Below are 72,089 nucleotides of genomic sequence, written 5' to 3' on the forward strand. Positions count from 1 at the left end.
AAGGATTTTGTACCAAATCTGCCCTTCCCAAGACTACCTGGGGCCTTCATTTTGTTATTTGCAGTGGACAATGTTAACTTCACATCCATGCTGGCTTCCTTACATCCAAGATGCACATACAGCCAGACTGATTTTTTCCCATCAGATGTGACTGGATCTTCCAACTTCAGAACGCCTTGATGACTTCCTCTTTATCTGAAGATCACTTTAAAAAGCCTGAAGTATTTGGCTCTTCCCTAAATCTTTGGGCAGACGTAATGTCATCCTCCCATTGGCTTTCTTTGTCCAAACTACATTAGCCTTATCTCAGATCCTCAAACAAGTTATATTTCCTGCCTAAGATCTTTGTATGAGTGAGTGAATGGTCTGATGAAGATAGTTCCTTTTTGCCCACAAAGGTTTTATTGATCATGCTGATAATGAATTTATTGTTATTTTAATCCTTACTGTTATACTCAGGCTTAAATTCTCTACCCTATACACTTCAGTTGACATAATTTTAATTTCCAATATGATGCCTCTCTTTTCTATCAACACTCTCTCCCCATAGGGTTTCATCTAGATCAGGAGTCAGCAAAATTTTTGACAAAGAGCCAGACAGTAAATATTGCAGGCTTTGTGTTGCCAAGAGGCAAATTTATGGAACTTTCCTTGCTGAAAAATTTCCCTATATTTTACATTTTAGACTTATAAATGTAACACATATTTATAACTCATGAGCCATACAAAAACAGGCAGCAGACCAGATCTGGCTCATGGGCTATGATAGTTTGCCAACCCCTCACCTAGATTCATGATCTCAGGCATGATTATCTAACTCACATCTCTAGCCAAGTCAACTCGTCAGTGCCTACTTGATATCTCCACTTGGATTCTAACTAGCGTCTCAATTTAAGATTAAAAAATGTGAAATCAATCACACATATGCACCTACCCACACCTCTGTTACTTGCAAACTGCCTCATGTCATCAAGACTTTGCCATATCACTAAAAGTGACCATAATCCCCCATGTCCCTAAATCCAAATACCTTGGTATAATTCTTGCTCAGTAAATTCAATCATCTTCAAATCAATTTCCAATCTCAGCTGATTTTTCTCCAACTTTATTGCTACAATCATAATCCCAACCACCATCATCCTTCAATTGGACAGGTGCAATAGTCAGCTAAATGAACCCCCTTCCTTCACTACTGTACTCTCCCACAAAAGTACACCCTCCTAAGAGCTAAGTTCATCATATCACATATCCATCATACACTTTTCAATGTAGTTAATTTATACTCACACTTTGATATAAGATCTAAACCTGGTCCCTGAGAGCACTCATGTAATATCTCTCCACGCTCTTCCTTCATGGACATTCCAGCCACACCGGCCTTGTTTTCTTTGCAAGAAACTACCAAGCTCTCTTTTAAATTACAGAATCTTTGTATCTGCCCTTCTTTCTGTTCAGAGAACCCCAGATCTTCAAAGTACCTCCCTATTTACTATAAATAGTAGAAGACTGTTCAGTCTTCACTCAACTCTCAAATGAAATATTACCTCCTCAGAGAGAAAAACTCTCTGAAATACCTAGAGCCAGATCAGTGCTTTCCTACCTGCCAGCTTCACTCAGCCACGTTATCACTTGTGATCTTCTTCATAGTGGTGCACCTTGCAGCCCTTCACACCATCGCTTTGTGTAGGTATTTGCATGTCTTCTTCCTGTTTCTCTCCACACTACCCTATAGCCAATTATGTCTTTGCCCTCTTCACTGCTATATTCCCTAGTGCCTGGTAGGCTTTCTATAAATAGCCATTTATTGACTTATTGACTACATGTATATGCTAATCCTTTTTACTAATTTTTGTTATACTATATATTTCTCTTCTCTCTCTCTTTGCTTCCCTCTCTTCTCATGTCCCTTGATGCTCTCTACTCAATATTAACACGTACATCATTCTGTGTCTTCGGTATTTCTCTTTTCATTATATTATGATAGGTTAATTTTCCTAAGAAAACACTATTTTGACAAAAGCAAAGCATTAAAGTAAAGCAGCATAGGATCAATTTTTTTCCTGGTAGAAGGAAACACGCTCTTTCCAAGAAGACAATTCCACCAGGAAACAAAACAAACCAAACTATTTCCGGTAAGTCCTAGTTCCAACACTTGAAGCCAGTATGTTTCCCCACTTTCAAGTATCCTTGACCGTAGAGATAAAAGGTATCCACTTAGAGATACTGACACATTACCACTGCCTAAATTTGGATCCAGAAACACAACTTAGTATGATATCAATTAATGTGACAGTCATTTGAAAGTAGCTTTATCAACATCATCCAACAGAACAAGTGACCTTTCTAATTAGCATCTTCAGTTAAATACCTAAATCTGATGAAGAAAAAGTTATGCATTATGCTGAATTGCATTGGCTCACTATTCTAGAATGCTTTCAAATTAATTAAAAATGAGATATTCAGTAATGAGAAATATAAAAAGATAAAAACCTATTTCAATCTATTTAAATTAGAATTTAACATTTCTTTAATACACTAGTTTGTAGTCAATTGCAAGAGTAATAAATATTGAGTCTTTAATAGTGACCATTCAAAATTCATAATGAATTATTAAAAAGAAAACTAAGGTCCCTATCAACTTTCCACTTCACTTCACACCTCAGCCAAGGTCATTACAACAGCAAGGAAGACTCTACACAATTCCCACTTCTTCTCCTCTATTCTGTTACTTCTGGAATCTTCTATTACTCCAAATTGTGTGCTTTGCTCCAGACACAGCAGCTCTCACTATCTTGTTCTTCCAATTGCCATTTTCTCTGTGTGGCCTTTCTTGACTATCCAATTAAAAATTACCCTATCAAAATTATCTGATCCCCATCCAGGGTTACTTTTCAACATCTAACTTATGATACTTTGCATATTTATGCGGCTCATTGTCTGTTATCTGTCTCCCTATGTTAGAATGCAAGCTTCATGATGGCAGAGTTTTGGCCAATCTCCTTCACTCAATAATTCCTGACCCAAAGTAAACACCTCATAAGTATTTTTTGAATATAGAAATGTATAGTCCGAATTATCAAGGAGTTTATAAATAAATAAAGACATAAACCAGCATTATAGTGCAATTTGAGAAATATCAATAGTGTGGTATAGGAGGAGGTATGTAAACTATGGGAAGCAACAGTTAAATGAGAAGCAATCCAGAAAGACACACAGTGTAGGTGATATCTGAGTTAAAGGACAGAAAGTAAGAAGATAACCAGAAGGAGAAAAGAGAGGAAGGTCTTACAAACAAGCATCGGAAGTTACCATAAGAAAAACAAGTACAAAATAATCACGAGAAAAACAATTGCATCCCAACTATTATGACAAACATAATTAACTATGAAAACCCAAAACAGTTCATGCTTTGATAATGCTAAAGCTGATAAGTAGATTAAGGTGTGATATGACAATCTGTAAATCTTAGTGCTTCCTAACTTTTGAGAAAACACTTTTAGGCAAGATATGATGATTTACGGAAGAAAAGTTGCGATGGATGAGGCATGTCCCTTAAAGACAAACACTGTGAACACTGTGTACAGCGTTTATAATGGAAAGGTGCCAGGTTTTTTTTTTTTTTTAAGTCTCTTGGAATCTCAGTTGGCAACTTTGAAATTCATGTGTAATTCATGAGTTTTTTAAAAGAAGTGCAATAAGTAACACAAGTGATTCTAGAGCTTGTCTTTAGGCTGAGGTCGATATTGGCATTATAAGTTGAAGTGTTAGAAAGGAACAATAAGAATTAAGAATAAGCAGTAATTTCTGCCAACATCTGTGGCACCCAGTCACACACAAGGCAATTTGGAATCTCCTGGTTTCCAAGGTTCAGGCTCTCGTACTTTAGTTTGTACATAAAGGAATTAAGTTATTCTTAAAGCAGTTTCAGCACTTCACACTAGGAGATGGTTATGAGACAGATCACAGGATGAAGTGAAACAGGATGTGTGCCTGCTTGTAGAAGGAACCTCCTTCCTTCTGCCACTCTATTCCTACTGTTTTGGCAGGAAAGTCCTAGAAAAAATTTCATATACAGATTAATTTCAAACAATTTACATTGTATTTTACTATTATTAGCTTGTAGAATATCTTAGCTTAGGCTGGGCATGGTGGCTCACACGTGAAATCCCAGCCCTTTGGGAGGCTGATCCCCTGAAGTCAAGAGTTTGAGACTAGCCTGGCCAACATGGTAAAACCTAGTCTCCACTAAGAATCCAAAAATTAGCCGGGTGTGGTGATGGATACCTGTAATCCTGACTACTTGAGAGGCTGAGGCAGGAGAATCATTGAGCCCGGGAGATGGAGGCTGCAGTGAGCCAAGACTGTGCCACTGCACTCCAGCCTGGGCAAGAGAGCAAGACTCTGTCTCAAAAAAAAAAAAAAAGAATATCTTAGCTTATATATTTCTCACACCTGATCCTACCACTTTACTTCTTCTTTCCTGTTTATACTAATTATTTCTATTCCTCTTGACATAGAGGCAGAGAGGTAAGACTAAACTGTGACACAGACAATGGTATCTAGTAAATTTACCTGTTCTTCACGGTCAATTCCACAACAAATTTCAAATGCAACCAAAATCTCCAAATGAAATCTTAATTCTAAATTGAGGGTTTATACAGTCTTCAAATATGTTCAACTAGAACATCCAAGCTCAATACAAATAGTTATATCACTTGGGATGGTGTTTAAAATATCTTTTCCTAGATAAATTCAGCTTCAGAGGATGAGGAGACCTTCATTAGGAGATGCACCTTAAAGAACAAATTAAGTTAAACAAATGTGAAAGAAATAATACTTTATTACGATGAATAGTAAGATTTTTTTGTTACTATTGTGAATTAATGCCATCAAAATATTGAGTGATGTAATTCAATTTAGTAAAACAAAAAAGTCTAAATTATCTACTTCTTTCCTTATAAAAATGAAATATGCTATAACTTGCATTTTTTCTATGGCAATGACCCTGATGATCAGAAAGACAGGTTAAAACATAAAAACATGTAAAATCATCTAACCTAAACTATAAAAAAGAAATCACTTTCTGCAGAAAAAAATTTTTTTAAGGAAGCACTCAAAAACAAATCTCTACTAGCAGACATACAATACACACATCTCTTGCTATCTCCCATGCAGACTGCATTAAAAGGCTTGCGGACTACTTTTAAGAAAACAACACTCAGATGTCTGGAAATTATCTGAAATGCATGATAAATCGACACAGATAATTTTCTCAAGAAATCAAATTTTGAAGACAAGTAATTCAAAAGTGTTATTGTCTTTAAAGTAAATCCACTGGTATTCTTAAACTGCTGTAATACTTCCTCTGTTTACATGAACCTCTCAAGCTGTGGGGATGCATGTAATCTCTAAGAATAGCTGGCTTCTTTTGTAGGAAAAAGCTGTTAGAAATGACTTAGGATTTCAAATGTTTGGGAGTGTATATTCATGTGGGTTTTATGTGTTGAATATTTGCATTTATAATTTTAAGACGTTTAAATCAAAAACTAAAATGACCTATGTAACATAATTCTGCCATACGATAAATTAAATTCAGTTAAATTTTTCCATACAAATGATTATCTACCACAATATAAAAATATTTGCATATCATAAAGAATGTAAAAAACACTGACTTCTATTATACAGCAGAGTTCAATTTCACTCCCACTTAGCTTGATGATATTTTCAGGTCATGCCTCTTGGAATACTCAATATTCATTGCCAAATGTCTGAGCTCACCTCTCTTGACGCAATATTCAATTATCAAATGAAAATAGTTTACCAAGCAACCTCACAAAACACAAACTCTAGGTAGCATTAAGGTTTTCCAAAGTGATTATTCCTTACTGGTAGTGATCCTAAGATATTAAAACTCATAGATCACATGATCTGAGATTTTCTAATTGAAAAGCTGTAGCCGTAAACCTTTAATTCAAAGTCGCATACTACCTTCAGCTGTCAGAAGAATTACGCAATCACTTAAATTTCTGGAATGAAAGAGAAAATGAAGGGAACAATAAAAGTTACTTTGAAATGCACTGGGAAATGATTGTAAGGGACCAAATGGAGGCAAAGACAGAGAGAGAGAAGGCTGTTTATCTAACCTTCCCTTCTTGAATAGGTTTTCTCTGATATCTCTAGAGAAAAACTGGATGTGTAACAATGAAATACAAAACACAAGATATTATCTTAGTATCATTACTTGTAATGACTCCAAGATGGCATATTGAGAACTCGCTAAATAGGACAACAAAGTGATCTGCTTTTCCAAAATTTTGCCCCTTAACTTAAATATTTCATGGTGAAGATCAATAAAATTGAAAATTGGAATTGCCAGATATTATCAGATTTTATTTTTTGAATGCTTAAAGCATTCCCAATAAGATTTTGGGCCAATTGCTGACCCAAAATCTGGTCATAAAGATGGAAGTTAAATTAAATTGTCCTCAAGATTTAAGTTTGCTACATTTTTAAGTGTCGCTTGCTTCTTCAAAATTTCAAACTTTCTCATATCTAGCAGCAGATTGAAATTAGGAATTTAAGCATGTAAATTCATCGTGGAAACCACATTGATTAAAATTTTCTGTGTATTCATGATAATGTTTAAAATTTTTGCCACACTGAAACCCTAAGTTAGTTACAAAAACTCTAAAATTATGCGTGTTTAAAAACTTGGGCTAACTTGCTTTTGAAAACATACTGACATATTCATTCCATTCTTCTTATAAGTATTTTTGTGTCCTTCCAAAACAGCACACCATTGTATACATCCCCAAAACAGCACTTCTTTGTTAAAGCCATTAAGACAGAAATATTTTGGGGCCAGACGCAATGGCTCATGCCTGTAATCTCAGTATTTTGGGAGGCCTAGGTTAGAGGATTGCTTGAGGATAGGAGTCCGTGACCAGCCTGGGCAACATAGCAAGACCCAGTTTTTACAAATGAAATGAAAATAAAATAGAAAGTAAACTAGCTGGTCATGGTAGTGCACACCTGTGGTCATAGCCACCCGGAGGCTGAGAGGAGAGGACCGTAGGAACCTGGGAGTTTGGGGTCACGATGAACTATGACTGCACCACTGCACTTCAGCCAGAATTACGGGTTGCTGAGTTAGAAATAAGTTCTAGGTTCTGAATATAATAACTGCTGCTGGCAGTCCCAAGAATCCTGAAATGCACTGGGTTTTCTGGTGCCTCCCTATAGTCCCTCTTTCTCAGGAAACACTCCCATGGTTTTTCCCGCTGTGCTATTAATTACACCCATGCTTATTATATGTCAGTTCAGTTTCATCTAGAGTCTCCCAAAGTCAGTGCTGAACTTAGTTGTCTGAAAAGGTATATATTGTAATAGTTACCAAAAAGACAAAATACAGCTAGATATTTATGTTATTTATTTCCACCGTAGGTATATTTCCTTTTAAAATTCATATATATCTTTCTTTAAGGATTGGCTTCATTTTCAGATATTAAGCACTTTCTCACGCACAAACCACCTAAGCAGCATAGACACAGATAGAGTCCACATCAGGGAATGTTACATTCAGGATAAGTGCCTATTATTCTGTAACTCAGAAGTAGGAAAATGGATGTCCTCAAGCAGATGCTTTTCTTGACAGATACAAAACATTGACAAGGATCATTAACTTACTTCCAACCCACCATTCATCCCTTTTCTCTTATTTTGACCCTAAGGGCCCCAGAAGGATAATAGCCCTACATTCTTATTTAGAATCCAGACTTCAGACGGCATTTCTTATATCATTGTTTATAAGCAGTGGTTGCACACAGTTGAGATAATACTATGATATTAATCTACAGTCCTTGTTAAATCGATTTTTGTCTTCCATTTTTTAACTTAGCTACAATTTCTCACGTGGTTTCTCTAAGAAGGAACATTAGGATTTCCCAGTGACTTAAACATTTAGAACACAGTCTATTCATAAATATGAAGAGCTTGTGTAGAAAATATAATTTACTTATACCATTGATGCTTAAGAAATTATGTGAAATCGTGAAAATAATCTTATAACATTTGCATGCATGTTTGCTGCAAGAGTCACACTTCATTGATACTTAATCATAATCTTGGACATTGTGAGTCCCAATAACCAATATTTAATGCAAGATTTTAAACTTCATAGAGAGAAAACCTTATTTATAAATTTTAATGTATTCTTTTCTTGACAATAATAAGGAGCTATGAGATTTGCATTTAAAAATACTTAGTAATAAAAACTTTAATTTTTTAAAACTTTTATTTTTAAATTCTGCTTAATTGCATAAAAGTTAAAAGGTAATATTTAATATTTAATGAGGCTTATTGATCTAAATGACGATATGCAGCTTGGGTTATACTTGCAATTATAAGATTTGCTCATTACACCTAAGCAATCTCCTTCACTCAATCTAGCTACCACAAGGGAAGCAAAGTTCCCTGAATCATAATATCAAAGCATTCCATTATGTTTTCTATTAAGTTGTTTTGTTCTTTGAATCATAGTCTATTTTAATTTATCCTTTAGAAAGAAAACAAATTACTTAACTTGCATTTACCACTAGAAGCTTCACTACAGGTAGGCTTGGAATTGATTTCAGGCCATTTTTTTAAATAAATGATGGTCTCCAATGAAGGATAGAATATTTGATCAATCAACATTGAGGAAATAAAAGTGTTCGGGTAAATAAGAGAGAAGAAACCTATTTTTCTCAAATATTTTAAATATCTAATAACCTATTCCTCATCTAAAACAAGCCAATTACTGGAAATGATGGTCAGAGGAAGGTTTCGGCAGCCCTGTGTAATACCACGTGTCATGCTGGATCACTGGAAATGATGGTCAGAGGAAGGTCTCAGCAGCCCTGTGTAATACCACGTGTCATGTAGGATCACTATTACAGAGAACAGTTGTCATGCTGCATTTTAGTAACTCTACATATTGCCAGAGAAATAAACAACTCTTCTAACCACAGAAATCCAACGTAGCTACTGTCTACATATTCTTGGTTTAGACGTTCGGTGAAGAAACTACTATGTGTATTAAATATATTTTACATTAGTTTTATCACAAAAAAGAAAAATGAGAATTCTATTGGATGCTAATATAAATTCTGAATGGCATGAAAGAAAAATTAAAATCAAAGCTGATCTTAATTAACAAAATGTATTTTCTGCTTACATGTATATACAATTATTCATATACAAAGGCACACACGTATTTGTGGTTTTGAAAAGTAACTAATTTCAAAAATTTATTGAACAATATTACATATGGCAAGAAAACTGCTCTTTTTGAAGGATCTTTTAAAAAGTGTTAAACTTTCTTAGATACTCTGAACTAGCAAAGCTCAACTTCATCACAATTATATGATACCACTGCACACTCTCAATTTTATCTGGAGTAACATACCTATCCCTTGAAATAAACTCTGAACTTCCTGCTCAGAGATTTCATTTCAAGCCTTGAAAATGCAGAAAAAAATGCCAAATATACTTGCCCCAAAAGGAAAAGAAAATTTCAAGGGTGTCAGGGACATTTTATCACATAAAATATGGAATTGAAATTTGTATCTGAGCAAGCAACACACCTCCAAAAACAATACAATAGTTACCACAAAATACATTAACAAACACTAGATTTGGCACAAACCACTCCATGCAGCTATTGATCAAATCACTATTGAAAGCCTTATTTCAAAATCTATGGCCCTTTTCTACTCTCCAAGAGACATTTCAGGATGCCACAACCTTGCAGTTCCACTCTATCATTAATTTCCCCTAAATACACTTGGCAGAAGAATGAGAAACATCACATTTTTCATTTAATTTCTAAAGAACGTCACATCCTTTAAGAAAAGGTTCTTGAAATTTTACAACGTAAAACATAAAAACCCTAAAGAAAAGGAACAAACATCGAAAACTTGTCTTCCAAATCACAAAATCTTTATATGCTACGTGTTCTTGTAAAATACCACACACACAAACTCATACTCATACCCACCCACCCAAAACACACACACACACAGCCTCATAATATATCACACACATACACATAGCATCAATTACAACCAAGAAAAGCCAGTTTCAGAATGGTGGCTTCAAATTGGATGCATTTACTCACACCTAATTCTAGTTCGGTTTAACTGGTGCAGAGGCATTACAATACCTTGTAACAAAAACCTGCGGGAAGATTACAGCAAATTGCTTAAACGTCAAACCAAAGATTCACATAATTTCATCATACAGTGAAATTCGCATCCAGCTCTCAAAGAATTAGAACATCCTTGCACTTACCTTGGCCTTGTCCATTCCCCTGATGACCCCAAAAGACCACAGTCGCCATCAACAGCCCCGGAGCCCATGTCCACATCCTTCTCGTGACACTTTCATGTCTTCTGGCCATTGCATCTTCAACTCTGCATATTGAGCGGGTGGATGTGAAAGTACAATAAATTACATTCTTAGAGAAATACATTACAGCTCAAATCCCGTATCTAATATGCATTGTGCATTTCCGAATTATCTTGCTAACAAGGAGGTACATTTGCTTCCCTTTGGATTGTCATATTGATGATTAATATGAAAGCTCATTCATCTTTAACCTTTATTCTAAACATTCATCTGAATTACATTTTTAATATCATTTTCCAAAACAGGCCATGTAACCCATGAAAGTTAAAAAGTGCTCCCAATATACACATTGGAGTTCAGTCAAGCAAAAAAATTGTGTATGGACACTACTTAAGTATAACTTAATACTTAGGCAAATTAATGAATGTAATATACCATGTAGTCTCTACATATATACAAAAGGACTTTTCAACACATTTATGTAAGTTTAGCATAAATACCCTTGAAAATAATCTCAAGTGTTAAGTGGTATTCTAATTATGTCAGTAATTTTAACTGAATAAAGAGATTCATCATGTGCAAAAACTAATCTCGTTTACTTAAAATTGAGAGTAAAATTAATTATAGAAGTTACAAAACACTTGTAATTTTGATTTCAGATACATAACCCACAGGAACTTTCATATATGCAAATATTATACATATATATGACAATGTATATTTGAATGTTCATTTTGAAACTGCTTTTCATATTGATACATGAAAATACTTAAATGTCCACCAAAGCATTTATTTATTCATACATCTGAATGATACACAATAGCTCAAAAGAATAAACTTGAGTTGCATGTACTAATATGGATAAGTGTCAAAAATAAATAGTGAAGCAAAACTAGCAAATTAAATAACGATAAGTCTAAAACTATACCTTCCATATGTAAACATGTACAATAGTTAAAACTATACATTTTATGTTGCATAAATAGATAACACAGTATAATAATGCATAAGAATGATAAACACCTTCAAGACCAAAGTTAGGAAATTACAAGACTATAATTTAAATGGTTAGCAGGTGGAATTTTAAATCAGAGGTTACTCCTAAATCCCAATTTTTCCACAGTTGACAACATATGGAGTTAAGAAAAGTAAACTTAATGATTTCCAGAATGAACCCTTTATTCAAAATGCGACATAATTACAATTCTAATAAATTTGCAAGGGAATCCAGCCAGCCACAAGTTTTCTTTCTCCCTTTCTCCTACATCAGAAAAGGGGAGGATTTAATTACCGACTTTGCATTACTTAATTTCAGACTCATAGTATCAGAGCTAAAGAGAAATTTAAGAAACACCTAACTCAACCTCCCCATTTTAAATGACCAAATGAGTTGAGAAGGTTACAATGACATTTCTGAGTTAATATGTAAAAACAGAATTTTGATGACAATGACAGGTTAAGTACTAATAAACACTCCATGAAAAGTTACTGTAATCCAAGTTATTTTACTATGCTAAATGCCTTACATTCTTTACCCAATAGAGTTTTCACAGAGATCCTATGAACAAAGCACTTTCAAAATTTACCACTTCACAGCTAAGAAAAACAAGGCTTAAAGAAATGCTACAGGATCCCCTAGTTGTGAGGTTAGTAAGTACTGTTGTGGAGACTGAGGCAAAACAGGACGATTTCAAAGCCTATGCTCTGAACAAGTAAACACTAAGCAGGAATTTAGTTCTAGATCTCCCAATTGTAGTCCAATAATCAGCCAAAAAATGATGCTGAGAAGAGGGAAAAAAAAGATGTCTTGTGTATGGAGCCTCATGTATTTGATCCCAAATAAACATCTTCAAATTGAAAATCATTACAGCATAAGGCAACAGAATTACTAGCTTGTTTCTAAAATCATCAACCTTTCCCAAGTTGAACACAGAAGTGTATTTTATCATACCTATATGTATGTATAACATGTGTTTACATAAGTATTCCTGTGGTTTATGTATCTGGATTTGGAATTTTGAGTGTTTTGTGATTATTTATTTATTTATGTGTGTTTAAAGTCTCCCTCTGTCGCTCTGGCTGGAGTGCAGTGGCGTGATCACAGCTCACTGCAGACTCCAACTCTTAGGCCCAAGCGATACTTTTGCCTCGGCCTCTCAAGTAGCTTGGACTACAGGCACATACCACCACACCGGGCTAATTTTTTATAGAGATGGGATCCCACTGTGTTGCCTGGCTGGTCTCAAACTCCTAAGGTCAAGGGATCCTCCCACCTAGACTTCCGAAAGCAATGAGATTATAGGTGTGAGCCACCTTGTGTTTCTGATTTCTTCAATTAATTTTACTCATAAATTTAATTACACATTAATTTTGTGTACATAATGAATCTCTTTTGAGGTTTAAATGACTGATATAATTAGAGTACCACTTAACTCAAAACTTGGAATGTTTTGTGAATGAACTGGGGTATCCAGGGCAAATCTCAACCGCCACACCAACACACATTTGAATTATTAATAATTTTACATCGAAGAAAAAATGACGAATGTTACAAAAGAACAACACTGGTGCCGGATTAACTGATTAGTGGACAGTGTGTAAGATGGGAAGTTGTTGCCAAAAACCAACGTTAGTGATACATGTGGATGTGCACGTAGTGTGTGTGTACACACATTCTTTTTATTTTGCTTTGTTTTGAGACAGAGTCTTTCTCTGTCACCCAGTCTAGAGTGCAGTGGTGCAATCTCTGCTCACTGCAACTTCCGCTTCCTGGGTTCAAGCAATTCTCCTGCCTCAGCCTCCCAAGTAACTGAGATTACAGGCACGCACCACTATGCCTGGCTAATTTTTGTATTTTTAGTAGACAGTGTTTCACCATGGTGGCCATGCTGGTCTTGAACTCCTGACCTCAGGTGATCCGCCCGCCTCAGCCTCCCAAAGTGCTAACATTGTAGGCATGAGCCACCGTGCTCGGCCTATACACATTCTTTTAACTACTACTTGCAGAGCTTTGTTCCCTTATAATTATAGTGGAAATATTTTTACTTAGTATCAAAATATACAGATCCACCCATCAAATTGTAAATAATCCTTCAGTAAATTACTTTTGCAAATTTATTTTTATGTAATATTTCCTTAACTTCTTCTTATCTACATTCAGTAGTCATTTTAAAGGCATAATTTTTACTATTTTATCTAGAACTGAGGCAGTATTTGAAAAAAATCTCAAAACACTCTTCAGGAAGTATTGGCATATAAAACACCAGTTCCAACATATATTTTAGCAGCATTTTAAAGGACAGATGGCTTTCAAAATATTATTATAATGTAAAAAAAAGTAACCTTCCTCTCTGAGTTGACGTTTATGGAAAACTAATATTTCATAAATGCCAAGTTACTATGATGTATTATCTAAATGCTGTCCCTGCCATTCTATAAATATAAAAACCATAACCTCCTAACTAACTTTGGTATGAGTCAACAATTGTGCTGATGAAAAGTAAAATCAATTCATTTAAAACAATTTTTCCATGAAAGAAAAAACAAGTAACTTATAAGAAGCACGGTAGATGAACCAATAAATAAAGTAACATTAACCACAAAGACATGCCATGGACTTCTCTAATCTTGTTTTGGAACACCCTTTTCATGCATATGAGAATAAAAATTAAATACTAAATACCTACTTTATGTATGTACTTTCACTTGTATCTATTGCTCTTTAAAGATTAAAATAACTCCTAAAGCCTGGATAGTTGAGCCCATTGTGCTCTTCTGCCCATAAAATAGATTGGCTATGCAGCGAACAGCGAGGTAAAACTTAGGCTTTCAGATTGGCTATGACTATGGAAACAGACTTCCATTCAATAGTGTTCATCTTGCTCTTTCAAATGTTTAAGGTCACAAGGCAAAAGAGAACAGACTTTAAGAATGTTCACGTATTACTTCTTGTCTTACCCAACAGCTACATTAGTTTGATTAGGCAAGCGTTTTGGAGTAAACAGTGCTGTGAAATGTGTTGTGGAGTCCAGAGGCTCCACAGCCTATCTCCAGATAGTTGTTCTGTAAGACAGAGCCTAGAGAAATACCACCACAGTTTGAGAGATGCATTACATCTACAGGTACCAACTAGGAAGCACAGTCCTGAATTCAGTGGCTTTAGAACACATTATAAGAGCAAATCGAAGCTTCCAGGTATTAGAACCACTTCAATTACAGAGCATCTCTGGGTTCGATCTGTGGCCAGCATCAGAAATCTGTCTGCCCTCCCGGAATGGTTCCACTCCTCATGTGGATCTTCTAGATAGTTTTATTCTTCCCCAGCCAGCCAACTTGACCAACAAGCCTAGGTATATTATGTATGTATAAAGTTGGTTCTTAAATAAGTCCATTTCTATATCTAGGTAAGTAATGCCTTCAGACTTGCTATTTCATCGTTATCTAGAAAGAGTGACTCTAGTTAGCTTCTAGTGTCAGTTTTTCTAGCAGCTTCTTTAAAAAAAAATTCCTCTCTGGAACAAAGCTTCCTTGCAAGTATTGCTGTTGGCAATAGTCTTCTTTACTGAAATGCTTGTCCAGTGAAACCTGGGCTGTGCCAGTGAGCCTGCAGGTTGATGGTCCTTTGGTTCAACTTCTCCATTATAAAGCAACCTCTCTGATCACCCTTTTAAAACTAAAGACCAAAGAATCAAATGAGATCAGGAAGTGACCACAGCTCACAGGTCATCAATTCCTGTTCTTAGCATATTACAGCACACAATCTAAGCCAGAAAAACGCAGCACAGCCCATTACAGCTCTCGAGTTCCAGTTATTAACATTGATTTTTTTCAATGGAAAATTTTCATTAGAAGCCATCACATGACTTACATTCAGTAATAACTTAGATTAAGATATATACTGGAGCCTTTGTCCTTAGACTAGGTGCCACTGAGTCACTATTAAAAGGAGTCTTTTTGACCTTAGTAAATTCTCACAGGTAGGGCTTATCTTAGTCTGCACTGTACCTGGGCTTTAATAGTGATGTCCAAAGTCCTGTGTAATTCAAATTAATATTGTAATGTATATAAATTGTATATATAGATATAATACATGTATGTATTTACAATTTATTTTATTTTTTTAATAAGATAAAACTCAGAGGCTAAAATATGACTCTAGGCCATCATGCTTTAGAATGAAGAGCACGGACATGGGTTGGAAATGTAAATTTTGACCCCATTTAATTTCTGTGACAAATTAATTAATGTCTTCAAGGTTCAGTCTCTATGTACGAGACAAATGAAAACAGCTCTAAGATTCCTGAAAACCCTAAAGTAGTAAAATTCCACAATGCTGTTAGTTCAGAGAAATCATTTGCCAATTTGCCCCACAAGAACCAGACATCTTTAAATGGTAACATAACATGCACATCTTTCCCAAAGTGTAGTGCATAAACCTTCTGCTTCTGAAAACACAGGATGCCTCTAAAACGTACTGTCACGGGTATTAGTAAAGAAACGTTGTATCAAAACTTCTGCAGATGTGGCCCTGAAATACACATTGTAGTAAATCCTCCAGGCCTCTCAAGTTAGGAATAACTGGTTTATAAAATTGTACTTACTTAAAAATTATAGATAAACAGATTTCAGAGTAACCCAGTTTTTCTGATCTGAATGAAACAAGGCTCTATATTCAGACTGACTTTTCAGTGAAAAACAACTTAATGACAAATCATCTATGTCTAAGTGTTGCGGGAAGTCAGGGACCCTGAACAGGGGACCGGCTGAAGCCGTGACAGAAGAACATAAATTGTGAAGATTTCATGGACATTTATTAGTCCCCAAATTAATACTTTTATAATTTCTTATGCCTGTCTTTACTGCAATCTCTGAACATAAATTCTGAAGATTTCATGGACACTTATCACTTCCCCAGTCAATACCCTTGTGACTTCCTATGCCTGTCTTTAATCTCTTAATCCCGTCATCTTCTTTGTAAACTGAGGAGGATATATGTGGCCTCAGGACCCTGTAATGATTGCGTTAACTGCACAAATTGTTTGTAGAGCATGGTCACTCTATTCAGGGCGGTGGAAAAATACTGTCCTTGGTTTCCTGAAAAAGGAACCGTACATGTAAAAGTATGAGATCTTGCTGCAACATTCAGGGAACTGGTCTCAACAGGGAATTATGTTCCTGTCACTGTTTGGGATGCTTGGGCCTTGGTGCGTGCCGTCCTAATACCTCCTCAACTTTTCTCTCCCGCAAGGCCTTCGTTATCTGATCAGCCTCTCCATTCAGCTGCTCCTCCCCCACCTAATGATACTGAAAATTCAATGTCTAACTCTGGTAAATTTGACTTAACGTTACCCCCTACTTATCATACTTTTTTTCACGAAGAGAAGAGCCAGTACTTGAAACTCCTGCTGCTGCGACTCACACAGTCCAGGACCATAGATATGTTAATTTTTCACTCTTCAAAGCTTTGCAGCATTTGCCTCTGGGTGTCACCTAATGGCTCCGGGACCAAACTAAAATTTACCTGTAATGCTGCAGGCCCTCCTTCTTCCACTTCAGGCCCTCACCCTCCTGTCGTTTGGGTTCCTCAACTGGTCACGCTGCCATCCACTCAGCCTGCTTCTCTGTACCCTTCTCCACACACGAACGCCAGTAATCACCAGTATACTTGTGCTTCTTCTACTCCTTCAATTCTCCTTTCTCACACCCTCAACCAGTCTGCGTCGGTATGCGCCACTCAATCTTACTTTTTAAAAAGAATTTAAGGATGCTTGTACTTAGTATGGCCCTACTTCTCCTTATGTTAAAATGTTATTACAAACTTTTTGTACTGAGGTCACTTTGCTTCATTTAGACTGGGGCCTTTTGGCAAAAGCTACTCTGACCCCATCTCAGCATTTACAGTTTCGTACCTGATGGTCAGAAGAGGCTCGTTTGCAAGCTCAGCTAAATCGGACTAATGGCATTCTAGTTACTCAGGCTCAGCTCACAGGTTCCCACAGTTTCTCTAACACTTACGTGCCCCAGGCCAAGCTCCTGTTTCTTTTACTACTGTTAAACAAGCTCAATTGCTTTTACCACCTAAAATCATTTTAAACCAAGGAGATAAGACACGTGGCCTTGGGATGGGCCCTGGAGGTGAAAAGGTCGCTTCTTGGATTAATGTGATTGCTAAACAAATGGCCCACCTGCACCGTATACATTCAAGGAAAAAAGTTTTGAGGGCCTAGTAGATCCTTAGGCTGAAATTTATATTCCACATAACTCTTATGGTGCTCCCAGTCAGCGTATGATGGAAAACATGGGGGTTTGTGTCCGGGCTTGGTCTCGGTCCAAAGCATGAAGGGATTACTAAACCCCTTCCAGTTACTATAAAAGAAAACAGGGCAGGTTTGGGTTATCCTTTTTAGTGCGGCCGCTGCCATGCCTCCTGATCCTCTCCCTTTACAATGGAAATCTGACACACCTGTCTGGGTTCAGCAGTGGCCGCTTTCTAAAGAAAAACTGGAGGCTTTAACTCAATTGGTTTCTGAACTGTTACAACTTAAAAATGTGGAACCCTCTCTTTCCCCCTGGAATTCTCTCGTGTTTCTAGTAAAAAAGAAATCAGGCAAGTGGCGGATGGTAACCGATTTAAGGGCCATTAACGGTGTAATTAAACCTATAGGAGCCGTCCAACCTGGCATGCCTGCCCCTGCTTTAATACCTAAAAATTGGCCTCTCATAGTTTTTTATCTTAAAGACTGTTTTTTTCATATTGCTTTACATAAATCAGATTATGAAAAATTTGCTTTTACTGTACCATCTATCAATAATCAGAAGCCTGCAGCTCATTGTAATTCCTTTAAATCAGCTCGAAGTTCAAGCTGCCTTTCAACATTCAGTACTGTGGCAAATTCACTTGGTTAATTTTATTGGTGTTATTGACAATCATTATCCAAAAAACAAATTGTTTGATTTTATAAAAATGTCGTCTTGGGTGGTCCCTCGATTAACCAAAGATCAGCCCATTCCTGAGGCTGTTACACTGTTCACCGATGGCTCCAGCAATGGAAATGCTGGCTATGCAGGTCCTACAGATAAGCTTATTTCTACCTCTTATACTTCTGCTCCAAAGACAGAGCTAATTGCTGTGATTACTGTCTTACAGGATTTCCCCAAACCTTTAAATATTATCTCTGATTCTACTTAATGTGGGAAAGAGGATATGCTTGTGTTTCACCAGGACATCATCCAAAGAAAACCACAGAGGAAGACGTCTGTGTCAGAGACTGCCCTCAGACGTGGTGAGATCTGTGTCAGAGACTGCCTCAGACGTGGTGAGATCTGTGCCCGAGACTGCCTCAGGCATGGTGAGATCTGTGTCAGAGACTGCCTCAGGCATGGTGAGATCTGTGCCAGAGACTGCCCTCAGACATGGTGAGATCTGTGTCAGAGACTCCCTCAGACGTGGTGAGATCTGTGCCAGAGACTGCCCTCAGACATGGTGAGATGTGTGTCAGAGACTCCCTCAGACGTGGTGAGATCCGTGTCAGAGACTCCCTCAGACGTGGTCAGATCCGTGTCAGAGACTGCCCTTAGACGTGGTGAGATCTGTGTCAGAGACTGCCCTGAGACGTGGTGAGATCTGTGTCAGAGACTGCCTCAGACGTGGTGAGATCTGTGCCAGAGACTGCCTCAGGCGTGGTGAGATCTGTGCCAGAGACTGCCTCAGACGTGGTGAGATCTGTGTCAGAGACTGCCTCAGGCGTGGTGAGATCTGTGTCAGAGACTGCCCTTAGATGTGGTGAGATCTGTGCCAACTCCCTAGAAGCTGGCGCATGGGTCTGATTCAATCCTCTCTGATGCCAACGGAGACCCATCTAATCCCACTTCTAATTACCTTTCTTTTTCTCCTTACAAACCTAAAAATCTCACCGTTTCTATCAGCCTGAAAATAACATCCCTGTTTTTCTCTTCCTCCTTCAGCACTCAATCTCACTTACAATGGGTTTTATTTAATGATTCTCCTCGTTACACTTTCTGTCTCACCAGTTTCCTCTCACACTGATTTACCTGCTACACATAATCATTCTTATTGGGCTTATGTGCCTTTTCCTCCACTTATTCGACCTCTCACCTGGATGGACGCTCCTGTGGAAATCTGCACTAATGACAATGTGTGGATGCCTGGAGCTACAGATGACCATTGCCCTGCTCGACCAGGAGAAGAACGCACTGCATTTAATGTTATCACGGGTTATAAACACCTCCCTCTGTGCCTCGGACATGCGCCTGGTTGTATCCATCTAGAAACTCAAGTCTGGGCCGCTTATCTTCCAGAGAGATCAGCTACAGAGGAACTGGTACATTTGGCCTCCGGCCTCTCCCTTTCTCCTTTAAAACGAATGAAAGGGGGAGTAATGGGAGATGCCCCATACTTTCAATACAAACCTGCAGGAAAACCATGCCCTAAAAATTTTGAGGGCCCATCTAAAACTTTAATTTGGGAAGATTGTGTTAACTCACATGCAGTAATATTTAAAAATGACTCATATGGTTTAGTAACAGACTGGGCACCAAAGGGCTATTTAAAAAACAATTGCTCCTCTGGCGGAAGGCAATGCCTGTAGGCTATACTTATTTTATTTCTTATCGGGAGAAGGAGAATCATCATTCTGTGCATAGGAGGTTCAGCTCGTTCTTTCCCTTAAAATGGGAAGATAAAGGCATTACCCCCTCGAGGCCTTGTATGATATTCCCCATTCTGAGCCCAGAACACCCAGAACTCTGGAAATTGGCTGTTGCCACGTCTGGACTGTGAGTATGGGAAGGGGAAACTATTCTGTCTGTTGTCCCCGCTACCACCCCCGTCTCTCAGTATCAGTGTAGATCCAGACATTCTGCTTTACTTACCTCCAACCTGACTGTTTCCATACAGAGCTGTGTTAAGCCTCCTTACATGCTGTTAGTGGGAAATATCAAAATTTGGATGAACAACCAAACTGTCCAATGCATTAATTGTTATTTATACACTTGTATTAACTCTCATTTTGACACCAGGAAAAGTGTAATGTTGGTTTGAGCTCAAGAAGGAATCTGGATTCTGGTAACTTTGCCCAGACCTTGGGAATCCTCCCCATCAATACATTTAATTAATGAAGTGTTACAGCGAATTCTAAAAAGATCTAAGAGATTTGTTTTCACTTTAATCACTGTGATCATGGGCCTAATTACAGTCACTGCACTGGCCACCACTGCCAGAATGGTGTTACATCAATCTATTTAAATGGTTCATTTTGTTAATGATTGGCAAGCCAATTCCACCCAAATGTGGAATTCTCAACAAGGCATTGATCAAAAATTGGCTAATCAAATTAATGACTTAAGACAGTCTGTTACTTGGCTTGGAGATCGGGTAGTGAGTCCCCAACATCGCATGCAAATGCAGTGCGACTGGAATACCTCTGATTTCTGTATCACCCCGTATTCCTATAACGAGACTGATCATTCATAATAAACGGTCAAAGGACACCTTCTGGGTAGGGAAGATAATTTATCACTGGACATAACTAAATTAAAGAAACAAATTTTTGAAGCCTCTCAAGCTCACTTATCCATTGTGCCTGGGGCTGAGGCGTTAGATCAGGTGGCAGAAAATCTTTACGGATTGAACCCCATGACTTGGATCAAGTCTACTAGGGGCTCCACTGTAGTAAATTTTGGAATTGTGTTTCCCTGTTTAATCGGCTTGTTTTTAGTGTGCTGGACCAAAGAATCCTGTGTCAAAATCGAGAGAATGAACAAGCCTTCATCGCCACGGCATATTCATATAAAAAGGGAGAGATGTTGTGGGAAGTCAGGGACCTCGAATGGAGGGACCGACTGAAGCCGTGGCAGAAGAACATAAATTGTGAGTCTTTCATGGACATTTATTAGTCCCCAAATTAATACTTTTATAATTTCTTACGCCTGTCTTTACTGCAATCTCTGAACATAAATTGTGAAGATTTCATGGACACCTATCACTTCCCCAATCAATACCCTTGTGATTTCCTATGCCTGTCTTTACTTTAATCTCTTAATCCTGTCATCTTCTTTGTAAACTGAGGAGGATATATGTCGCCTCAGGACCCTGTGATGATTGCGTTAACTGCACAAATTGTTTGTAGAGCATGTGTGTTTGAACAATATGAAACGTGGGCACCTTGAAAAAAGAACAGGGCAACAGCAATCTTTAGGGAACAAGGGAGATAAGACTTGGAGCCTGACTGCGCCGGTGAGCCAGGCGGAACAGAGTCATATTTCTCTTCTTTCAAATGCAAATAGGAGAAATATCTCTGAATTCTTTTTCTCAGCAAGGAGCATCCCTGAGAAAGAGAATGCGCCCTGAGGGTAGGTCTATGAATGGCCCCCTTAAGGTGGCCGCCTTTTATGCTCTAAGTGAAGGGATGAAATAAGCCCCGTCTCCTGTAGCGCTCCCAGGCTTATTAGGATGAGGAAATTCCTGCCTAATAAATTTTGGTCAGACAGGTTATCGGCTCTCAAACCTTGTCTCCTGATAAGATGTTATCAATGATGATACATGCCCGAAACTTCATTAGCAATTTTAATTTCGCCCCATCCTGTGGTCCTATGATCTCTCCCTGCCTCCACTTACTTCATGATATTTTATTACCTTGTTAAGTATGTGATCTCTGTGACCCACACCTTATTCCTGCACTCCCTCCCCTTTTGAAAATCGCTAATAAAAACCTGCTGGTTTTACGGCTAGGGGAGCATCACGGAACCTGCCAACGTGTGATGTCTCCCCCAGACACCCAGCTTTAAATTTCTCTCTCGTACTCTTTCCCTTTATTTCTCAAACCAGCAGAGACGCATAGGAAATAGGAAAGAACCCACGTTAACCATTGGGAGCAGGTTCCCAATATCTAAGTTTAAATGAATATAATGAAGAGACCTGAAAACTCAGGTTTGGTAGTACTCTTCCAATCATTTGAGAGCCCATAGGAGCCACAGAACCCTCAAGCAAGGTGATTTTTCCTCCTAAACACCATGAAATTATTTGAGTAAAACCATTCCTACTTCCACTGATACTCTCTCAAGTGAACTTAAAGTTAAGCCATCTCCAGCAGACCAGATCCCATATCTCATTCATTAACATAGGTGGAGAAAGCTTTGTTTCTTGGAAATTACATGAAGTGAATAGACTGTGACTTCACTGGTCTTAGTGGTCTATATTTAACCAATTCCCTTAACAAATACGTATCAGATGCTGTATTCGTTTCTAAGCTGCAGTGGTGAATAAGAAAGCCATAGTCCTGTACTCCTAGGGTTTTAATTCTGAAGACGAAGACAGGTACAGAAACCCAATTAAACAAAGAGAGGAGATTATTACAAAATGTGTTCACATGCCAAGTCAAGCAAGGAACTGAAGACACAACAAGGGTGTTGGAGGGAACATTAAACAGATATAATCTTAATTTGGATTATATAAGATTTATATATACAATTTTCATATATAGAAATTTTAATTTGGGCCGGGCGTGTCAGCTCATGCCTATAATCCCAGCACTCTGGGAGGCCAAGGCAGATGAATTGTTTGAGGCCAGGAGTTTGAGACCAGGCTGATGAACATGGCAAAACCCCATCTCTACTAAAAATTAAGAAGTTCGCCAGGTGTAGTAGCGCGTGCTTGTAGTCCCAGCTGCTCAGGAGGCTGAGGAAGGAGAACTACTTGAACCCAGGAGGCAGAGGTTGCAGTGAGCCAAGATTGTGCCACTGCACTCCAGCCTGGGTGACAGAGCAAGACCCTGTCTCAAAAGAAAAAGAAAAAAATAAACATTAATTTGGATTATACAGATGTTAACTACTTCTTTCAAGTGATAATATTTAAGCTAAAACCTGAGAATAAAAAGATCTAGCTTTTCATACAATACAGAAAGGTTCTTCTTTTAGGAAAAAAACCCACTATGTTCAAGGACCCTAATATATGAGCAAGATCTTGGCATTTAGAAGAAACCTATGAATTGGATGAAATGAAAAACTGAAAAGTAGGAATCTGGATGAAGTACAAAAGGAAGAAAGACTAATGTGAGATGTGGCTGAAAGAGAAGGATATGTGAAACTGTACAGGTCTTTATTAGTAATGATGAGGAACATAGGTCTTAGTCCAAATACACCAGAAAAGTAGGGAGAGTTGGAAACTGAAAGACATGTTAAGAGATGACTTTGGTTTCTATGTAGCTAACAGAGTGTAGGAAATTAAGAATTAAAGTAGGTTGACTAAGGATGAGCCTTGGAAAATACAGTAGGTAAGAAAATACATGGATCTGGCTAGACTGGGGACATTGAAAATCAAAATAAGTGGAGGAAATTACAGATAATTTGGAACCAAAATATTTTTTAAATGAATGTTGAATTGGATATTGTCAGAATATTGAGGAAGGACCAAAAAGGACTTATAAGCTTCTAGCATGGCTGGCAGTGCCACTTACTGACATACGGGAAACCAGGACATGTTATATCTGAGTTATTCGAGTGCTATTGTCATGTAAATCATCAACTCCCAGAACAAAGGTCTGGGCCAAACTCTAAAACTGGAAATGATTAGCTCTTTAGCAGTGTTTAGAGCTTAGAGACAGTATGTGTGTAGAGAGAAAAGAAGAGCAATTAGGATGGAACCCTTAGAAACATCAATATTTAAAAGTTGGGAAGAGAAACAGAAACAAATAAATTGTTCTATTAATAGCGGGAAAATGAAGCTCAGGGTAGGTGCAAGGGAGTGCTAAAGATGAACTATGGCATTTGAACATGGAAACTGAAGGCAAGAGAGTACTGATGGATTGTGAGGGAGCAGCAATAGCTGTGGCCTAAGAAGAGTCTCAATAAAAATGAAGGATTGTAGGAATGAAGATATCTGAGCCAATGAGCTAGCAAGGAGTGATGTCCAGGAGGCAGAGTATTTGCATCTAGATCCTGGTGGTACATACCCTTATAGAGAATGTTTTAGATTTGATGACAATAAACTGGGGGAAAGAAAAAAAGTAATGGAAATAAAGATGTCAAAAAATGGGGAACAGAGGTTTTTAACAGTCTTTTCATGTGAATGTTGAGCCACTAAAATGATGGCTGAACTTGCCTGAAGATGATAGCGAGCAAAAGAGCTAAAGCCTTAAATAAATGACAAGAGGCCAGGTGCGGTGGCTCATGCCTGTAATCCCAACACTTTGGGAGGCTGAGGTGGGTGGACCACCTGAGGTTAGAAGTTCGAGACCAGCCTGGCCAACATGGTGAAACCCCATCTCTACTAAAAATACAAAAAATAGCTGGGTGTGGTGAAGTGCACCTTTAATCCCAGTTACTCAGGAGACTAAGGCAGGAGAATCCTCTGAAACCGGGAGGAGGAAGTTGCAATGAGCCAAGATCACACCATTACACTGGAGCCTGGGCGACAAAGCAAGACTCCATCTCAAAAAAAAAGAAAAGAAAAAAAGAAAAAAAGAAAAAAGAAAATAAAAAGATAAGAGTGCCCAGGAAGGAGGTAAGGAGGTTTGCTGATAATGGCAATACCAAAGGGGCATGGCCGATTTTTCCAAGGGGTTTGCGTTTCAAAGGAACGGTATAATTTGCAAGAATGGGAGAAATTGACAGTCTGGAAGTTGTAATGGGAACCAAGAACAACCACCTGGTCTTCCAGCCATAGGTATGTGGAGGGTGAGAAAAAAATCTGTCTCAATGTATAAAAGCTAGAGGAAAAATTGTACTTTGGTATCAACCAAGTTTTGTTTTAAGATAATTACAAAGCAATATGGAACTTAGCAACAGTCAATTTTGACAGTTTCCTGCAGGTTAGTAAATACCGCAAAAAATTAAGATTTAACACAAAAGTAGAGAAAAATTTTAATGGCATAGCGCCTTTCTTCACAATTCCTTAAACCAAATAATTCCGTTCTTCTAAATCTCTTCTTATACTGTCAACTAGGCTTCTTATTCAATGAACAGTTTAAGTCTACTAAAACACACACACACACACACACACACACACACACACACACGTCTTATCCAGCTCCAGATCTCATTTTTGAAGGTACATTGAAAGTACAAAGATCCTTCTATAATCATCAGCTATGGAGATTGGGAGCAATCGGAACAAGTCTTCTTGGAAAAGAAGCTCCCTGTGTACAAGAAAAAAGAGAAAGAGTCCAACCCTGGGGACGGACTTGGCTGGGTCGTCACTATGCACCCGGCAGGAAGTCGGGCAGCACCGGGACTGACACACTCTGTTACAGGAAACGGGCACCACACGCGTGTGAGCCTCAGTTCTGGGCGGCCTGGCCAAGGCCTAGCGTCTGGGTAAGAGTTCGCTGACTCGAATTAAATGTTGTGACGGTGAAGTAGTTGTTACAACGAGATCTATTTACAGAGAAATAAGCAGACATAATGTCTGCACTATAGATAGGTATATACCCGCTCTTTGCAAAAACAGTCTGTACCTTTGAAATGCTGGTTTGCCCAGGACAGAGCTCACTTAAAAAGAAGCCGGGCGCGGTGGCTCAGGCCTGTAGTCCCGGCACTTTGGGAGGCCGACGCGGGCGGATCCCGAGGTCAGGAGATGGAGACCGTCCTGGCGAACACGGCGAAACCCCGTCTCTACTGAAAATACCAAAAAAACGAGCCCGGCGTGGTGGCGGCGCCTGTGGCCCCAGCTCCTCCGGAGGCTGAGGCAGGAGAATGGCGGGAACCCGGGGGCGGAGCTTGCAGGGAGCCAAGATGGCGCCGCTCACTCCAGCCTGGGCGACAGAGCGAGCCTCCGTCTCAAAAAAATAGAAATAAAAAAAAACAAAAGAGAGAGAGAGAAAACCATTAAAGAAAGGCTGTAATACACAGCAACACACAGACACACATACACCTGTGTGTCTATTCTTCAGTTATCACACTTTTTCTATATAGACTCCTAACATGACAAACATGTTACCTTTTATTTTAGGAGAAACTATAAGTAGAAAGAGAATTTGTTAAATCAGTATAGAATGTTCCTTGTTTAGTGTTTCTCATTAGAGGTCTCAGTAATCAATCTCTATTATTTGTGGCCATGCTGGCATTTGGGAAATTCCACAAGAAACTTTTTAAATGTGAATTTGGAAAAGGGAAAAGGATTGTAAAAGTGTCTTTTTTTGTTCTGCATTCTGTGTGGAACACATATTTTGTGCTACCTGCTCGTGTTAGCTTGTGATTGCCTGTGACTATGTGGAAGATATAGTTTATGCGACTATGTGAGCAACAATCTTAAAGTTAAGAAATCTAAACATTGGTTGGCTTCATTGCTAATTAGGTAAATTACCTTTTAATACTTACCTAACCTCTCAAAGATTAATTATCTTAAGTGGTACACTGAAGGTTCCATTCATATTCATTTTAGTTGACTTACCCTGCTCAAAAGTAAATTTAACAACAGAAATTATTCTAGACCTCATTATTTCAGGAGACCCCACCCCAGATTTTATTCCTAACTTCAAGAAATGCAGAGAAATTTAAAAATTGGATTTTTTCCAATTCAACAGAATATAACTGAACTAAATAGATTTATGTATAATTCATTATTTCAACCTTTAACGCTATATCCAAGCAGTTTGTTTTCACCATAAAGTGATAGCTGTTCAGGCCAATAATTAAAGAGGACCTTGATACAGAATGACAAGAGAGGATAATCGCCCTATTGTCTATCCTCCAGCTACTTTCAATGCCCTGAAGTTTTATTCACACCCAAATATTAGAATCCTATCTGAGAGAGCGTACTCAAATGATAAATCATGCTAATTTCTCAAAAAAAGTGTTACAGAATAATAAATGCCTTTCTGGTCAAAGCACTGATGCTCTGGAAATAATCTTTTTCCAAATGAGGTACAGGAATTGTTATGACTATTAAAAGTTGGTATATGATATCTGCCAAGTTCGACTGAACTTCATTTAAAAATCTACTATATTAGGGCCAAGTGTAATGATTCAAATTAGTGAACTTAAAAATTGTTTTAAAATGTTTGATGGAGACATTTCAAATATTGATCTTTGATTTATCACTGTTACTTTTGCTGAATTCAATTTGCTGCCAAGATTTATTCAGATTAATCAAATGCCATAAACTCTGATACATAATGTTCCTTAACACCTTAAGAACTTTTAAACAGGTCAAATGTTGAAGATATGCTTTTAGTGAAAGTGTATCTGAGCACATGAATTCTATTTAATACAGTTTTTTAGAAGACTAACAAAGAAAGAAGATTTAGGAAATTAGGGAACATTTTTTAAACCTTCTAGAGGGAATTAAACCACTGAAAAATAATTTCAATTTGTGAATCTAAAGGCATTAATCAGAAGATAAGAAAAAAGTAACCATAAAACTTTATGGGGGTAATATTTGTTATAAGGATTGGAAAAACAACTAACAGATATTAGGCTTAATACCTGTGTGATGAAATAATCTGCACAACAAACCCCCATGACACAAGCTTACCTATGTGACAAAGCTGCACTTGTACCCCTGAACTTTAAAGTTAAAATTTAAATAAATAACGTTGTGCTATTAATTGCAAGGTGCAGGGAACTTTTAAGAATTTTATTTCTTGCAAAAGGAAATTTGATTCTTTGCTTAGGGCCTTCCTAGCAAAACCTCTATTCTTTGGATGAACTTCATACACCTACAAGATTTAAGGACCATCATATTTGTCAGATTTTTTTTTTGTTTTATTGTAAGCAGTTTACAGAATATAAAGAAAAATCGAATCCGAAGGTGCACTACAGTTTTTTATTAAAAGGAACATTTTTGTTTAGTTTTAAGAAAATATGACAAATTTAGTTTTCTGACCTATTACCAAGTTAGACATCTTGAGTGAATTGAATCTTTTTAATCCTATTTGGTTTTAATCCTATGACGCTGGAAAACTGTCAACTATCCCCCATTTTTCAACTCTGCTCCTTTCCAGTACCTCATCTATATGACTATTGTAGTACTTTTCATCTGCTTCTGCCACTACACTATGGGTGCATTACTTACCATAATGTCCCACACATAAGTGGCTGGCAAATATCTACCTAAAATAAAGAGTAGAAATTGAATTATAATTGAGTATCCATTTGCCTCATATTCTGGTGTTCAATTCAAATAACTCCAGCTACTCTCAAAACTTCAACCCTCCCTGGGAATGCTGGACCAAAATATCCCAGATTATAGCACTCTCAGGCTAAAATTATTAATGCTTCTGTAGTTTCAGAAAGAGTATCAGGTTATTCGACACAACCTTCCATGCACCATCCCAGCCTCCTATAATCAGAGGACACTTAGATGAGTTTAGTAGCCTTCAAAAGACACCCTCCCCTTTTTAAATTTATTTATTTATTTATTTATTTATTTATTTATTTATTTATTTATTTATTTAATGGAGACAGGGACTCATTCTGTCACCCACACTGGAGTGCAGTGGCATAATCACGGTTCACTGCAGCCTCCACCTCCCGGGCTCAGATCTTCCACCGTAGCCTCCTGAGCAGCTAGAACTACAAGCGCTAGCCACCATATCTGGCTAATTTTTGTATTTTTTGTAGAAATGGGGTTTCACCATGTTGCTCAGGCTGATCTGAAACTCCTGGGCTCAAGCAATCTGCCTGCCGGGCCTCCCAAAGTGCTGGGATTACATGAATGAGCCATTGTGCCCAGCCAACCCCTCCCGTTTTTTAACCTTCATACTGTTTATATAATCATCCTTCATAAAATAGAATACTTAATTACTCAGTGATTCTCATTATTCTAATATGAAGAACTATCTTAAGAAAATAAATTCCCGGCCGGGCGCGGTGGCTCAAGCCTGTAATCCCAGCACTTTGGGAGGCCGACGGGCGGATCACGAGGTCAGGAGATCGAGACCATCCTGGCTAACACGGTGAAACCCCGTCTCTACTAAAAAATACAAAAAATTAGCCGGGCGTGGTGGCGGGCGCCTGTGGTCCCAGCTACTCGGGAGGCTGAGGCAGGAGAATGGCGCAAACTCGGGAGGCGGAGCTTACAGTGAGCTGAGATCCGGCCACTGCGCTCCAGCCCGGGCGACAGAGCGAGACTCCGTCTCAAAAAAAAAAAAAAAAAAAAGGAAAATAAATTCCCAATACTTCCTAGAATATCCAATTCAATTCTATACATCAAATACAGAAAAATAAAAGCCATCTTACTGTGTTAGTTTCTTACTGCTATTATAATGAATTAACACAAACTCAGAGGCTTAAAACAACACATTTTTTTTCTTTATACTTCTGGGGGTCGGAAGTCCAAAATGGGTCTTAGTGTGCTAAAATCAAGTTATCATTAAGTCTATATTTTGTCTGCAGATTCCAGGAAATAATTCATTTTCTTCCCTTTACCAGATTTGAGAGGTCACAGGTATCCCCGAGCTCTTGGCCTCTGCCTCCATCTACAAAGCACACCGCTTCAACTTCTGCCTCAGTTTCCCCAAGCTCTTCTACTCACTCCGGTCTTCCGGCCTTCCTGTTTTAAGGTTCTTTGTGACTACAGTGGGCCCACCTAGATAATTCAGGATAATCTCTCCATTTTAAGATCAAGTGATTAGCAATCTTAAATCCACCTGCAACCATAATGCTCCCATACTGCCTAACGACATATTCAAAAAGTGATCCTACTGGGGGTCATTATTCTACCTACACACTAACTAACGGACAAAAAGGTAAAGTTATGTATCATGCATTATCTATGGCAAGGAAATAATACATTATAATGATTTATCTAAAAAAAACTATGTTAAAAGCTTTGGTCCTATTCAATTGATTAAAGTTTTAGTATATTCCAGATAAATTTCATGTCCTCAATGCTAACACATTGTGCACAGTAGATGGACTTTTAAAAATATTACTTTATAAAGGAAAATTTAAGGTAATCTGGACAATAGAAAAGGAACTTTAGTTGCTATGCCACAAAAGGCCAGATTTCCGCACATTACACCGCCTACCAGTGCACACATGTGCCAGACCCCTTCCTAAAAGCCTGGTTTGTGTTTCCTACGTGCTTAGCAATCGTCTTTATTCTCATGACTGTTTATATTAAGTCCTATTTTTTAAAGCGTATCTTCATTTATTTGTTTTCCTGAGCCTACCCTTATTTCCTCCTCTGAACTGGATTTCATCTGGTATGTATTACACAGGTTTGCACACTTCATTGTACTCTACAACATCTTCTTATGTTCTGCACACAGTTATTTTTCTCCATGGTAAGGTGATAAGTGACTTCTCTGAGGACTTGCCACCTTAGTATGCAGTGGTGACATCACCTGCCGAGGCTCTGTCTGCAATGTGGAATTTAGTACTTTCCAACTTCTAGTCTAACTTGAGCTTCATAATTAAGCAGAGCTGCCTTTTGAGGGAATAGTAGGGTGTCTGCCCCTAAACGTCTGTGTAAATGCAGAAACACATTTGGAAACATAATTGACTTTTATGTACGGAAGCCAGATGCATTTCATGCCCATGCATGCTTAGGGAAGCAAGTTCATCTCATATATCACAATAAGCATCTGTTCCACTGAATTCCACTGCAGGATACTTATCACACTTAGACAACAAAACATTTAAGGAAATAAAAGTTCTTTCCAATAAAAATGTGCATCAAAAACTATGTGTATGTTTAAAAAAAAATCTTCCTCTATAAGGCCACAGGAACTACTAAAAAAAAGCATTCTTGAAATATATTTTCTGATAGGCATCTAGGCCCTTGTCTTATATAAGATTTAGGGAAAGGAATATGTGTGTCTTTATACTTAAAAGGCTGCTTTCAACAGCAAAGGGTATGTTTGAGGTATCAATATAGTTTTGAGAATGCAAAAGTTTAAAAGAACTAATGGAATACATACTATCCAGATATGAACATGCATTTGCCATTATTTTCCTATTATCTACTCTATTAGAAACAGAAGAAAAATTATGGAAATGTCTGTTTTCCCTCACTATGAATACCTATTTATTAAAGTTAATGAATTACTATTCTTTAAACATTGTAAAAATAGACTCATAAGTGACAACTTTCAGAGAAAATAAGGGTTTTTGGATATATGTATTTACTTATAACATGGGTAAAATTAATAATATAATTTTGTTAAAATATTAACTCCATATAGATAATGCTCTCTATTGTTTTTGCATTTTGTTTAACAATAGAGAATCTAATACATTTAGTGTTCATGAGTTTCATACAGTTTCCTGTCAATGTACTTTGTCTTTTTTTGTTGGACTACTAATCATTTATTTATGATTTGTTGGAACTACTCGTATTTTAAATATGTCAAGTGAATTGCAAATACTTGCTGCTGATTTAACATTTGCTTTTTACACTTATTCATGGTATCCTCTGAAATAGAAAAGCTTTATATTTTAACAAATCCCAATCTGTAAATATTTTTTTAAAAAATTTCTGTCATTGGTTAGTGCTATGTTTGGATATTTAATTTTAACCATAATGTTGCAAGTAATATTTGTCTATGCATTTTTTCTTTATATTTTGAAAAAGTGTATTTGACATCTACTCTGAAATTAGTATTTATGAATGACATACTATACCTTTGCGCAACTATAAAATACATATAGCCAATTATCTGAACACCATTTTATGAACCGTTTATCACTTATCCGCTGATTTGAAAGACTATCTTTATCATATATCGGATTTTAGGTTTATTGAGATTATGTAACATGAAATTACTTAATTATGAAATTATGTGAATTCAAGCATGACAGTCAGCTCTGCTTCCCCACCACCACCCTGTAAAAGGGTGGATGGAAGAATTGCTACCTTGTGACTTAAGTGTATGAGTAGTATCTAACATGGTCTTGATGAAGTGGGAACTATACAGAAACTGCTTTTGGTTCTGAAATGTACTCCAGCTTTACCAATTTGTTCTACACATATACCACCAAGGGTAGAAGCTGAATTTTGCTTACAATTATATTTCTACTACTTAACATTGTGCCAGATACTGAGTAGATGCTTGGAAACATGTTGAATGATTTTATTGCTAGGTACCTCATTATCTGTTGCAGTGGTGCTACCTCACTCAGAATAATTTTGACCAGCCTTTCTCCGTCATGAATAAAACACTTGTTTACACACTTGTGCACATGCACATGTCCATAGAAACATACACACCCTTTGCAGAGACAAACTGCATTGAAAGCATGTACAAACATTATAGTATATTTGCTGATTCTGACCTGATTCTGATTCCATAGTATATATTTTCATTCTGATCACAATAACAAAAATAGAAAACTATAAGTGTGAAGCTAGAAGATGCAGAACATGAAAGATCAAAGTACCAATTTTTTTCTATTATCTTTAGTTGGCTGCTGATGAAATCAGAAAAGTAATGGATGTAAAAATGAAAGTATGCAGTGTGTGTGTGTGTGTGTATGTATGTATATCATATGCACTCATTTTCATGATGTACGTATGGAATTTCATAACCAGCCAAACTAAGCTTCATAAGTGAATGAGAAATAAAATCCTTTACAGACAAGCAGATGCTGAGAGATTTAGTCACCACCAGACCTGCCTTACAAGAGCTCCTAAAGGAAACACTAAAGATGGAAAGGAAAAACCAGTACCAGCCACTGCAAAAACACACCAAAATATAAAAACCAATGAAACTAGGAAGAAACTGCTTCAACTAACGTGCAAAATAACCACCTGCATCATGATGACAGGATCAAATTCACACATTACAATATTAACCGTAAATGTATATGGGCTAAATGTCCCAATTAAAAGACACAGACTGGCAAATTGGAGAAAGAGTCAATACCCATAAGTGTGCTGTATTCAGGAGACCCATCTCACTTGCAAGGACACACAGGCTCAAAATAAAGGGATGGAGGAAGATCTACCAAGCCAATGGAAAATAAACAAAAACAACAACAACAAAAAGGCAGGGGTTGCAATCCTAGTCTCTAATAAAACAGACTTTAAACCAACAAAGATAAAAAAAAGACAAAGTAGGGCATTACATAGTAGTAAAGGGATCAATGCAACAAGAAGAGCTAACTATCCTAAATATATATGCACCAAATACAGGAGCACCAGGATTCATGAAACAAGTTCTTAGAGACCTACAAGGAGACTTAGACTCCCACACAATAATAGTGGGAAACTTCAACAACCCACTATCAATATTAGACAGATCAACAAGACAGGAAATTAACAAGGATATTCAGGACTTGAACTCGGCCCTGGTCCAAGCAGACCTCATAGATATCTACAGAACTCTCCACCCCAAATCAACAGAATATACATTATTCTCAGTACTGCATAGCACTTATTTTAAAATCAACCACATAATTGGAAGTAAAACACTCCTCAGCAAAGGCAAAAGAATGAAAATAATAATCTCTCAAACCACAGTGTAATCAAATTAGAACTCAGAATTAAGAAACTCACTCAAAACTGCACAACTACATAGAAACTGAACAACCTGCTTCTGAATGACTACTGGGTAAATAGCAAAATTAAGGCAGAAATAAATAAGTTTGTTGAAACCAATGAGAACAAAGACACAACGTACCAGAATCTCTGGGGCACAGGTAAAACAGTGTTTAGAGGGAAATTTATAGGATTAAATGCCCACATCAGAAAGTGGGAAAGATCTAAAATAGACACCCTAACATCACAATCAAAAGAAGCAAAGGCAAACAAATTCAAAACCTAGCATAAGACAAGAAATAACTAAGATCACAGCAGAACTGAATGGGAGAGAAACACGAAAAAACCTTCAAAAAAATCAATGAATCCAGGAGTGGGTTTTTTTGAAAAGATTAACAAAATAGATAGACCAGTAGCCAGACTAATAAGGAAGAAAAGAGAGAAAAATCAAATAGACACATTAAAAAACGATAAAGGGGATATCACCACTGATCCCACAGAAAAACAAACTATTATCAGAGAATACTGTAAACACCTCTACACAAATAAACTAGAAAATCTAGAAGAAATGGATAAATTCCTGGACACATACACCCTCCCAAGACTAAACCTGGAAGAAGTCAAATCCCTGAATAGACCAATAACAATTTCTGAAATTGAGGCAGTAATTACTAGCCTACCAACCAAAAAAAGACCAGGACTAGATGTATTCACAGCCGAGTTCTACCAGAGGTACAAAGAGGAGCTGGCACCATTCCTTCTGAAACTATTCCAAACAATAGAAAAAGAGGGACTCCTCCCTAACTCATTTTATGAGGCCAGCATCATTCTGATTCCAAAACCTGGCAGAGACACAATAAAAAAAGAAAATTTCAGGCCAATATCACTGATGAACATCAACGTGAAAATCCTGAATAAAATACTGGCAAGTGAATCCAGCAGCACATCAAAAAGCTTATCCACTACGATCAAGTTGGCTTCATGCCTGGCATGCAAGGCTGGTTCAACATAGGCAAATCAATAAACGTAATCCATCACTTAAACAGAACCAATGACAAAAACCACATGATTATCTCAATAGATGCAGAAAAGGCCTTTGATAAAATTCAACACCCCTCATACTAAAAACTCTCAATAAACTAGGTATTGATGGAATATATCTCAAAATAATAAGAGCTATTTATGACAAATGCATAGCTAATATCATGCTAAATGGCCAAAAGCTGGAAGCATTCCCTTTGAAAACTGGCACAAGAGAAGGATGCTCTCTCTCCCCACTCTTATTTCACATAGTAGAAGTTCTGGCCAGGGCAATCAAACAAGAGAAAGAAACAAAAGGTATTCAAATAGGAAGAGAGGAAATCAGATTGTCTCTGTTTGCAGATGACATGATTGTATATTTACAAAATGCCGCCACCTCAGTCCAAAAAGTCCTTAACCTGATAAGCAACTTCAGCAAAGTCTCAGGATACAAAATTAATGTGCAAAAATCACAATCATTCCTATACACCAATAATAGACAAGCAGAGAGTCAAATCATGAGTGAACTCCCATTCACAATTGCTATAAAGAAAACAAAATACCTAGGAATACAATGTACAAGGGACATGAAGGACCTCTTCAAGGAGAACTACAAACCAGTGCTCAAGGAAATGACAGGAGACAAACATATAGAGAAACATTCCATCCTCATGGATAGGAAGACTCAATATTGTGAAAATGGCCATATTGTCCAAAGTAATTTATAGATTCAATGCTATTCCCATCAAGCTACCATTGACTTTCTTCACAGAACTAGAAGAAAACTACGTTAAATTTCATATGGAAGCAAAAAGGAGCCTGAGGAGCCAAGACTAACCTAAGCAAAAAGAAGAAAGCTGGAGGCATCACGCTGCCTGACTTCAAACTATACTACAAAGCTACAGTAACCAAAACAGCATGGTGCTAATACAAAAACAGATATATAGACAGAAACAGAACAAAGACCTCAGAAATAACACCACACATTTACAACCATCTGATCTTCAACAAACCTGACAAGAGCAAGCAATGAGGAAAGGATTCCCTATTTAATAAATGGTGCTGGGAAAACTGGCGAGCCATATGCAGAAAAGAGAAACTGGACCTCGTCCTTACACCTTATAAAATAATTAACTCAAGATGGATTAAAAACATAAATGTAAAACCTAAAACTATAAAAACCCTAGAAAAAAACCTAGGCAATATGATTCAGGACATAGGTGTGGGCAAAGACTTCATGACTAAAACACCAACAGCATTTGAAACAATAGCCAAAATTGATAGATGGAATCTAATTAAACTAAAGAGCTTCTGCTCAGTAAAATAAAGTATCACCAGAGTGAATAGGCAACCTACAAAATATGAGAAAAATTTTTCAGTCTATCCATCTGACAAAGGTCTAATATCCAGAATCTAGAAGGAACTCAAACAAATTTACAAGAAGAAAACAACCCCATCAAAAAGTAGGCAAAGGATATGAACTGACACTCCTCAAAAGAAGACGTGTAGGCGGCCAATAAACATATGAAAAACAGTTCATTATATCATTGGTCATTACAGAAATGCAAATCAAAACCACAATGACATGCCATCTCACACCAGTTAGAATGGTGATCATTAAAAAGTCTGGAAACAACAGATGCTGGAGAAGATGCAGAGAAATAGGAACACTTTTACACTGTTGGTGGGAGTGTAAAATAGTTCAACCATTGTGGAAGACAATGTGGTGATTCTTCAAGGATATAGAACCAGAAATACTATTTGACCCAGCAATCCCATTACTGGGTATATAACCAAAGGATTATAAATCATTCTACTATAAAGACACACGTACACATATGTTTATTGTGGTGCTATTTATAATAGCAAAGACTTGGAACCAATATAATGCCCTCAATGATAGACTGGATGAAGAAAATGTGGCACATATTCACTGTGGAATACTACACAGCCATAAAAAAGGATGAGTTCATGTCCTTTGTAGAGACATGGATGAAGCTGGAAACCATCATCCTCAGCAAACTAACACAGGAGCAGAAAACTAAACACTGCATGTTCTCACTCATAAGTGGGAGCTGAACAATGAGAACATGTGGACACAGGGAGAGGAACATCACACACTGGGGCCTGTCGGCAGATGGGAGGAAAGGGGAGGGAGAGTATTAGGACAAATAGCTAATGCATGCAGAGTTTAAAACCTAGATGACAGGTTGATAGGTGCAGCAACTATCATGGCACATGTATACCTATGTAACAAACCTGCATGTTCAGCACATGTATCCCAGAACTTAAAGTGAAAGTTAAAAAAATGAAAGTATAAAATATGTGTGCGTGCATATATATATATATATATAAACGTGCCCTCATTTGCATGATGTACATATATGCCATCAGTTTTGTATTTGTAACACATATATGTACATGCATATACAACAAATAGAGGTGTTTTGCATAATACTTTCATTTATATTCATTTCATCAGCTAAGAACTAAAGAAAATTTAAATCAATTCAATTATTCATTTACAGGTGTTTTTAACCATTATTTTCAGTTTTATGCCTCCTTTTATTGTCATTTTGTGATTTTTTTTGCCATAAATTATACATATTTGGAACAATCACTTTAAGAAATTCAATCTTTGAGTAAGATCTCTAAGATTGATTTTGTATGAATATGTGTGTGGGCACACACTTGACAAAGTTCAGTTATAAATATATGTGTACATGTATCAAAATAATTCACATAAAATCTCTGAATAAAATTATCTGTACACTTTTTCTGTCAATAAAAGCAATATAGTACAATTCTTGGTAGTAAACCCGTTTGTTTTCATTCTGTGGCCTACCATCTGAGCTGCCATGTTGGTATAACACATTGATCATTTGATATTTTACTATGGCAAATAATAATGCTCCCCCAAAACAATAAATAAATAAATCAGTGAGTTTCAAGAAAATAAATTTTTTGATGGATCAGATGATTTGAAGTTGTTAGTTTGTTCTCCAGCAAGGTGAAAGAAAAAGTTGTTAGTTTGTTCTCTATCAAGGTGAAAGAAGATGAAAACTAAAGTTCTCAAGGCCAGTGCATAACAATAATGGGGCTGTATTCTGTGCATCAATCACCATTACCAGATACCTTGATCCTATGTTGCCAAATATTTCATGTACTGCTTTGGTGGTGATTAATCAATGTGCCATGGCACTGAAACTGAAATGAGACTTTGTGGTACAAATGATATTCAAAAGCGTTTTGAAAATTTATCATCTCTACAGATACAGATGAAAAAATATCATCTATATCTATCTAACAATACTGTTTTTATAAATGTTACCTATCCAAATCTTGGTTTTATTTACTTAATATTTAGAAAACATGATTTTAGTAAAAATTGTTCATATTTTCTTAATGTAGTATGTGAAATTACTATGTAATTATACAAGAAATATGCTACACACCTGAATATACAAATAGGCCAGCAAAGGTAGCAAAAGGTGCCTTTCAGTGTTACTATCTCCCCTATAATCTTCACCAACACCAGCCACTCTTCTCTGTGCATCAGTGATGTATGTTACCTAAATCAAGTCCTGTGCAAACGTCACCTCAACATAAGCGCTCTCGTCTCGTCTTCTTATCAGAATGCAGCTTGAAAGCCCGATAGGGAGTTCTGGAACCACCACTGAAAAACACTTGTTGCAAGTATTGAAAAGTCTCATACTGCAAATTCAGAATTCACAGTATTGAAAAAAATAATATATTTTTTAAAAAGTTACAATACTGTGAACTGTCTAAAATGAATTATGCTGGGATCAGATGACTCTCTTCATTCCAGCCTATCTTATATTTTCTCGTTATTTTCTCCACATAGTCACGACTAACAACAACAGACTCATTATTACATTTCATTATTGGCTATTTTATAATAAATGATCTCAATAGCATTTCTGAACCCTCTGCTCTTCTAGTTTTACATAGTTCTTGAATTTTTGAATGAGTTAGTTTTTGGTTGAAAAAGACCTGACTCTTACGCTTAAAAAGCCATCTTTCTTTCTGTAAGCTTTCTATCTTCTATAAGCTTTACATGTTCCATAAGCAAACATTCACTGGTTTTGTGATCAAACTGGAGAGGCAAATTCAGTTAATAATAACAGCAACATCATTAATCATCCTCAAATCTAGTGTTATGGATAATATGATTCCCACGAGGAGAGATAGTTGGTTGCATGAGCGACAGAGAAAGACAATCAACAGTCTCATACTCATACCAAGATATGTCCACACACACTTGTTTCCACAGTCAAAGTAATGCCATATGTCCCCAGTGATGTGGGTGGGTAAAAGGAACAGTTGGCCTGCTAATGAGGGCCATATGTACACGCAGTCTATCGTACCATCCTTCTTACTTACGATGGCTGAAAACTCAGTTGAAGTGCTTGCTCTGAGGAATAGCATGGCTGGAGGAGGAGGGGCTTCCTTAATAGCAGGAAAGGACCATTTATTGTACAACTACTGTCTCTCTGAAACTGGGAGCTAAAAATATGCATGTACGTTACTCATTCGCATGAAGAGTTACTTAAGCATCAGTAGAGTTCTTTATTCCAGTTTCATCTTATTTCACTAAATTCATTTGCCTTTATGTGCAAAGGGATTTTTGGCCCTTTTCAGAAATTACTTTTCATAATCAATCTTGTTAATTTGATGTTCATTTACATCAACCTCTCTTATTTTTAGCTTGATCTTCAGAAAATTTATACTTTCTTTGACATTGTTAAATGTTACAATATTAAAAGAAATGAAAAAGACTTAAAAACTTAGAATATTTGGATGCAGGTTTCTGTACTTACTGCACTACTGTTCCAAAGTAAAAGAAAAACAAAGATTTTAAAAATGATTATAGCAGCTTTGTATCTCAATCAGGGTTTCCTTTGAAATTTCTACAACTGCAAACACTATTCAGCAATTTGCACTGATTATAAAATTTATGGTTTTAAGGTCAATTGTAATACTATGATCAGATAATATAATTTACTTTACTCTTAATGGCTTCATTTTGACAAATGAGGGAGCTTTTAGGAAGGACAATGCTCCCTGCACAACAACTAGTAAAGCATGTCACATCCATTTACAATATAATTTTAAGAAAAATGAAGGACAAACTACTTGTGAGGCAGCAATAATTCATTTGCATTAAATTAATTTGAACAGGGCATTTAAAGTTCTCTCTGGCAACAATGGAATAAAGGGGAAAATGAATCTATCTCACGCAATGGTCCTCTTCCAGGTTCCAGAAAGATTTGAAAGGCTGACATGACCATTGCTAAATTTCTTCTAGAAGTTTATGATTAGTATCATAGATATAACTCATGAGATAAAATATTCACAATGAATGTTTGTGAACTGCATCAATTACTATGGAACTACTGTCTAACATCCCTTTGAAAATTTATGTTCTGCAAAGGTTAAAAAAAGACCAACCTTTCTGTGCTTTCTTACATGGATGAGGTTTTGTAAACAAGAACTAAGCTTCACAAATAAGCACTATGGAAGATAATGTTCTAATTTAAACCTAAGTTGGCCTTGATAAATAATGGGTTTAATTAATATTTTTGACCCGGGCAGTGCAAATGCTTTTACTTATATTTTACTAAAGTTAGATTTGACAAATCTAAGGGTATTTAATTTATCAGTGTCTGTTGTCAGATGAAAACTTCCCCATCAATACCTTCTAATGGTTCAAAACTAAGTTGTTACCCCCACAGATACACTGTGTTTCCACGTGTAAGCAAGCACATTAATTTCAGAGTCTCAAGGCACAAAAGTATTATTACCACTTGTGATAGGATGCATACTAGTCCCAAAAGATGTTCTTGGCCTAATCTCCAGGCCCTGGGAATGTACTGCCTTACATAGCCAAAGGGACTTGTAGATATGATTAAGTTAAGGATCTTGAGACAAGGTGATTATCCCAGATCATCCATGTGAGTCTGAAGTTATCACAGGAGTCCTTAGATGAAGCAGAGAGGAGGACTCAAAGTTGAAGGAAGAGGCTATGCGGAAACAGAAACAGAAATAAAAGCAATGCACCTTGAAAATGGAGGAATGGGTCAAAAGACAATGAAGACAGGTGCCACTAGGAGCAGAAAAAGGCAAGAGAATGGATTCTTCCCTCAGCACCTGGAGAAGGAACCAACACCGCAGACACATTGGCTTAGCCTAATTACAGTGATTTTGGACTTCTGACCTTTGAAACTGTAAGACAGTAAATATGCGTTGTTTTAAGTGATTAAACGTGCGGTAATTTGTTAGCGCAGCAGCGATACAACACACCACTACAATAAGCAAAGGAAATAAACTACAATAGTAACAAACCTAAGGGGTTCCAGAAAAGAGAAATGAAGTGGTAACCTCAGTCACAGGATTGACATTAGTAACTGTGTTACATGTTACTCGCTTACCCCTTCAATCGTGTTATTGCTGTAATTATCATTATCATCCAATCAATATGCTTACATCATTATGTGTAACTTAGAGATGAAACTTTTTTTCTATTCCACCCTTCCCATAATTGCATGCAGCTACCCCTAAGCACCCGTGTATCTGATAGAGCTAATATTTTCATGGAAAAATCTTCCATGTTAAGCAGAAAGTTTACATCTAAAATTAAATTCTTTTAAGCCAGTCTTGGGACAATACCTAGAAAATTCAAACACTACTTCTCAAGAATACCACTAGCAGTGAGTTTGTGATGCTACCTTCTGCCAACTGAATCAAAGTTAATTTTAAAGATTTTCAAAGCAATATTTTTAAAAATTGTGTACATATTTTTCCTCTTGGTAAAAATAAACCATTTCTCAACCCTCCATTATATTTATGTTAATTACATGAAGTCCATACATGAATTATCATACCACAAATAGAGAACTATTTAAATAGGAAAATCTCACTTGGTGCTGACAGAATGACAGCATAAAACTGTTAAGCGTGGGGAGAAGTAAGTTGTTTGTAGTGTAAATATTTCCCTTTTCTTATCAAAATTTGTCCTGTGATCTAGCACTCTTCTCTCCACATGCTTAAGTACAGCAAAAGTTATAAAAATACTCATTCTAGTTTTCTATACTTTAATGGTTGCAGAACATTAGAAGAGAAGTTGGAGATGGGAATGTTTTGTGCAAGACTGACATTGCATTTGAGGGGAAAATAAAATCTTGGACATAATATGTGGGATATCTCCACAGTAATATATGGGAGGGCAAGAAAAAATATTATCAAATTTCTACCATGTGCTGAGTATATATAAATAAATTTATGTATAAATAAATATCTAGCCTTTTTAATGTACTAACAACCACTCTTCATAGCAGGCATTCTATTCCCAGTTTGTAGATAAGAAACAAGGCTTCAGAAAGGAATCTTCACCAATTTCACACAGTCAATAAAAGGCAGAACTAGGGCAAATATCAATAATAAAAATAACAATCTAATCCTAATTGGATCTGGCACTGCTCTAAGAAGCAAATCATTAACAAAGAATTTTGAGTTACATTCTCCTGGTCTCCCCATTTTACAAAAGAAGCAATTGAAGTAAAGAGAAGCTATACCATTTGTTTTCAAGCTCATATAGCTAACAAGAGACCATTTTAATCATGGGTCTGTGATAGATCCTGTACACAATTTCTAGCATTAGCTGAGATTTTTCTTATTAAACCCTAAGCAAGTATTTGATCCCTGGTAAGTATGCTATAATTTTTTCACTGCTCATTCTTATCACAGTTCTTCAAGAAAAGTACAGTTCAACATATTTATCCTATTTGGTTGCAAATTTTGAAACTCAAAATATATATCACACTGAACTCTTAGCTCCAGTTAGAATTTTAAAAAACTAAATTTTCGGCCGGGCGCGGTGGCTCAAGCCTGTAATCCCAGCACTTTGGGAGACCAAGATGGGCGGATCACGAGGTCAGGAGATCGAGACCATCCTGGCTAACACGGTGAAACCCCGTCTCTACTAAAAAAAATACAAAAAACTAGCCGGGGGATGTGGCGGATGCCTGTGGTCCCAGCTACTTGGGAGGCTGAGGCAGGAGAATGGCGTAAACCCGGGAGGTGGAGTTTGCAGTGAGCTGAGATCCGGCCACTGCACTCCAGCCTGGGGGACAGAGCCAGACTCCGTTTCAAAAAAAAAAAAAAAACACAACTAAATTTTCACTCAGTAAAAAAGTAATTGGATTGTTTACTCCCATATCTACAATATAGCTTATAAGTGTATATTTGCATTGAAAATATAATTTTCTATAACTTTTATAATATTTAAATATTATTTAAGGTTTTAATAATATTTAAATGTTGAAATTTACATTTAAAAACATAGTTCAACAAGTCAGAATAATCCTTCACTTACTTATGACAAAATATTTGTTCAGTATCTTCTGTTTGTTCACTCCTGTGTAATATATCTTATTTTAAGAATCAAAAACTTCTCTTAATGTCAATGCTATAGCCTCTTCACATTTCCTACCTATTCTTAATTACCCTTCAGGAGCAAATAAAATGAATTTATCCCAAATTTATTTGCTTTGAAACAACTTCAGCGAAAATGGTGGTTGTCAGCCGTATCTACCATTCATATATCTCCATATTTTTCTGCATTAAATTTCATCTAATACTCCCTTATGCCATTAATGTCACTGCAAAGGGAGACAGGGGATGAATCTCATAATGAACAAAGGTATGTACACTAGATTTTAGGATGTTCAATCATCTCCCTAATATATTATGTCCCATCTGAACTACTCATATTAAGATGAGCAACTACATGAACATGGTACTTTTAAGAAAGGATGTTCAAAAATTAATTCGTATATTCTACAAATTTGTATCCAAGAAAGCATGACCTAATAGGCATCACACACATGAATAAAAAATTCACTTTCAGCAATGAATGTTGATGACACTCCTTCAGCAAGAGTTGTCACCGAGCTACCCACAACTCCTTGGCACTCACTATTCTCATACATGTGGTCGGACAATGTCCAGTGATTCTGTCCAAAGGCTTTTCTGGGCCATCAGAGCTGTCTCAGCCTGTATACACAGTTATACAGAAACTCTAGAGCTTTAACGACTCTGATCACTGGAACAACCCTGTACTAACAATGCAAATTTATGGAGGAAACTTCCAAGTCCTCTAGCCCCCAGCTGGGGTAACTCTGTTACCTATTTCATATGGTCTCATAGTTCTCCAACAAAAATGATCTCGGCTTGCTCACCTTATTTCCAACTCACTACATGGCACAACTAGAAGTTGACGAGATATTCTGCTTTAATGTATGTGCAAAGCCCTCTCGCTCAGGAATGTTTGTAGGGTAATATTTCTAAATTAGGAATACAATTGGTCTTGTTCTTTCCTGAGGGATAAAATGTCATCTCGCTTCTTATCTCCCTCTCTCCCTTCTTCCTAACTCAGCTAACCCTCTATCTGAAAGAATTACAATGGAAGAAATATAGGGCATTGTTTAGCATTCTCAAGAGGATTCTTTACCTTGGAAATGTTGAAATGACAGTGAGTATCACACATACACTGCTTGAATTTTTTTTTAGGATCTGAGGGAAAAGAGAATTTTGACATTTCAGAAAATTTAAGTCATCCTTTTAATGTCAGGACGGGAAAGGAACAGGTCACATGGGCAAGAGCCATAAAACTAATTATCTTGACTCCTTCCAGAATACCTGAGCTATAAATGTACAAGGAATCCTGTAATCAGATGCAAAGTTGTCTACAATATACTTAGTTCCCCAATGTAACTATGAATTTTATGTATGTAATGTAAAAAAATTGTTTCCAAGTATTTGAGACTCCAAAAAGTTTCCCAGCTAGCGTTCAATATTCTTGCTTAACTTCTCCTTATACCCCTAACCTGTGTTGAGCATGCATACACACACAATAGCACCCTCCCTCCAAAAAACTCACAAACTGTCTTTGGAATTCATTTTTTTAAGAGCTTATGTAGGATCAACTATTACCACTTAAGAAAGAAAAGGAGCAAAAAGCCTGTATTACAGGGATTTTGTTTTCTTCCTCAACTCTTGAAGAAGCCTGTTTGTATCAGCCCATGTCAGACACCAAAGGACCTATCAATAAAGTGTTATGAATGTGGTCACATATGAAATGTAAGAGCATTCAGTTTCTACCTCTCCTTTTCTCATAAATCCTACATCAGCTATACATTAGATATATCTGCCAATGTTTCCATGGAATCTTAAAGACTATTCACTGTGAAGCCTGGCAGTTTAGCCTGAAAGCAAGTTATGTCTGCATTTCAAGTTCACACTAGGTGGTTTAAAAATACAACTAAATGTGGCCTGCCTTTATCTTGATTATAAGACATAAATTATCCCAAGAATATTCTTAGTAAAAAATTGAGTCTCCCTGTCAATCCACTTTTATTAAGAAGGACACAGGACAGTTTTTAGGAGTTTAGGAATTATTTGGAAATTAGGAGCATCTAAATATGGAAAATAACTCCATAAAATTATAGTATATTTTATATCAAAGAGAAACCAGAAAAATAAGAAATAAAATAAAAAAGAATAAATGTTTTCAGTATTTTTTCATGTAGCATGTTCATATATAATTATTTCAGTAGTCTCAGTGTAGTGCAATTGTGGTGCAATGTGCAGTTGTTTAGGTAAAGAACTAACCTTGAAGTTAAACAGCATAGGTCTGAATTCTTTATAACATTCATGTATTTTATATGTTCCATAATAACATGCAACTTCTAAGTGTGTGACATAATAATTACAGAAATCGAGGTAAAGTAACACTTCTGTGATACAGCCTCTTCATCTACAAAGTGGAATTAATATCACTTTTCTCTTTAAATTTCTATTAAAAATTGGAGAAGTAATATATGTGAAAGAACCTTACATTAAATACGCAAGTTTTATTTGTTGAATTCAAACTATTATTAAAGAAAGAAGAAAATAAAATGTTACATTTTGATTAACCAAGTAGATACATGTATCTCAATTTGAGAAACCTTTAAGCTCCCTTGACCATAAAATGACATTGGATCCTAACAGAGAATTTGGTTAATTTTGAAAGATATTTCAATTTCACACCTAAATTTGGATTCTGACATTTATTTCCTAAACTTATCGTTTGTATACTTACCTGCTATTAAATCCACAGTAGGTCATGTGACTAACCGTATGCCCACCGATTTTATTGACAGGTATTCAGTAAGGCCCGCAAAGTAAGTATTGACTTTTTTTTAAAAAAAAGACCCAAAACACAGAGAAGCAAAACACTTAGTTAATTCTTATAATCATGATGATCACAAATTAGTGCTATTAGTAAGAAAGAAACTTCTAAACCTAATAAAGTCATAATACCTCCAAGGAATTTTGTCTCTCTGATACACACACATACACACACACACACACACACACACACACACACACACACGAGATAAAAAAAAAAATGAAGCAAATGTAAAAAAATAAATAAATGAAAGAAGTTCTGTGGGAAATGTCCATAATTTCATGCCCAGAATTTCTCCATCAATCCCTTTCCCCAAAGTTCTTCCCAAGAAAATAAAGTTGCCTTTCTCTCAATGTTGACTCATCACTTTTCTCACAGAATTTTCAAAAGAAATATTTCCTGTCAGTCGGCCACTTAAACTTTATGTTAAAGAAATCCAAAAAGGTGTCAATTTGGCAACAAAGGATAAAGAGGAGATGAAGTGAACCAACATGGCTTTTAAGCTAAATTGCCACCACATTTCACTGGCTGTCTAGAGAGCCTGAAGTTCCCTTTAATAAGCTTATGGAGGGTACAGAGCGAAGGAACCTCAAGTTACTCTGAGGGTTTTCCCTGGTAAATTAGGTGGAAAGGAAGAGTGCCAGCCCCACCCCCTAACTTAGAGACCAAGGCTGGCCCGTCCCATTCTGTGCCCAGACCTTCTCCGTCCACGCCTTTCCAATCCTTTCCTTGGCTTGGAAAACTGGGCATGAGGCAAGCAAAAGGAAGGCCAGAAGGCCAAAATGGGCATCCGGGAAACCAAATTCCTGTCTTAGAAGCTTGTATAGAAACACACAGATAATGCGTGCCTTTGGGGACGTCTCCTAAAACCCCATTCACTTCAGCTAATGCCATCCGAATGCCCCCACGCTGGCTGTGAGGATCGCTGCCACCCACCGCCCATCCGCCCACCCCCAGCCTGTGCAGCCACCGCGGAAACCCTCCGTGAATGTGGGACACGTAAAGGCAGCAGCGCCTGGGGGAGCGGAGCAGCCTCGCCAGTTCCACGTCTCCGGTTCGAGACCCTTGGGTTCACCTCTGTGCTGAACTGAACTCACCCGGAGTCAGGTTCGGACGGCAGCCTCCCCGCAGGGGCACTGGGCAGCCCCGGGAGCTCCGCAGCGTCCGTGCGAGTAACGGGCGCAGCGCCGCGGAACCGCTCCCCGGACCTGCTGCTCCGGCTGCTCCCGGATTTCTCCCACTCCGCCCGGGAGCCGTCCTTCCTTGTCTTCCCTCTTCCTCCTGTGCCTGCAGCCGCCGCGCTCGCTCCTCCTGGCGGTGGCGCAGGGCTCCTTCCGCCTCCTCCGGGCGCGAGCTGCGCGGTGCTAACCAGCGGGCTGCAGGCTCCTCCCGGCCAGGGGTGCGCACGAGCCCCTCGCCAGAAACCGGACTTCCCGGAGCAGAGCTAGGATGTGCCTGGTGCGGCCACTGCAGAAACGAGCTGGAGGAGGCGACCGTCTGCGCCCCTCTAGCACTAACACCTCCTAGATCACAGACATAATTGGCTACTCAGCTTAACCGAGCCATCACCCCAGACTTCTTCCTAAATAGCTCCAGTAATTTACAAGCGCAGAAAAGTGAAGGAGGGGTTTGAGCACATATCTGTGTTAACAGTATTGTCTGTATGGAGATGCTAATTTGGCTAGATTCTGGGATGAAATGTTCAAGGAATGGTATAGGATTCTGTCTGGTTGTTATTTTGACATATTTTGACGATACTTACAGATCTGTAACATAAACCAGCAATCTTCTAATCATGACAACACAGATTCCTAATCGAAGGCAACTGATACTTACTGAACACCAGGCTCTGTTTAATAGTCTCTTTTTTCCCAGCTAATCTTTACTACAATTCTGTGAGCACTACTAGCATCCCTACTGTGTATTTAAAGAATCTGAGACTAACTTTTAAAACAAGAAGGTCTTAAAACAAGACTAAGGAACTTGTTCAAGTTCGCAGGGATTCTAAGTTTCTGAGCCTGAATACTAACCGAAAACTGTAGCCCTCAAAACCCATACCCTGTGTATAATGTGTTGTAGCATCTTGGATGGTACTGTGTCATTGAACCAACAAAGATAATAGGACTATCAGCAAATACACATCAAGAGACTAATGAATACCTAGAATCCTAGTGAGACTTGTAAATAGTCAAGCACCCTATGTAACAATAGTTCAAGTGCATGCTAAACATGGAGATTACTTATAAAAAAAAAATCAACCAGTATGAGTTAAGACAGGCAAATAACGTTCAAAATGTTGAGAATCAACGTCCAGCCACATATGAGTTGAATTCCCCACTCTAAAAAAGAGGGCAGATATGATGTATTCTAAGAAGTCTACAATGGGCATGGTCTTTTTGCAGTCAAGGCCTTGTAAACACTTGTTTCCCATTAAGAATATGCAATAGCTAATTAATATTAAATTTAAAAATCAATGATAATTTATTTCAACTAACCTTACATGAAAACATCATTACTCATTCAAGCTTTTAGAATTAAATAGCATTGAATGTCAAATTCACTTCAACCCATAGAAATAATAGACAGTTAATTAATAAAGTAAGTAATTTAATTAACTTTACTTTTATGTCATGGTGTATTTTTCCTTAGGAAAACGATAAGAATTTTTTTCCATGGTATAAAATACTAGAATATGACTTTTATATTTTTCTTCATGAAGATGAAAGAATTAATAAAATAAGTACAGACACATTTATTGCCAGCAAATCTATCCAGATCATTCATTCTCCACTCAAGAAATTATTCTAGGCAAGCTTTATTTCTCCATATGTACAAGGCAATTCAGGGATCAAAAGAAAGGGGAATTTATTCACAAGTGAGCAATTTTAAAGCACCTAAATTAATATCAACCATTAGTTAACTAATTAAGATTAGATTTTCTTTATAAACAACTTTAAAAGACTATGAATAAGGTGTAACAAACTTCTACTTTATAAATACTACTATTCCTATTGAACACAAAGATATATAATTATATTTTTCTTCCTACTTAAAATATTTATTGATCCTGGCATAATAATATCATGGATATAAGGTTTATGCTAATTTTTTCACATACCAAGTACTTCAAAACACGTATTATTTTTCCTTAAGCTTTTATGTGCATATATTTTATCTCTCCAACTAAAGAATAAGCTCCTAAATAAGAGTGGTTTTGTCAATGAATTTTATGCATTTTAACACATTATTAACTTCTTTTATGTATTCATTTATTGATTCAAAAAATAGGTGTCCATGCCACTTTTTCTAAACCTTGCACAAGATGTAGGGTATACAATTATGTCCAAACTTGATATAGTCCTTGACCTCATGGAGCTTACTGCAGAAATGTGCAGTAATTTTAAAATCTATTTATTATTATTTAAAGCAATAAATGAATACATTCTTGCCGAAAATAAATGAAAAGTCCGTCTGAACTCCTTGGCCAAGGCCAAAACATGAAAGCAAAAGCGCTGCCTGCCTGAAAACACTAAAAGCAACTCTCAGGAGGGTTTCTCTGTTGAAACAGTGCATCTCATTATGGAAATAACGAGAAAAATTAGTAACTGTGCAAATGACAGCACACATGCATCTTTGTGGTTTCTGACCTTTTAGCATCGTCAAAAGCAAGACCACAAGCCTTTCAACACCATTCTTGGTGTTAATCTTGCACAGAATATAATGTTTTCACGTATTTCATTCTGATTTCCTATAAAGTAATTTCAATTTTTAGCTAAAGCTAATGGGTTTTTCTAGTGAAAATATTGTGAACTGAATGACTGTCCAGTGAGATCTGTGTATCATGCGCCATTTTCATGCTCATGCTCATTTCTCTGAGTCTATTTGCCTTTAATTCACCATGATAAAATTCCTTTGGTACTTTCATTGGCAACCATCGCATAGTGACACTTGCATCCAAATGTAATTCAATTTGAGCTTGGCAGCGTTTGCTTTTTTATCCGAAAAGGGAAGTTAGAGGGAACAAGGGGCAAAGACGTGTGTAAGAATATCTGAGGGACCATCACAGCATCATCACAAATTCAAGATTTTTTTGAAACAATGGACAAGGGACCGACAGCCATGCCCTGGGATGGCTGAAACACTTTACAACCTGCTCATGTTCATGACCAAAATCATCTCCTAAAATGAATTCAATTTGTAAATATCATAATATTGTTTGTGTATAAGTAATCATAAAGCAGTGTTAGGGGAGTATGATCTACTAATAAATTGGAACAAAAATATTAGACAAAATTCAAGAAGATTCTAAAAGGAGGAAATCAACCTGTCTGTTCTGAACAGAATTGAACAAAGCACATAAATCGTAGCTCTATACATTGACCATAGACTTAAAACATAACATAAGAATAAAGAAGGCAGATAACTCAGGAAAACGTTTCTATTGAATCTGCTCCTTAAAGTTTTCCCATACGTTTATTTTAATAACAGGAGCATACATTTAAATCTCACAAAATCGAATATATTTTGCTGATTCAATCTGAAGCAGAGGAGCGTGCGCCAGCACTATGACTGTGAGCTGTCACGGTAACGTACCACTGCTTTACACCTACCCACGGGCTAAAACGTTCACCCCTAGAGTCACGACTTTGTATATGGCAGGAGATTCCTACTAACAGCAAATATATTTGGCTGAAGAGTAGATAAATCTTTAGGCCATTATATCATTCACTAAAATTTAACAGGCATTTACATATTTACCTACTTGGTTCATATGACAAATACGTTTGAGAGTCTGCTATATACAAAAAAAAAAAAAAAAGGAACCATCTTAAAAATGTAGAGATCAATTTAAAACATGGAACTGAAGGGTTAACTGTGATGGCTGAAATGAAGAGAACAAAACTGGAGGGTACTTCAAGGAGAACAGGCATGAGAGAGGCATTATAATTTGGAGGGTGCTATGATTTGAACCCGTGTGTCCATCCAAAGGTTGTATGTTGAAACTAAAATCCCAGGATAATGGTATTAAGAGATGGGGCTTTTGGTTACGTGATTAAGTGAAGAAGAATCCACCCTCACGAATGAGATACATGCTCTTATAAAAGAGGCTTTAGAGGAATGCCTGGCTCCTCAGTCTCTTCTGCCATGTCCTTACATTGTCCGTTTTTGCCCACTTTTGTCAAGTGAAGACAAAGCAAGAAGGTGCCATCTTCGGAGCAGAGAGCAGCCCTGACCAACCACCAAATCTCGGCTGCCTTGACTTTGGACTTCTCAGCCCCAGAACTGTGAGAAATACATTTCTGTTATTTATAAATTACCCAATCTGTGGCATTTTGTTATAGCAGCACATAGACAGAAACAGCGGGTAAACAGCCTGGTGAGACTGGATAATTTAGAAACTTGAGATGATTTAGTGTCGCTGATTCTCCATTTTCTCATACGTGAAGTGAAGGAAATAATGCTGATTACTTCATAGTTCATTGTACAAATTAAATTAACTACACTATGTAAATAAAGCAAGCAATATCATTCCTTTTATCTAGTATGCACTGTTTAAGTGTTGTTATTATTACATGAGGAAACCGAGAACTTCCCAAAATAGAAGGATGTGGCAACCAAAACCAAGATATAAGAAAGCGCCAAAGTTCGCTGTGACAGTTTTCTCACGTGCTGGTTAGGGAAGATAGTGTAACGTTACATGCAGGTATTATTTTAGGATAATTTTACTCCACCTCGAACTACTCCAGCACTTTGCCTAGGTCTTTTATTGCACTTCTTAGTTTGTCTCTTTAATTATGGTTATTTATATAAATCTTTCAGCTTCCTACAAAAATAAGCTTGTAGTGGGACAAATTCTTAAGGATCTATGTCAAAGCAATTTTTCTATTTCCTACAGCAAGTAACCCAGTAGTAATCACCCAGAATTTGTTAAAGAAATAAACATAGGAAGATTAATTTCAATTTTTTTGCTAATTTTTACTCAGAATTATGCCTTTGTTAGGGAGGAAGAAATTATAAATTGTGAAGACATGAGTATTAATATTTAAATCTGTTATTCTGCTTTATTTTAGAGTTTGCCATGTTTTGTGATTAGAAAGAGAAACAGGACATTCTATATAGCTGTTGCAAAACGTGTGGTCTTTCGGTGAACTAGCACCACCAGCATTTCCAAGAGTTCCGTAGTTTGCAGGACTACTGAGTCAGAATTTGCATTTTGACAAAACTCCAGGTGATTCACGCTATGCATTTAAGTTGGAGAAGCACCGTTTTATAGTTCTCCTTATGTCCTGAGTGCATTGTCAGTGAAAGAAAATACTATAAGTATGATGATAATAATAATGGTAATATTAAAAAAATGTAACTATTAATAATTTTATATGTTCTCCCAGATACTAAGTCCTTTATTTAATACTTGGTATAATTCTGTGAAGTTGCAGTTGATATCACCTACTAAACTGATACTCAGAAATCATAAGTAATTTTCCAAGGTAACAAAGCTAGTGAATCACAGACAAGATTTTTAAACTCTTGTTGCTTCATTCCAAAGACCAAACTCTTTCTAACTTATGGTTAATACATTTGCTTCTACCTTCCATTTCCTGAATGTGGTTTCCTTTCTATTTCATTAGCTTTATTTATACGTGACTGATTTTTAAGCCTAATATTTTCAGAATACGGTGTACTACAGGTTAATAAGGGCAATACCAAGTAATATGTTGAGAAAGTGTGCAGAAGTAGTATCAAGAAACGGAGATCTTTTCCAAAATATTTACTGAAAAGCATTCAATAAAACAAGACTTTCTACTTAGAAATTCTACCTTGCATAACTCAAGTGGAACATGATTATTAAAATGACAAAAAAAGATTCCATAATGGCTTAAGAGCTAAGAATAAGAATTGCTATATAAAAAAGCATAAATATGCCATATGAATGACATCTATAAGAATCATGGGAGTGCTATTTGGTATTTAGTATTTAGTTCCATTCTGCAGTATGATCAAAAAGAAGCGTCTGTATAATTCACTGTGCATTATAGCACAATAAATCACCTCATTAGGCTAAGAGATGTGTAAAGATTTACAGTCCAGGAAAGTCCACTAGATACTCTTAATCACTTCTTAGACTGTACTGTCCCCCATATTTCTCTTTTTCTATAGAAAGAGTGAACATGGAAAGGCTTTATTTTAAATCCAGCAATGAATGGGATGTCTGTGAAGCAAGAAATAGATGGAAATTGACATTTTAAAAGAAAGATTGGCTTCTGAAGAGATATAGCTGTGACCTTGGTCTTTTTGTTGGAGAGAAGTATTCCCCAGCCTTGTACGATTTTTCCCAAAGCACACTTTGTATTGCTCTCTCTTCATCTCTGGCTCCTGTCACATGGCCCCTCCCTCATTCTATCTGGTGACTTCTGAGAAAAATGCTTAAATTCTCCGGAGAAGATTGAGAACAATGCTAAATATTCCTCAGAGAAGCAAAATTTTATGTTAACAGTTTATATTTTCACATGAAATTCTCTATCTCCTCTCTCTCTCTGTCTCATGTATGTGTGTGTGTATACGTATATATATGTATATATGTGTGTATGTGTATGTATATATGTGTATATGTGTGTATATACGTACATATATGTATATATGTGTGTGTGTTTATGTATATATATCCGTATATATACACACACACATACTGCCATTTGCATCCCAGGTTATACATCCTGAAATCTTAAAAGTAGAAAGCCCTCACTGGCCGCGGTGGCTCACGCCTGTAATCTCAGCACTTTGGGAGGCTGAGGCAGGTGGATCACCTGAGGTCGTGAGTTTGAGACCAGCCTGGCCAACATGGTGAAAACTCATTTCTACTAAAAATACAAAAAATTAGCTGGGCGTTGTGGTGTGTGCCTGTAATCCCAGCTACTCAGGAGGCAGAGGCAGGAGAATCAATTGAACCCGGGAGTCGGAGGTTGCATGAGCCAAGACCACCCGTTGCAGTCCAGCCCGGGTAACAAGAGCGAAACTCCACCTCAAAAAAAAAAAAAAAGTGGAAAGGCCTTAAAGGCCTTTTGAAAATGAGATTTGTCAAATATTTCTTATCAGAGTGAAGAGAATGAAGTGCGGACCCACGTGACTTGTCTGAGGTCACACAGGCAGTCATGCTGCAGCAGGCTTATTGGTCCTCTTCTATGACATGTGCTACTGTTTTTTATCATTTCAATAGCTTTCTAGTCAATAGTGGGACAAAATTTCTAACTTAGGAACCTAATTTTCTCTGCAAATCTTATTTACATCTCTAGCTTATTAATACACCTCAGAAGTGTTACAGAAATTAATTAGTAGAATTTTGAAGAGTATTTTGAGGTATGCTGGGAAAAATCATGTAAAGTATCAATGATTAGAAATGAAACAATCAATACTAGATATTGTAAAATTATATTTAAACTCCATATGGTATAAATAAGTCATTTTAATGTACGTATGGTCATTGTACTTTGTAAACTTGCATATAAAGTATTTGAAAAAATAACATTTCAATATATAAAATGTAAATATACAAAGGTAAGGAATGGAAAGAATAGGTGAAAACAGTAAGGCTAAAAGCACAGTACAGTGTCATCCTCAGAAGACTATAAAAGAATTCTCAACCTCACGAAACAGGAGAACTTGAACACAGAACGTACCCTCTTCTAGCTATACCGATTATGGTAGGTAATTTTAAAAGGCTTTGAGACAGAAGGGAAATGTTTTATTATGGGTTCAGCAAAGTGTTATGGGGATGTTCCTTAACTATCAGCGACTTTCGAAATTCCCATAATCTTTCTATAGATGGCAAAGTTACACAAATATGAAGGAAAAGGAGAGGGCCTGCAAAGGTGGTGATGCAATTCTCTTTTCAATGATAAGCTATTTCTAAGTACACATCTGCTTTTAACGTTCTTTTACCGACGCCTGCCAAAGTGGCTAAAGTGATCCTTCATAAGGGGACAATTTTTTCTCCACTCAGTACTCTAACATTTCCAATTCAATTTTTCTCAGAAAAGTTTACATGATGTGCATATAGAATTACTAAAACCGGCTGCATAAATAATTTAAATGGACTTTACTTCAAAGACAATATTTACTTTTAAAGTTGGAAACCTTTGAGTCATCAATTAATTAGAATTATCTTGTATCTTTCTTCATAAATACAGCGTTTTGTCCCTACATATTTATGATTTGGAAATTTTCACCTGGAAAATTTCATTTTCATTTGGATGCCTTGTCTTTAGTATGAAATTCAGTATTTCCATTTCAATATAATTTTTTGATTGATTTTTACTTGAAATTATGATAAAATAAGAAAAGTAAAAAATAGAGATAAACTGTAATAGTGTTATTTGTGACTGAAAATAAAATCAAGAAAATAAAATATATAAAATAATTATAACTATTTAAATAAAGTATCACATAATGGGCAAAATATTCTTCTGGCTAGTCAGATGATTTTGACAGGTTGTTTATGGGTCCTGAAGTTCAGTTTGCTCATCTCTAACATGAGGTTCAACTGCGTATGGCTTGTTTGGCTGAACTCTGTAAAGCTGGTCAAAAAAGTTGCATTTGGATTCTTCTTCCTGTTTCTGTATACAATAGAATCCTTCCTGTTTCTACCACAAGATTCAGAAGACAGTCTCTGACCTTTCCAAATAATTTCAGAGTCTCCTTGTTCTCCCGAAGCTTTCTCATAAACGACTCTCCCGTGCGCCCTGTTTGTCAACACCAAGCTCGAAGTATACTTGGTGTCACCCCTTCCTCTACCATCTTCCTACCTGTATCCAGTCTGTAGCTCAACCATTTCAAACTGGAGAAATAGCTCTAATGCGTCCATTCTACTCGTTCTCTGTAATAACCACTCTAGGTCAAACCACAGTCAAACCCATACATTCAATATTTTGATGGGTCCCTAATGTATCTGCATATTTCCACTTCCCGCCTTCTACCATCTGTTCTCTAGAAAGCAAAGAGAATAATCACCAAAAGAAGAAAAAGAAAAACAGGAAAGGAGTTACATCAGGTCACTGCCCTAGATAAATCTTCCAGAAGCTTCCCAATACTTCTGCAAGAAAGCTCACACCCGTATTCTGACCCCCTAACTCTAAATGTATCTATAACCTCATGTCATACATCCCTCACTTATTATGCTCCAGCCACTGTGGACTTCTATTATTCACATACACTAACCTTTCTCCTGTGAGAAGGCCTTGCCATGTGTTCTTTTGGTTGCCTGGAATTCTCCTGTCATCATCTCCTCATTCAGGCCTGAGCTTAATTTCCTCAAAGTGGCCTTTCTTGATCCCACCTTATCTCATTTCATCTTCAACCTCTTTTAAAAATCCTCAGTCTGATTTTTCTTAATGTTATTTATTATAATATATCAATATATTATCTCTTTATATGATTACTAATTTATATTGAGGGGAACCTTTTGAATAATATCTCAATAGGCCAAGTTTCTATTCCTTTGTCCTCATCCCTTAATTCCCAGCACTTGGCACGGGATCGAGTACAACAGCTTACTGACTGCATAATGAACCTTATATAAGATAACATCAAATAAACCTTGGGGAACTGCAGGCATGTTCCCTTACTCTTGTACTCTTATTCTGAAAGTGAAAATATATTCAGGTTATATAATAAAAATACGTCCAGCTATATTAGTACAAAAGGGGGTTGTTCTTTATTCCTTATCCCATGTTGGTTTGGGTTTTCCAATAACCTAAAATGCAAATTTATATGCTGAAAGTGTATTAAGAAATACCCTTGGGATTAAAAGGAAGCAGTAGTGGGCAGAGGAAGATGAGCTGTGATGCAATCTCAACACATTCTTCCACCAAACTTCCAGAGTTCTTCAGAGGTGTCTGGATTGGGACATGGAGGGTGGGCTTCTGTACCGCACACATAGCCAGTCACGGTGTAAAGGCTTCCCTGTGAAGGAACATGACCATGGGAATGAGGCGGGTCTCTTACAACCAAGAAATTTCCCATAGAAGGCTGACAGCTAAGGGCTCTCTGCCACAGTTCTCCCACCAGCTAGGAAAACAAGTCCTTCATCCATAAAGGACGTACAAGACAATATATCACAGAGGCCAATGTAATCATGTTGCAATTGTCTTCAGGTCATAACTGAAACAGAGGGGCTGTTTTCTTCTACCAGCCATATTAGCTCAGAAATATATTTGAGAACAATATAAAGTGATAGATAAAAATCTGGGGCGATAATGGGAAAACCTTGTTATATTCCTGGAGTTGCCATTAAATATTTAGGTAATAAATGTAACACACAGATAAATCCTTAGACCATGGGCCCATCTAAAAAACTTAAATGCTCAAATTAGCTGAATGTTAATCCAATGAAGTACTATTTTTAAGACTCTTGATGCAGGCAGATCTATTTTGTCTGTAATTAGGTTAATTAAGTTGTTATCTCTTTTTGATTATTTTATTGTATTTGTAACTAGCAATCCATTATTAAAGGAGAAAATACAATTCTTGAGAATGTGGTGGTATTTCCTATTTACAGATTATCTTCCCCTGAGTGGCAGCACTAAATATTCACCAAATCAAGAAACAACTTTAGAAGAAACAAGGAAATAAGATAACCTCATGTAAATCCAAAGATAATGACCAAATACTATTCACCTGGAGACATGAGAAAGCAAAAGTTGGATGTGGAAACCTTTGTTAGTGACCTCATGCTTCTCCCGAGATGCTTTTAAGATTCTCTCTTAAACTTCGATGCTTAATAAATTTCTTAAAATTTGTCAAAGTAATTGTTTATTAGGCTTCATTTCAGAATACTTGATATCAAAAGACAAATGAAAAGATGTTGACAAAGTCTTAATATGAGAACAAAATATTCTATGCCAAGTGCAGTTGACATTTATATATTCCCAGATCCTGGAAAAACATTTTCTAATAAAAATAAAAATCAGGAAGCCTATTACACATGTATCCCTCTCCCTCAAAGTGTCCACTGGAAGATGACTTTATTTTGATAGAACAAAATAAATAACTCACAACAAATGTGTTAGGATGAAAGTACTGACGTTAATATTGTATTGGTAAATAGAATTAAGTCCTTTTTTAAAATAAAAATTATACTTAGAGGTATAAAACGGGATATAAGTTGACAGGCTCAATAATCTGTGGTCAAGACTTCAGTGTATATTTACCCCCAATTAAGGGGCAAAGAAGAGGTATATGTATAAGCTTTCTTCACTTTACAAATAATGATCATTTGTATGATGAAATCGAGAAATGTGCATTTAAACATATGATTGAAAAGTGTAAAACTATTTAAAATTATATTTAAAATCATAGAATCCTTTAAAATTACTGGGAAATAGCAAAAAATATGACATAGCAATAAAACTATGACAAACATGGGGTCAAATAAAATAGAAACTATTAAAAATAGGGGAAAAAACCTTCATATGTCAGAAATTGAAAAAACACCTATTACAACCAAAAATTGGGGGAAAACATGAAAAACAGATCATTAAAGTGTGTTATGAAAACACAAAAGCACACACAACACACAGAAAGTATATACTATAGACCCAGTAAGAGTACCTAAAACAGAAAGTAAGATGATAGAAAAAAATACAACCTGGGAAAGAAACAGGAGAAGGAAGTAGGAATTAAAATTGCAGTATCAGAGTTAGTTAGGACATCTTAATATTGAAAGATATAACATAATAAATATATAATATTTAGAAATCTTTATGTCCCGAATAAGATACTGTAGAAATACATAAAATTTGGACAAATTCAAGAAATACAAAGTGAAATAAGCATGACCATATAGAGAGACTTGAAATCACCCTCTGACAAAGTAAAAAGTCCTGTAAATAAAGTAGAAATGATCCTGTAATAATAACATCAGGAAGAAAGGCCAAGTAGCTCTATAGTAAAATCTACACTTCATAGGATCTGTATTTCCTAAGTATTCATAGCATAATTATGAAAATTACTGCTGTGTTAGGCCACAAAAACTTCAATAATTTCCTGAATAAGTAAAAACATTTGTAGAACATACAGGATTATGATGTGTTCAGTAAAAGCACATTTCTGTTTGTGCCCACAAATTTACATAGGGAGGAAAGGGCCACTGGGCTCACGACCTGTTATGTCTCTATGGGTTACAGGTATTATAACTTACCTGATGACATAGGCTATGATACTTGACCAGGTCCAAATAGGAGCAAAGGACAATAAGGTGTCTTAGGGAATTGACTGTAGGAATTGGAAAAGAATAAATTTGTTAATGAATTCTCTGCCACAAAAGCTGGATGGAGAAGAAATTTTAGTTCGATACATGCAGAACAACTGACACTACAATCCCTTCTAGTCCGTGCATCCTACTGGCAGGGTGTGTACTGCGGAAATAGCAAAAAATATGACATAGCAATATCATATGACTTCACAGCAAGTGAATTCAAAGAATGTGACTAACTTAACATTAGGAGTTCATCTGCAACATGGAGCCCTCCTAATAAACGGAACGTGAGAGGAAGGAAAATTTCTCCTCTTCTAGACACCACTGTGGCGCAACAGAAACTCGGCATAACAGCACGTAGAGCTACAAGACACAGTTACTGTTTGTGACTCAGTTTGGCCCATCTATTCGGCCTAAAATAGTTTTCAGAGGAGGTGACATCGAGACTTTTTTGTGGCAATTATAGCAAGTTCTGAAATTCTGAATGATAAACTTATATGGAAAAAAGTTTTAAAACTGTGCTTATTACTGGGAAAATTAAATCTTATTTTTTAAAAATTTCACAACACAGAAGAAAATCATTAGTAATCAGTATTTTACATTTTATGAAAAGGCATTAGCAGAAACTAAAAAGTTAATTTTTATTGGAATTGAGAAGAAATGAAACCTAATACCTTAGTCATTAATCAAGAGTAAATTGGGAGAGTCTGAAAGCATTACTCTGACTTTTTAGTTCAATCACAGTGGCTTTGAATATTTCCTTTCAATGAAGACAAGCCAGTTCATGGATATTAAAGGAGTTTATTAAACAAATGTCACTTTAATTTGTTCCTGGAATATATTATGTGAGCTTCTGGTGTCTGATTCATCCTGCTTATTATGTTTTATTCATGCTAAAATTAAGATGAGTTTCATTTTACAGGGCACAAAAGGTAGGTAGTTGGGGGAAGTGTAATGCGTAACGGGTGACAGGAAAAGTCAGTGGAGAATTAAGAAAGAGTGTGCCAAAGAGGCACTTAATGTTTAATGAAAACCAAAACTGTTGATAATTGTAAAAGGACTCAGTTATATTTAAAAATTTATATTTCACTTAAAAACGTTGCCTCAATTAATTTATTATGACCTTTAACCTTTCGTTCCAGGTTAAATGATCAGCTGTCACCTGGGTACACTCAGCATAACCTCTGTACTTGATGAGTAAAATGCTGCTATTAGCCACCATTCCCACTCTGTAGACATCTTTCAGCTATGCTTCTTTATTTACACGACTCTCCACCCATCAACTCTTAAGAATATCTTATTCATCTTTCTATCTACAGTGTCTAAATAAAAACATGTAAAGAATGAACGATCTAAGCTAATATTTTTATTTATATTTCTTCTACCTTAAATATGCAAAGACTGTAAATGCAAACAGTAACTTAAAAGTCTACAGTTCAGAGTTGTAATTGGTAACTTAATGTATTGCCACATAGAACTCAATTTTTAATATGCTCATCAGTTTTGCCTCCTCACCGTTAGAATTCAGAATTTATTTTGTAAATAGCAAAGAGTGACCTGGCTCTAACAACCTTGAAATTTTTGAACCATGTTGAGTGGTACCTGGAGCAGAAAGAAATATTTAACAACCATATATTATCTCAGTTTAGCAAGAAGTGGACACAAATTCAAATGTAAGAAATAGCATTCCTTCATTTTGTGAAAAGTGCAAAAATCAATCGTTTCTTTACATATATGTGAAGCAAATATGACCCATTATCTTGAGAGAAACTAGAATATCCTGATTGCGGATACTTTAATCCAAAAATCCAGCTGTGGAGGAAATTCAAATTGCTGTGCGATTGTTTTAAAAGAGTTATGGTTCTATAGATATTGCGACTTCTTTGGGGAAAGTGTGTTCTCGTACGGTAGTAGATATGATGAACTATGGGTAGTTCTCAAACACTTGCAAAGTAGAGTCATTAGTTAGAAGCAAGGAATGAAGAGAAAGCACTGGAGACAACATATGTAGCACTGCTCTTCCTTCTCAGGTAGAGAGATTGTAAGAAAACGAACCCCAGCGGGCAAAGTTCCACCAGGCCTGGGTGCCGATGTCCTAGATGTGGCTTCATTAAATGAGTGTGATTTCACAGGTTTGTGGCCTCGGCAGTTGGGATATGGTCCTAGTGTGTAGAGTAAGATTTATCTTAAAGACAGGTCATATTTTCTTCTTTAAATCATGCTAAGAAAAGACTGATCCCCAGAAAGGAGATGAGAATCAGGGAGGAAGGACTTTGACGAGCAGAAAAACAGGTTTTCAACTTTGTTTAGCCTTAAATGGTAGTGCCCCAAGAATTTCAAACTCTTTAATTAGTAAAGTTAATCTCAACCCTGCCAGATGAAGCAATATTTTAATTCAGCATAGCCATTTCTTAGGAAGCATCCACTCACTTCATTTAATGAGTAAAATGGTCCTATTAAATAACACTCTGACAGCAATATGTTCCTGGATTCTAAGCTTTGTTCTCAACTAAGTTCGAGCGATTGCTTAGTGTCCGCAGTTACACTGTACAGACTTTTCAAAGAAAAAACTAAAAGCAGAAATACTTTTTTAAAATAGCCGTAGCTACTTAATTAATGTATTAATCTCTGTTTGTTTGATGGATAGTACTTGTAATTAGCAAAAGGTCTTCAGAAGACATCTGTTAACTGCATATGTCTGTAACAGAATTGTGTCTTTTAAGAATTTTCCTCTGTAGTCCAAATGTTTTTTAATAATGCTTTGCCCATATCTTTATAGAAAAATTTCCCCCTATGAAATCTTACAAAGCTAAAGTAATCCATTATGAAATGAAATCAATATGAGATTGGGTCATGATAAATCTGAGATGAATGAGCAGGTTTCTGTCAGTTAAGTGCCTAACCTTTCTAGCCTCCATGACTCCCTGAAGCTATTTTTCACTTAAAAGCATCATTAACCTAATAATTTTGCAATGATAGTATAAGATGTGTTGAACTACTTGTAGAGGCTTACACTCTTTTGTCTTTACTTATCTGATTTTTAGTATTATAGAAACATCAACAAAAAAGCTTCAACAAACATGTTAATACCATTTATTTAAAGATGGCAATATTTTGATGATGATAATATTAATCAGAGACATTATTACATACAGCATTTTAACCAGCAAACATTAAAAGTTTCCTGTGTCTTACCATTTTTAATCTTATAGGACTTCTGTGAGATTTGGAAGACACCTATTCTTGCTGTGCAGTAATTTCAAGTTCACTTTGAATAAATTGCTCAATACTGCTGATTCATTCTGCATCTCCATTCTATACTTCCTAGTTTAAGGCATTATCAAAAAGTATTACGTATTCACTTAAATAAAATATTTTACTGGTTTGAAGTAATGAAAGGAATAAATATCTGTCACTCTCATCTTGCAATAAATAGAGCAGAGAAAAGAAAATATGATCATGAAAGATTACTTCATGCTTCTTTGAAAGTATCAAGCAGTCTGCTAGGCCATTCCTCAAAGAGCTCCAGGTTAACATGAACTGGTTAACTCATTCATTCATGCATTCGTCTTTTCCAGAAGTATGTGTAAGTATCCACTAAACAGAGTCAGACATCAGACTAATTAAAACGGGAACTCAGCAGCTGCCCTTCTTCCAGATTATGTTATGCAGAAGTGCTTTTTCACTGCGGTGAGGGGATGCTAATTTGAATCATGTTTGACAATATCTAGAATATTGGGCTTGAGAAACATTAAAATAACTGCTTAGGAAGACCGTTTCTTTTTTTAGTTTTTATAAACATGACTGGGAAAACTCAATAACATTTTAAAAATAGACTTCAGACATGAGTAATTGCAACCTTGCCACTTAAAAGTAGAATGTTCTCAGGAAAGCTACTTAACTTCTTTGAAGTTCAATTTTCCATGTGTAAGCAGATTAAAAATACCTGTCTCTTGGGTTGTGGTAAAGGTTAAATGAAGTGTGTGTAAGATTCTAAATACACAGATTTAGTATATAAAACTACCTTGTTAGTTTTTTGTTTCCTGGTTTTCTATTCATGTGTATTAGCCACCTTAAAATTTGTGGTATTAAATAGCAAACATGTTAGGATGCTCATGGTTCTGAGGGTCAAGGGTGTAGATGGGGTACAGAGAGGAAGGCTAATCTGCCCACAAACTCTGGGGTCTCCGATGGGAAGACCTAAGTAGGTGGAATTGTCTAGAGTTGTCTTTATTAACTTGTCTGGACCCCAGGTTGGAACCATTCCAAGAGTAGAACTATAAACAGGAACACCTACATGTATTATCTGTGGGTGGCTTGGGCTTCCAATAACATGACAGTTGGGTCCCAATAGCACACACCCAAGACAAACCATTCCGGGGGCAAACATTCCAGGATAACCAGGTGGAAGCTGCATGGCCTTTTACGACTTAGCATCAGACGACAGTGTGTGTCACTTTCTTCTAAGCCAGCTCAAGTCTGCTGAGATTTCCATGGGCAGGCAACACAGACCGTTGACAAAATGAAAACAGTTCTAAAAACTTTGTGGAGGCTATTTTATAAAAACCACCACAGTTCCCATTCTCCACCGTAAATTAAGCACGCTGACTATTGGCAGTACTTGCTGAACTAGGGGGTATTCTGCAACTGTGTGAGGACATCTTCATTGTAAGAAGTTGGGTCAAGGCATCCCAGGTAATGTGATTCCTGATTTTGACCTAGTTAGGAGTGATTTGAAGCTGCTTTCAAAGGGAAGTCATTTGCTCTTTAGATGGAGATGTTTTGTATTTTATTTTCAGTAAGTTTTTTCCATTGGAATTTTGGGTAGTAAAAATTAATTTTGTTTATATTATGTGGCTGTACATGGGGTCTTTCTTAGCATCCACCACAGGGACTTCTATAAATAATCTGTAAGAAACTAAGTACTGCTCTGTGAATGTCACTATCAATTTCTTTAATGGTCACCACGTTAGAACGCCAAATATTGTGCTAAAACATAAAAATACATTTTCAAATCTTAGTTCAGTTAGCACAATACAATTATGCATTCCATGTAGCACATGTCAACTTTTTTTATTTCTTAGGAAAAAATATGAAACTTTCATATTTAAAAATACTTGCCAGAAGTATCATTGAATAAAATCTTTGCCATCCATTTTTAAGTATAATTTGAAAATTACTTATATCAATCTCATCACGTTTTAATTATTTTATGCTTGCTTGTATCATGGTGACTTCCTTCTGAAAGGCACATTTGGTGTGATTGGCTAGTTCCGTCCTACACTGCAGTGACAGGAAAAGCCTCGAAGGATGAGCACACGGGACAAGTGTCACCAGCTGCTGAAGAGCGTTTCCGGATGGCTTAGACTTTTCTACTTGGAATGGAAAGCTGCTACTACGTGATACAAAGTAGTAGCTAAATAATCCTTTTCTCCTCATTATTTTACTCTTGCTCCTTTTCTTCATCTCCCTTTATCTGTTTTGTGCTGTTTGGATTTGTTTTGATTCTATCTGAAATCGTGGTAAACAGCTGTCATCTTTTTCAAGGACTGTCGCTGTCTGACAATTTGGTAATGTAAGAAAGTATGAGACTGATGAAATTTAACCTGACATGACTAATCACGGCTTTCCTCTGATCATTAGCTTCTAAAAGCAACAGGACTTCTTATTTGGACTAATTAGAATGTCGTATTAATATGCTGAAATGCCCAGCAGCAAATCACTTTGATGTTGAACGTTGTTGTTGAAGGTGAGTGGGGACAGCAGTGGAGAGTGGTGAGGGGTGCCTCGACCTTAACGCTTTACTAAAAATATTAAAGCCAGAAAATAAGTTTCCTAAAATTATTCATTTATTCTGACTCCACCTGCTGTCTGAAAACGGCATTTGATCTGATGCTTTATTCCCTCGGTTTTCTCGGACAAAGGACACAGGAATTGCTCCACTGCAGGCTGTTTCTTCTCTTTTGTTCACAATTCTGAGTTTGCTTATTTGAAAAGTGTGGATTACAGCTTATATGAGAATTAAGATTATACATATCTTTTTCTAAAGGCTAACATCCTACAAAAAAAAAACCATTTTAAAATATGCATTAAATTTCTCCTTAGAATTTGGCTATAGCAACATGGTTTATGTCACAGTGCAATGTGATCATGAAATTTACCATCAGCAATTTCCAGCAGGTGCCACTTTGCTAGACGTTGACTGGCTGAGTGTGTACTTGCAGGAGGGTGGGTTCGTTCAGAACTGAGCAATATACAATTCCTGCCCTTTAGTGCAGTCAGGTGGGAGAGACACAGCGAGTGGGAGAGAGCGGAGAGACGCAGCGAGTTATCTAGTTACACCTAAAACTGTAGATAGAAGCTAATATTGTACATCTTGAAAAAACTTCCAGTTTTTTAAGAGTAAGAGAGAGACAACATTAGATGTGAAAGCTAGAAAGATTATTCCAGAAGCATGATGTGGTATGCACTGATGTAAATTTGGGATGTGGGGAGGGAATTGATTAAATGGTTCCTGGGTTAGACCTGGAGTGGAGAAATATAAATTATAATCAGGTGTACAGAATTAGAAATAAACATCTGAAATAAAACTTGTTAAAGTCATTGATAGCATATGGGGACTGATTATAAAAGTTGACTTTCTAACATATGGCATAAAAGAAACTAAAGTTTGCCTAAAATGATGGCGTGGAATGGATTTTGACTCTGAAGAATTGAAAATCCTAGCGTCATATGTGATCAAATATATGATCTTGAAAAGACAGTTTGAGGGCTTTAATTCTTTCCTGTCAACAATATCAGCGAATAAATATTTTTAAATAATATTTTCAGAATCTAGAGTTTGGGAGAAGATCTGAAAATATTGAAGTTACTCTAAGCACACAGCCATGTACAGTGGTCCTTAGGGTTTCAGATTAAAGTTTGCGGGAGAGAAGAGATTTCCAGACAGAGGAACTGCATGGTCTCCGGGCTGGAACCAAGTAAGATATGGGGCCGGGATGCCTTGTCACTGTGATCAACAGAGTTGTCTTGACCCTCATAGTAATGAATGCCATTGAAGAATTTGTAAACAGCCGTCACTTTAGAGAACAAACAGGTTAAAAGAGGAAGCAGGGAAATCTAAGAAGCTATGACAACAGTGCCTCTGAGAGTAAAATATTAAGTTTTTTTCAAAAGTAAAGAATAGTCACTCTCCATAGACAAAAACAGTTTGTAAAATTCATCTTTAAAATTACTTATCCATTGTCAGAAACGGTGACTATCATTAGAGCTACAGTGAAAAACAATGTTCAATGTTCATTTTTTCAAAATGTCCAACTCTAATATGTTATACTAATAACAATTACAACTTCGATTTATTGAGTACAAACTCTGTTCTAAGACTTATCTAAGTACTCTTCATTTATGTCTTGTACCAACACGATGAGAATAATTTTATTAGCTGAGTTTTATATCTGAGAGGAGCTGAGCTCAGAGAGGGTTAGAAACTTGACCAGTGTCACACAGCGGGAAAGTTGTCAGCTGGACCGTTCTGAACTGTAGGCTTAACTCTCAAAGTTAGTACTGACATCCGCACGATTTTCTTTCTCCTTTTACTCAATGACATTATTCCCTGCTTCATTTTAACCCATTTACAGAGCAGATGTCAATGTTCACAATTTACAAATAAGTTTACATCTCGTTGATTGCTTTTTATGTTGCCTGTTACCTGGGGACTCTGAGGGAGATCTCTTAATTAATTGATAACATATTAAATGATACTTTATAATCAGCATTTACTCATGGGATGTTTCCCTAAGGTAAACAAATTCCATCCTTAGTGGTAGATCCTTAGAGACTTAAGATGAAAAGCTGACTGAGTTGAGTACGCTCAGGCCTTCATGTCTTTTTCCTCACATATAGATTTTTTTAGATCATAGAATCAATCTACTTCTGGGCCTATCGAAGTCTACCCATTAAGGACAAATTCTATACTGTACTGTGATAATTAATCGGGTTAGTTCATGCATCATGATGCATACTTAGAAAGAAAAAATAAATGAAAATAAATTTAGCTATAATGGTTTTTTATTTATTATCGAAATCTAGCTTGCTTCAAAATGGTCTCAAATGGCAAATGAGTCATTTACTTTAAAAGCATAGCCTAGATAAACAATAAACAAGCGTATCCTAAACTTACTTCATTTAAAAAGAAAATCAGATGACTGCAAGATAACCATGTTAGAAACAAAGATGAGTAACAAAAGGCCATGTTATAGTTCTCTTTTTGTTTATCTTAACAGTTAAATAAGCTTTAGCAGGTAATAATCAAAATTTATTGGGACTGGATTTTTAAAACTATTTTGAGGGTTAAGTTTTTAATGTGAAAAAAACAAACTTTTTTCAGCAAAAAGCAACTGAAAAAAATTAGAGATAGCTCTGCTGACATCATGTTTACCAGCAATTTTCTGTTATACATCAGTTTGGGGTCAGCAAAAATATGAATATAGTCCTTCTTTTAGTTGCTTGGGCCATAGTTTACGTTGGCTAGCACAAAGTAGGATTTTTTTTCAATTCATCTATATTCAGAGCTCCCACATAGTTATTCACAAATCCCTACATATCTATTACAGTGTGTACAGTCCCAATGCTCATGCTTACCCGTACATACTTCCAGTCATATCTTTGTGGGTGAAATTCATTGCTAGAAAAGGGGAGATGTTATATAAAATATTTATAGTATGCTTTTTAAAGTAGGCATCTAGAAAGTTTTAATTATAGAAAGTTTTCAGAATTACTTCATAGATTCACAAGGCAAACACCTCACAAAGTGTACCGTATGTGTAAGAAAAGTAGCTATACTTAAAGTAGATAATTTTGTTTTATGAAATTCATGTAAGGTGACACCCATGAGTTAGTTATTTCTGGCATAAGGAATAACTTTGTAAGAATATTTTCCTAAGAAGCAGTGTTTTAAAAATGAATGAAAACAATCATTGAAATCCAAAATACATTCATGGTTATTATTTTTGTTACTTTTTCATTTCTGTAAATTTATGAAATACTTGTATAATTTTGTTACAGGGCTATATTGCACAGTGTGAAATCAGGGCTTTTAGGGTATTCACCACTTGAGCAATGTACATTGTATGAGTAATTTCTCATCATTGACTTCTTGCACCACTTCCCCATCTGAGTCTCCAATGTCTGTTAGTCTAAACTCTACGTTCATGTGGGCACATGATTTGGCTCCCATTTATAACAGAGCATGTGGTATTTGTCTCTGTTTCTAACTTCTTTCACTTTAGATAATGGCCTCCAATCCAATCCATGTTGCTACAAAAGACATGATTCCATGTTTTATCACTGAGTAATGACATGATTTGGCTGTGTCCTAACCGGAATCTCATCTTGAATTCCCATATGTTGTGGGAGACACCCTGCAGGAGGTAATTGAATCATGGGAGCGGTACATTTCCCGTACTATTCTCATGATCACTAACAAGTCTCATGAGATCTGATGGTTTTAAAAAGGGGAGTGTCCCTGCACAAGCTCTCTTCTCTTTTCTGCCACCATGTGAGACGTGCCTTTCACCTTCAGCTATAATTGGGAGGCCTCTCCAGCCAAGTAGAACTGTAAGTCCAATAAATCTCTTTCTTTAGGAAATTGCCCAGTCCCAGGTATGTCTTTATCAGCAGCATGAAAACAGACTAATACAGTAAATTGGTCTAGTAGAGTGGGGCACTGCTGAAAAGACAGCCAAAAATGCGGACTGAGTAACAGTCAGAGGTTGGAACAGTTCGGAAGGCTGAGAAAAAGTCAGGAAAATGTGGGAAAGTTTGGAACTCCCTAGAGATTTGTTTAATGGCTTTGACCAAACTGCTAATAATGATATGGACAACGAAATCCAGGCTGAGGTGGTCTCAGATGGAGATGAGGAACTTCTTGGGAACTGGAGCAAAGGTGGCCCCTGTTATGTTTTAATAAAGAGACTAGAGTCATTTTGCCCCTACCCTAGAGAACTGTGGAACTTTGAACTGGAGAGAGATGATTTAGGGTATCTGGCTGAAAAAACTTCTAAGCAGCAAAGCATTAAAGAGGTGACTTGGGTGCTGTTAAAAGCATTCCGTTTTAAAAGGGTAACAGAGTATAAAAGTTTGGAAAATTTGCAGCTTGACAATGCAATAGAAAAGAAAATCTCATTTTCTGAGGAGAAATTCAAGCCAGTTGCAGAAATTTACATAAGTAAAGAGGAGCTGAATGTTAATCACCAAGACAGTGGGTAAAATGTCTCCAGGGCATGTCAGAGACCTTTGCAGCAGCACCTCTGGTCACAGGCCCTGAGATTTAGGAGGAAAATAAGATTTCGTGGACTGGGCCCAGGGACCCTCTGCTGTGTGCAGTCTAGGGACTTGGTGCCCTGTGTCACGGCCACTCCAGCTGGGACTAAAGAGACCAAGGTACAGTTTGGGCTGTTGCTTCAGAGGATGGAAGCCCCAAGCTTTGGCAGCTTCCGCATGGTGTTGAACCTGCAGTTTCTCACAAGTCAGGAATTGAGGTTTGGGGACCTCTGCCTAGGGTTCAGAGGATTATAGAAATGCCTTCATGCCCAGGTAGAAGTTTTCTGCAGGGGCAGGGCCCTCATGGAGAACCTCTACTAGGGCAGTGCAGAAGGGAAATGTGGGGTCTAATCCCCCACAGAGAGTCCCTACTGCGGCACCACCTAGTGGAGCTGTGAGAAGAGGGACAGCATCTTCCAGTCCCCAAAATGGTAGATCCACTGAGAGCTTACAGCATGCACCTGGGAAAGCCAGACATTCAATGTCAGCCTGTGAAAGCTGCCAGGAGGGGGCCTATACCCTGCAAAGCCACAGGGGCGGAGCGGCCCAAGACCATGGAAACACACCTCTTACACTGGCATGATCTCGAATTGAGACATGGAGTCAAAAGAAATCATTATGGAGCTTTTAAGATTTGACTGCCCTGCTGGATTTTGGACTCGCGTGGAGCCTGTAGCCCCTTTGTTTTGGCCAATTTCTCCCATTTGAAATAGCTGTACTTACCCAATGCCTGTACCCACATTGTATTTAGTAAGTAACTAACTTGTTTTTGACTTTACAGGCTCATAGGCAGAAGGGACTTGCTTTGTCTTGGATGAGACTTTCGACTGTGGGCTTTTGAGTTGATGCTGAAATAAGTTAAGACTTTGGGGGATTTTTAAGAAGGCGTGATTGGTTTTACATGTGAGGACATGAAATTTGGGAGGGGTCGGAGCAGATTTCTATGGTTTGGCCGTGTCCCCACACAAATCTCATCTTGAATTCCCATGTGTTGTGGGAGGGACCCGGTGGGAGGTAACTGAATCATGAGGGCAGGTCTTCCCCATGCTGTTCTCGTGATCACTAATAAATCTCATGAGATCTGAAGGTTTTAAAAAGGGGAGTTTCCCTACACAAGCTCTCTTCTCTTATCTGTCACCATGTGAGATGTGCCTTTCATCTTCCGCTATGATGGTGAGGCCTCTTCAGCCATGTGGAACTGTGAGTCCAATAAACCTCTTTCTCTTGTAAATTGCCCAGTCTCAGGTATGTCTTTATCAGCAGTGTGAAAATGGACTAATATAAGTAATATTTCATTGTATAAATATACCACATTTTCTTTATCCAATCATCCTTTAATGGATACAGGTTGATTTCATATCTTTGCTACTGTGCAAAGTGCTAAAATAAACATACAAATACAGGTATATTTTTGGTATAATGATTTATTTTCCTTTGGGGATATACCCAGCATTGGGATTGCTGGATGAAATTAAAAGATATACTTTAAATATTATGTGTTAGTGTGCGTATGATATTTTAAATCTAGAAAGTTAGATGTATTGTCTCATCTTAAAATCTGCCAAAGGAACTAAGCTTTAATTTGAGAAAAAATATAGCACATCACATTCTATATTGCTTACCATATTCTGGGCACTGGTCAAAATGTTTTACATTTATCAACTTATTTAACAGAATAAGGATCATAATCTTTCAACAACAGCTAAATAATTTTAACAATCAAGTAGCTGATATAGAAATAACTTTTTATAGATGGAACTACTGAGTTTACTCACAGAAGTAAATGTTTGCCAGCTGTTGATTTGGTGAAAGCATAGCTGTGATATGACACCTGTGTGAAGGAATAAAAGGTGCTTGCATTTGGAAATAAATGTAAGGACACTGAAGCATCATTGAGTTTTTCACTGGCATAATAATATTTTTCAAGTATCTGATCATAATACTATGCATGCTTCTTTTTATAAACTCTCTTCTCACTATACCACCATAATGTTAGCAGAAGGAGTGTGGGTGAATCTGTCTCCCGCTACTAAGTCAAATGAAAGAGTTACATCTGGCTACCTACCACAGATTAGAAATTCAGTAGAAAGAAGCTTAATCTGATGGCTCCACCATGAAAATTAACATGTTAAGAAGGTGTATGTACATCTGTGTACCTGTCACAAATGATGACAAAATGCTTTGAAATATCTACCAGAGGAAAATAGAATTAATTTATGATTGGGATACTTTATTTATATTAATTAATATGATAATTATTTTAATCAGCATTATTTGATACAAATCAATTATAAATAGAAATCAAATCAAAGTAAAATAAAATATTCCTATGAGGAAAATAAAATTTGATTATATTTCTTTACATAAACTGCACTTCATACAGAACCCATTTTTTATCATAATGAGGATGCAGGTTTAGT

At 36.8% G+C, this 72,089-nt stretch overlaps 1 protein-coding gene across 1 annotated transcript; it reads right to left on the minus strand.

Moving 5' to 3' along the window:
- Positions 1-3,960: 3,960 nt before the first annotated feature.
- Positions 3,961-56,709, minus strand: LOC105544778. The gene is made up of 5 exons (XM_011987365.1): positions 56,649-56,709; positions 47,198-47,513; positions 10,333-10,454; positions 4,573-4,640; positions 3,961-4,053 (listed from the first exon to the last, which is right to left on the minus strand). The coding sequence occupies exons 1-5, from the start codon at positions 56,707-56,709 to the stop codon at positions 3,961-3,963; spliced, it is 660 nt and encodes a 219-aa protein (XP_011842755.1).
- Between the last annotated feature and the right edge of the window lie 15,380 nt (positions 56,710-72,089).

Source organism: Mandrillus leucophaeus, unplaced genomic scaffold, assembly GCF_000951045.1.
Source record: "Mandrillus leucophaeus isolate KB7577 unplaced genomic scaffold, Mleu.le_1.0 Scaffold1085, whole genome shotgun sequence".
In the NCBI taxonomy this organism is placed as follows: domain Eukaryota; kingdom Metazoa; phylum Chordata; class Mammalia; order Primates; family Cercopithecidae; genus Mandrillus; species Mandrillus leucophaeus.

What these genes read in the sequence shown, in the direction of transcription:
- LOC105544778 (XM_011987365.1), bottom strand. Translation starts at nt 56,709, where the DNA reads ATGCCTGCAGTTCCCCAAGGTTTATTTGATGTTATCTTATATAAGGTT. An exon ending in TAAGGTTCATTATGCAGTCA is followed by an intron (nt 47,514 to 56,648) that starts GTAAGCTGTTGT and finishes GTTTCTGGCGAG; the next exon opens with GGGCTCGTGCGCACCCCTGG. An exon ending in GAATTGACCGTGAAGAACAG is followed by an intron (nt 4,054 to 4,572) that starts GTAAATTTACTA and finishes AATTTTTTCTAG; the next exon opens with GACTTTCCTGCCAAAACAGT.